Source organism: Staurois parvus, unplaced genomic scaffold, assembly GCF_062004578.1.
Source record: "Staurois parvus isolate SC_StPar_1 unplaced genomic scaffold, SC_StPar_1.0 ptg000503l, whole genome shotgun sequence".
NCBI lineage: Eukaryota > Metazoa > Chordata > Amphibia > Anura > Ranidae > Staurois > Staurois parvus.
The window spans coordinates 1072502-1144590 of record NW_028318299.1 but is presented as its reverse complement, the minus strand read 5'-3'; the positions used below and the strand labels follow the sequence as shown (position 1 = coordinate 1144590).

Here is a 72089-nt window from a genome sequence, read left to right as displayed (position 1 = left end):
ACCCCCAGCATTAGTGTCAGTACCAGCAATAATAACCCCCAGCATTAGTGTCAGTACCAGCAATAATAACCCCCAGCATTAGCGTCAGTACCAGCAATAATAATCCCCAGCATTAGCGTCAGTGTCAGCAATAATAACCCCCAGCATTAGTGTCAGTGTCAGCAATAATAACCCCCAGCATTAGTGTCAGTGTCAGCAATAATAACCCCCAGCATTAGTGTCAGTGCCAGCAATAATAACCCCCAGCATTAGTGCCAGTACCAGCAATAATAACCCCAGCATTAGTGTCAGTACCAGCAATAATAACCCCCAGCATTAGTGTCAGTGCCAGCAATAATAACCCCCAGCATTAGTGTCAGTGTCAGCAATAATAACCCCTCAGCATTAGTGTCAGTGCCAGCAATAATAACCCCAGCATTAGTGTCAGTGCCAGCAATAATAACCCCAGCATTAGTGTCAGTGCCAGCAATAATAACCCCCAGCATTAGTGTCAGTGCCAGCAATAATAACCCCCAGCATTAGTGTCAGTGTCAGCAATAATAACCCCCAGCATTGGCATCAGTGCCAGCAATAATAACCTCCAGCATTAGTGTCAGTGCCAGCAATAATAACCTCCAGCATTAGCGTCAGTGCCAGCAATAATAACCTCCAGCATTAGCGTCAGTGTCAGCAATAATAACCCCCAGCATTAGTGTCAGTGTCAGCAATAATAACCCCCAGCATTAGTGTCAGTGTCAGCAATAATAACCCCCAGCATTAGTGTCAGTGTCAGCAATAATAACCCCCAGCATTAGTGTCAGTGTCAACAATAATAACCCCCAGCATTAGTGTCAGTACCAGCAATAATAACCCCCAGCATTAGTGTCAGTGCCAGCAATAATAACCCCCAGCATTAGTGTTAGTGTCAGCAATAATAACTCCTCAGCATTAGTGTCAGTGCCAGCAATAATAACCCCAGCATTAGTGTCAGTGCCAGAAATAATAACCCCAGCATTAGTGTCAGTGTCAGCAATAATAACCCCCAGCATTGGCGTCAGTGCCAGCAATAATAACCTCCAGCATTAGTGTCAGTGCCAGCAATAATAACCTCCAGCATTAGCGTCAGTGCCAGCAATAATAACCTCCAGCATTAGCGTCAGTGTCAGCAATAATAACCCCCAGCATTAGTGTCAGTGTCAGCAATAATAACCCCCAGCATTAGTGTCAGTGTCAACAATAATAACCCCCAGAATTAGTGTCAGTACCAGCAATATAAACCCCCAGCATTAGTGCCAGTACCAGCAATAATAACCCCCAGCATTAGTGTCAGTGCCAGCAATAATAACCCCAGCATTAGTGTCAGTGTCAGCAATAATACCCCCCAGCATTAGTGTCAGTGCCAGCAATAATAACCCCAGCATTAGTGTCAGTGCCAGCAATATTAACCCCCAGCATTAGTGTCAGTGCCTGCAATAATAACCCCCAGCATTAGTGTCATTACCAACAATATCAACCCCCAGCATTAGTGTCAGTGCCAGCAATAATAATCCCCAGCATTAGTGTCAGTACCAGCAATAATAACCCCCCGCATTAGCGTCAGTGCCAGCAATAATAACCCCCAGCATTAGTGTCAGTGCCAGCAATTATAACCCCCAGCATTAGTGTCAGTACCAGCAATAATAACCCCCAGCATTAGCGTCAGTACCAGCAATAATAACCCCCAGCATTAGCGTCAGTACCAGCAATAATAACCCCCAGCATTAGTGTCAGTACCAGCAATAATAACCCCCAGCATTAGCATCAGTACCAGCAATAATAATCCCCAGCATTAGTGTCAGTACTGTTAACCCCCTGGCCTTGCATTGCTGGCCTGTAGTACAGATTTCAACCTCCTGCCATTATTGTATTTTGGTTTTGTGTTGCTCTAGGCAAGGCTAAAATCAGGCACCCCCTCATCTAAATTTGTCCCACCTCTTTCTGTTTAAGACCCACCCCTTAATCTGTAAACTCCATGCTTTTCTCTTTAGGTTCTGCATCAGGAGTTGGTAAGAAACTGTAGACATAGTACAGCTGATAATCAGAGACTGCAGACCTATTACAGGAGATGGTCAAAGACTGCTGACATACTACAGTAGATGGTTAGAGAATGTGGACAGGATACAGGAGACGGTCAGAGATTGTGGACAAGATACAGGAGATAGTCAGAGACTACGGACATACTATAGGAGACCATCAGAGACTGCAGACATACTACAGGAGACCGTCAGAAACTGCGGACAGGACACAGGATTCTGCGGACAGGATACAGGATTCTGCGGACAGGCTACAGGAGACTGTGGACAGGACACAGGATTCTGTGGACAGGATACAGGAGACTGTGGACAGGACACAGGATTCTGCAGACAGGATACAGGAGACTGCGGACAGGACACAGGATTCTGCGGACAGGACACAGGATTCTGCGGACAGGATAGAGGATTCTGCGGACAGGACACAGGATTCTGCTGACAGGACACAGGATTCTGCGGACAGGACACAGGATTCTGCGGACAGGATACAGGAGTCTGCGGTTAGGATACAGGAGATGGTCAGCTGAGCCCGTCTGAACACTGCCAAGCCCACTTTTTCACCCAAGAACTGCCTAACCTGCCTTCCCCGCTCGAGCACTGAGTATTGCCGAGCCCTCCCCCTGCTCGAGAACTGCTGAGCCCCCTGCCTAAACCCTGCCTCCTGCCCAAGCCCTGCCTAGCTCTCCGGCCCTTCAAGTCCTGGTCCCTTCTGCCTGGGGTTGGCACTGCCCCCTGCAAAATGCTGCCCCAAGGCAAACGCTCCTGCCCCCTCCCTCTCCTGCATTGGTGGTCAGTGAAAGAATGTTTAACTGCTCTTGCAATGCTGGTCAGTGGCAGCGTTATGAACTCCCCTTCCCCTGCATTGGTGGTCCTTGCCTGATCATATGCTCCCACATTGCTTTCTCTCCCCCCCTCCCAGCTGAGGCTAAACCTGTTCTGTTGTAATAAGATCACCCCATCTGAGAGTACTACATGTCTTCTTTTAGATCCAGGAGCTAAAATTTAAGCAGAGTTCCAGCACCTGGCACCTGCTACCACTCTGCAAAACAACTGCTGCCCAATGGTGGCAAAATTAGCCCAGGGCACTAAATGCTGCCATCCACGTGTCCAGAACCAGGGCCGTAAAGCCATGGCCATTTCTTGTTCCAAGCCTGTCTTCAGTTGATATAATGGACATGGCAAATTTTGGATTTGACTGCAAAAGAAGTAAACATTTTTTATTTCTAGTTTTGTTTCCAAAAAGGTTCATACATGTTGCAATCTGATGGTATAACCTCCTTTTGATCTACTAACAAGTATGTTTGCCTACCTGAATGGATACAAATTCAATGGGCTGTTATGGTAGAACCTCATACTATGTATCATTTTTGGTAGATCTAAAGGTGGTTGTACAGAGATTGTCAAACTTTATACAGAAGGCAAACATATAATAATCACAATGATAATATATACAGTATATATACAGTATATATATATATATATATATATATATATATATATTTTTTTTTTTTAGTTCCTGCAAATGCATTCCTATGTGACAGAAGAAAAAAATGTTTGACCACCAAGTTTTTATTGTCTGTTGCAGGGTTTCTCATCCAGGGTTCCATGGACCTCTAGGGTTGCTAGGGGTTCCTTGGTCAATGAGCAGTTTCTGCCTCTCAGATAAGTTCCCACTGACACCATCACCATATCTTTTTAGCTATCTGTAAGATGGGAATTCTTCCCGCTGACCACCAATGTAAGGGACATTCTTCCCACTGACCTCCCAATGTAAGGGACATTCTTCCCACTGACCCCCAATGTTAGGGACATTCTCCCCACTGATCACCAATGTAAGGGACATTCTTCCCACTGACCCCCAATGTAAGGGACATTCTTCCCACTGACCCCCAATGTAAGGGACATTCTTCCCACTGATCACCAATGTAAGGGACATTCTTCCCACTGACCCCCAATGTAAGGAACATTCTTCCCACTGACCCCCAATGTAAGGGACATTCTTCTCACTGATCACCAATGTAAGGGACATTCTTCCCACTGACCCCCAATGTAAGGGACATTCTTCCCACTGATCACCAATGTAAGGGACATTCTTCCCACTGACCCCCAATGTAAGGGACATTCTTCCCACTGACCCCCAATGTAAGGGGCATTCTTCCCACTGATCACCAATGTAAGGGACATTCTTCCCACCGATCACCAATGTAAGGGACATTCTTCCCACCGATCACCAATGTAAGGGACATTCTTCCCACCGATCACCAATGTAAGGGACATTCTTCCCACCGATCACCAATGTAAGGGACATTCTTCCCACCGATCACCAATGTAAGGGATATTCTTCCCATTGATCACCAATGTAAGGGACATTCTTCCCATTGACCACCAATGTAAGGAACATTCTTCCCATTGACCATGACACTAATGTATCATGAGTTGTAGATATAGTATTTCTTAGCAGGGGTTCCCTGAGACCGGACAGTTATTTCAAGGGTTCCTGTGTGTTGCAAAGGTTGAGAAAGGCCGGTCTATTGTTTTAAGTGGCGTGGATTGAAGATAAGTATTCTTGCCCTCGGAGATTGGCTTCTCTATTGTCAATGGGGCAGAGCCTAGTCAGACTATTACAAAAATAATATTTTTTGAAAATAACAATTCAACCATTGTGTCTATTTTTTATTAATCATAAAAAAATTTCACTCCTGGCATTGAAGGTAATAGTCTTCTCTGTCCTCAGGAATTTTCCCCATCATTGTCCTCACCCACAAGACAAGCGGTAACTTCGCCAAGTTCCGTGATCTGTTTGAAGGGATGGGGGCGGAGGAGATCATTCAGGTGGAGAACTACACGACGGAGGACCACACTGAGACCCGGGGAAGACACCTTCAATTCCTGACCCTGATGTACAAAGTACTGGAAGACGTCAACTTTAAAATGCAGAAGAAAATCTACCCAAAAAAAGAACGGGCCGAACATAAAACTTTTCTGTATTCTTTTTTGCATAAAAGACAAGTAGTGAATAACAATCAGTACCAGCAGGTAGTTCAACAAGACCCTTTCCCTAAAAAGAGCATTAGAGGGTTGGGACAAACCATTTACCACCAATTAGGGTTCTTGCAATGATCAGCTTTTATATATTTATGTGAAATCTTTATCCAGAAAGAAAATAAACCGTTGAAAAAATATGAAAAATATCTTTTTTTGGAATGTTTATTTTATTTTCTTTGGTTAGTGTGTGGGCAGGGCCACTTCACCCTGCATTTGGTACCCACATTCATACAAATGTGAACCAGTTTCGTCAACCTGTTGAATAATAAAAAAAAGTGCTAAAGTGCAAATGTCAAATAAATAAATAAATTAAAACCCAGAAAAGTGTTGCTATCTAATTCATATACAAAACTGTATGACTGTGCAAAAAAAGCATAAACTGTACACACAGAAAATACTGTGTGCAAAAGTACAAATTTTAAATAAATCCTAAAAATCATAACTTTCATCCATAGTCAAAATATCCATAAAGTACATCAGTCTCTAGAAAAGTCGATAGGCGTTCCCAGTGAGTAAACGTGCAGCTATAGCGCCATCTATCAGTACTTGTGCTCAGGTGTCAACCTCCCCACCCGGATGAGAACTTGCCAAAAAGGTCTAAAGCTTTATTTTTGTGTGCCGCTTTATCTCAAGGCTGCTCTCTGCTTCTTATTCAGACAATATAATTCCGAATTCCGAAATTATTTTCTTTTGAAAATTGTAACTAAGAATTTTCGCTCAAATTTCGCACCATTAGCCACAGCAACAGCCGATTTTCGAGCGACCATCGAATTTGAGTGATGGGGCACATGGAGATTTTTTAAAAAACTAACTACTTTCGAATCAATGATGGGAGAATCATGCGAGAAATATAATCAAAAAAGAAATGAGCGTGAGCTGTGACCCGGAAAGAAAAAAATATTCCTGGCCAAGAAAAGGAACAAGAGGTGAAATTTAAGGATTGATTGGTCGAATTTCAAAATCAGAGGTGGCATCATTGGATTACATAACGCACAAAATTTTTAATTTTCTAAAGAAAATTTGTTCAGAATTTGACCTATATAGAGCCTGTATTAGTCTCTCGCACCAAACTTTTCCACGAGCCCCTCTCCTCTGCTCACATTTTTTGACGCTGTTCAGGACTACTGGTATGGAACCAGCTTATCCTCCTCTGCACATCATCACAAAGATACAGAGCTGTTTGTAAATATACTGCACCTATCCTCTAGAGCACGGGTGTCAAACTGGTGGCCCTCCAGCTGTTGCCAAACTACAAGTCCCATGAGGCACTGCACAATTGACAGTTACAAGCATGATTCCCAAAGGCAGAGGCATGATGGGACTTGTAGTTTCACAACAGTTGGAGAGTCTAGTTTGACACTCCTGCTCTAGAGCAAGGATCTCCAAACTATGGCCCTCCAGGTGTTGAGGAACTGCAAGTCCCATGAGGTCTTGCAAGACTCTGACAGCCACATGCAAGACTCCCAGAGGCAGAGGCATGATGGGACCTGTAGTACTTCAACAGCTGGAGGGCCATAGTTTGAAGAGACTCCTGTTCTAGAGGGAGCATCACTGCTTCTCCTGCTCTCTACAGAGCTGGTGGGCATTCCAGCTTTGGCCCAGAAGTAACATCACTACAGACTGTCAGGGATCGCGGCGTCCTGTCGGCCGGCGCATGCGCGCTGGCGACGGCTCACGTCGGGACACAAGCACCAGGTCCCGGCGAGCCGCAGATGACAGGACGCCGCGCATGCGCAGTGGGAGCCGCGGGCGCGCCTCGGGCGGCCAATGACAGCCCGGGGGCGCGTCCCGGGCGGCCAAAGACAGTGCAGGGCGCAATATTTAAAGACGCCCTGCACTGTCACTGATCGCCGCAAGGTCTATCTGAGTTCCTGAGTCCTGTACCTGTGTTATTGACCCTGATTAACCCTGACTACTCTGCATTCTCCTGTGTTTGACCCGAATTGTTCCTGACTACTCTGCCTTCTCCCATCCTGACCCCCGGCTTGTTTGACCTATCTACGGACTGACTTATCCTGCTGACCCTGCGTGTGACCTGCCGATTCTCCGCCTGCCGATTCTGTACCTCGCCTACCCCACGGGCCCACTACTCGTGATCCATCCCGCTAGGTCCTGCCGGCCTCCTCACATCTGGCTCTCCCGGTACCAATACATCCCCGGAGGTTCCCTCTGCCACTGGTGGGCCTGCTCAGAGGTCGTGACCTGGTCCTGGTCTGTTTCAAGTCCATCCCCACCATCAGGGGCCCTGGTGAAAGCACAGACCAGGACTTAGACTCCACGCTTTGGGTAGGTCTGTCAAGTGGGCAGCCAGAGGCACCACCTGGCGGATCCTAACACAGACACTCCATCCCAACGCGTTTCATCCAATATAGATGTCTATAGGAAGCGATGTCTCAGTGGCTCACTCCTTCACTTAAATGTACGTCACTTAACCCTTCATTTACCTCTTATCTGCTGCTACCCTCTTATGTATGCCAATGCCTGTTCTACTGCAGCTCAAACTTTAATAATTCATTACAAAAATAACTAGGGGACATATAAAAATGTTTTTTATAATGTTAAAAAACAATCTGATACAGCTATACAAACCTATTTACTCTTCCACTAATATCTTCCATATGATGACACCTAGTGGCTAAGTAAGCTGATATCAGCCCCATACACAAGCAGATATTGGTCATAGATAACTAATTTTTTTCCCCACTTAAATAAATTGGCAAAAAATTGAGATCAAATTGATCTTTTTGAGCAGTTCTAATACATGTTTGATTTAACCAAATGTAACAGGTAACACTTTGATGATAGTAGTAAACCCTAGATCGCTCAAAAGTTGGAAATTAAGCAATTTAAATCTTTTTAATTTTGAGACCCGATGAATTCAAAGTATTGAAATATATAGTGCAGCGCTGTATTGGAAGTCTATAAACAAATGTATAAACAAAGAAGCAAAAAGTTCATAAATCCTCCATGAATGCGACAAGGGTTTTTTTAAAAAAACTTGCAGTGAGAATCCTCTCTATGTCAAAAATAGGTGACTGGAACCATATGGATAAAATGCGCACTCACCAACCAAGGAGGAGCCAACAGCACCTGTGATTTTCCTGCACCGCCGTGACCACGAGGAGGTCCGGTGGTTTCTTATGGTGCCAGGTCAGTGCATGCCTTTTTTATTGCTTTCATATTGACAATATATGTACACATGTACCCCTGGCTGTTTATCCTACTTGTGACCTAATAAATCCATTTGAAACCTACTACACTATTGGCACTCCCTCTCTGTTTTCAACCCTCTCTCCGAGGGTTTCAGATCATTAGCAGCTGGTTCCCTGTGCACCTTGCATCCAGAAGGAGCTCATCCGCCCTCACTTACTGGCTCTAAGTGTTCCTTGGTCCTGGCCACATAATACTACACCCAAGTCTGATGATCCACCTTTGAGGGATGGTCCGTAGGTCTGGCTGATCACCTGTCAGATGGTCACATACATGCGCATTTTAAATGTGCGGTTGGTGAGTGCGCATTTTATCCATATGGTTCCAGTCACCTATTTTTGACATAGAGAGGATTCTCACTGCAAGTTTTTTTTAAAAAACCCTTGTCGCATTCATGGAGGATTTATGAACTTTTTGCTTCTTTGTTTATACATTTGTTTATAGACTTCCAATACAGCGCTGCACTATATATTTCAATACTTATGATATGAGATCTGGTGATTTCTTTGAGTGTCCTAGCAGCTGATTATTATGAGCGCTCGCTTTATTTCTTTTTAGTTTGATGAATTCAAAGTATTCATTTCATAGATTCATCAGGTTTCATTCCTCAAAGTACACTCACCGGACACTTTATTAGGTCCACCTTGCTAGTACCGGGTTGGACTCATTTTTGCCTTCAGAACTGCCTTCATTCTTTATGGTATAGATTCAACAAAGTGTTGGAAACATTCCTCAGAGATTTTGGTCCATATTGACATGAGTTACTGTTGCCTTTCTATCATCTCAGACCAGTCTGCCCATTCTCCTCTGACCCCTGACATCAACAAGGTATTTTCCTCCACACAACTGCCTCTCACTGGATATTTTCTCTTTTTCAGAACATTCTCTGTAAACCCTAGAGATGGTTTTGTATGAAAATCCCAGAAGATCAGCGGTTTTTGAAATACTCAGACCAGCCCGTCTGGCACCAACAACCATGTAACGTTCAAAGTCACTTAAATCCCCTTTCTTCCCCATTCTGATGCTCGGTTTGAACTTCAGAAAGTTGTCTTCACCACGTCTAGATGACTAAATGCATTGAGTTTCTGCCATGTGATTGGCTGATTAGCAATTTGTGTTAACAACCAGGTGGGCCTAATAAATTGGCCAGTGAGTGTATCTCTGTTCATATTCACTCCCCTCCAAAATGTATTTACTCCATCTAACCTGTAAAAATTCAACTAGCTTGGGTCTTTAGTGTGCATTAATCTAAGATAGTCAGATACACTGTGCTTTTTGTACCCTTTTATTATATTATTGATATGTTCATTTATTCTCAGCGACCGTTTTCTTGTAGTTCTCCCAAGTACTGCAGGCCACATGGGCCACAGGATGAATGGAAGACCCACACAAAGGTATCCCTATGGGAGAGGATGTCAGAACCTCAGACAAGTATGACTGAACACAGCAGAGACACCCCGCAATGAAGGGGGGGGGATGCTAGGGCTAGAAAGAGCCTAAAGCTGGCCATAGACGGTTCAAAGTTCAGCATAGAGCAGCTAAGATTTCAACCACGTATGGGCAGGCTGATTGTACCCGATCAACTTGTATACAACCAGCATGTCAGATTTTTCATGATATTATTGCCAGCAGCACAATCACGGTGTGCTCTCCCAGCAGGGATGGCGCTCTGCGTCCCCCCCCCCCCCCACTAGGAGAACACAACAGCCCTGCAGAACTGTACTGATTGGGGAAGCGAGCAATTATCACAGGTTGCAGGAAAGAAAATCGCACCATCTATAGCCTGCTTTACAAAGGACAGCACTCTCTGAGAGGAGAGGATTAGGAAGAGAAGAAGACAGAAACCAAGAAGATGCAAGGAACAGGAAACAAAAGAAAAAAGAAATTTTAGGGGCGGCTATTTTTAATTTTAGTAACGTTATTTTAACCCAAGATGATTTGAGGAATTTAGATAAGGGTTTAAAATACGTGCCCAACAAAACGTAGATACATTTAAAATGTACAAAGACTTACAAAGACTCATAAGGAAATTAAAGAGTAACCCCACTTTTGTGGAGAATAAAAACATTCCCCTCATGGTGATCGATGTACATTGTAGTCAATTTTGCAAACTTTGTTGCAGATTCCTACCTTTTGTTGCTCTGAAAAAACAGCTGTTTGTGTCCATGTGCAGAGTGAATGGGAATGGGAAGGACTTTATAAATATCAACCAGCTGCTGCATTTGCAGGGTTCTAATGAGGAAAGTGGCAGGGTCTGCACCCCTTTAGACGTGATTTCCCTTTGGGAGTATCTCACAAAAATTAAATTTTTGTTGCAGGGGACCTGACTTGTACTTTTGTGAAGACTTCTGGGGAATTCAGTGAGCCAATCACACAAGCAGGCATGGACATTTCTGGTCAACACCTCCACCAGGTGGATATATTCCATTTTACAGAAAATTACAGCGGCTGCAGATTGAAAAGGAAAGGTCGTGTTTAATAACATTCAATTGTAATATGACTTTCAGCAATAGCACACCACTATATTATTTTATTTGCTATTTTTTCCCACAAAAGTAGAGTTATCCTTTAACCACTTCCCGACCGGCCGTTGTATATAAACGGCCGGACGGTGGCACTGCAGGGTCGGGTGGCCGTCTATAAACGGCCTCCCCGCATCCTGCTTGTGCGCGCTCCCTGGGAGCACGCAGCACCGCGATCTGGTGCCCGCTGTGTCCTCCGGAAACAGTGAAACACCGATCGTCGGACGGGACCTCTGTACGAGGTCCCGATCACGTGATCACTGATTGGCCAATCAGTGATCACATGCAAAGTAGTAAGCAAGATGTCACTTCTGACATCATTGCTTACTATATGTGAAATCTGTGAATGATCACAGAGGTCACATGGTACAGGGCTATTCACAACAGCCTTGTACCATGTGACAAGCTGTGACCAATCACAGCTCACTCAGTACTTCTCAATGAGTGCAAGAATGCACACAGAGAGAAAGAGAAATGATTGCTTTTATATCCTATATGGGTGTAAAAGCAATCAGTGTAAAAAAAAAATAAAAAATCTTCATCACCCCTCACAAGTAGTACAGTGTCACCATGGTGACACTGTACTGCTAGGGTGACAGTATGTCAAAAAAAAAAAAAAATAAATAATAATAATATAAAAAAATAAAATAAAAATGAAAAAAAAAATGTTTAAAAATTATAATTTTTGCTTACAAACTAGTTTGGATTTTTTTTTTTTACTAAAAAGATAACGGAATAAATTTAGGCTAAGATTTATGATGAAATATTATTTATTTGCAAAATTTTATAAAAAAAACACTTTTTTTCAAAATTTTTGGACATTTCATTTACATAGCAAAAAAAATACAAATCCCAGTGGTGAATAAATACCACCAAAATAAAGCTTTATCTATCTCAAAAAAATGGTAAAAAATTCATTTGGGTACAGTGTTGCATGACCGCGCAATTGTCATTCAAAGTGTGATAGCGCTAAAAGCTGAAAATTGCCCTGGTCAGGAAGGGGGTGAAAGTGTCCGGACTGGAAGTGGTTAAACATAAAGTAGCACTTTGAAGAAAAGGGAACAGACAATATTAGAGGTGAAGGAAGTGAATACACACATAGTGGTTTAAGGAATAGATCGATTTTTAACTCCAAAACTCCCGGACAACGTTCGTTATTAAGAGCATGGTACTGGAAGATATGAAAAGGATACAGATAAAAGAACTGAGAGAGGATAGTGAATTTGAGAAAAGGGTGATCCTTGGAAAAGAATCAGATTGGAATTTTCCCCGCTGACAAGGTGGGGGGGGGGGGGGGGGCAATTGTGGTTCTCAATAAGAAGGATTATGACAAGGAAATGAAGAAAGCAGATAATGCCTATAAAAAACTGCTGGGAAATTAAAAAAAAAACCTCAAGACATGAGCGAAGAAGGGTCAAAGGAAAGGTATTTTGGAGAAGAAAGAAGCCAGATATCTTGTTCCAGATACAGCAAGGATACCAGTTATCTACCAGCTCCCCAAGATTCATAGGAGTAGAACTATCCCACCTGGAAGACCTACAGTTTGTAGGATTGATTTTCATTTCCCTCTAGTTAGCCGGGGGGGGGGGGGTAGCTTAGCTAGTTTTTTTCTAGAGAGGAAGGCTGGATAGCAGCCTGGGGATGAGTCAGTCTGGGTGTGATCAGCCAAGTTATTTCAGCTCAGGGCTGAGGGCTCTGAAGATCAGTTCCCTGACTCCTCCCCCTGCTCTAGAGACTTGAGAAGTTTCTAGAAGGCAGTGGGTGGGATGAGGAGGGGCTGATCTGCACATTTAAGGGATTTTGGACAATCCCTATCAGGAGGCCTGGTATGGGTGCAGGGCAGCTCTTAAGTGTGATTGAGCCTGCTCAGCAGCAGGAGAGTTTGGTTGGTAGATGGAATGAGAGGCAGGGATGCAGGGGTCTGAGAGGGGGCCAAGTGGGAAATGGCCTACCTCCAGGTCGGACTTGGAAAGGAGGATAGCTTGACCTCACCTATAGAGCCAGGAAGGAGGCAGCCCAGCAGAGGGCCTGAAGGCAGCCACCAACCCATCAAGCCAACAGGCAAGGAACAGTGAATAATCCTACATCTCTTGGGCCAGATAAGGGGAGAGGGCATTCTGATGGGAAACCTGACTAGCCCCCATCTGGGACTGTGCACTTAAAGCGACAGATTCTGGGACCCCTTGCTCAAGGACTCCCTCAGTACGGCTGGATGAGAAGAGGATTCATCTGGGGTCTGGGATGGTACACAAGGAGAGGTTGGAGAGCCCTCCAAGAAGAGATCTACTATCGAGACTTGTACATAGTTATTCGGGAGTTTTTGTCAGTTACAGTTTCCTTGGGCATCCCGTACACCCTTCAACCCCATTCAAGTTTATTACCCCTTAATAAAATCACACAAAAAAAACAAGCCTACGGACTGGTTACTGTCTCCCTTGTGCAAGTTTGGAGAAAGAACATGTGTGTTGTCTGGCTGTGCAGGAATATAGGGGGACCCAAAACTCAGTAACCCCTAAGGGGGAGGGGGTAGTGCTACAGATAATTGCCTACAGCCCTTAGTAAAAAAAAAAAGAGGAGATCTATTAAATAGAAAAAAAAAGAAAAAAAAAATAGTAAGTATTTAATAAATATCTTGAAGGATTTACGGGTCAGGATGAAGAATAAACGTCGAATCCCTTTATACCGACATTGAACAGAAAGCTGTCAAATGGGCACTAAGAACACGATCTGACTTACAAGAAGAGCAGAAAGACTTTATGGTGAAGGGTTTAAAACCAGCTATGAAGAATAACTTCTGGCATAAGAAACAGTTCTATAACCAAGTAAGAGGCGTAGCAATGGAGCTAAATAAACTTCCAGCATTGCACATTTATTTATGTACAAGTGGGAACTGGAAGATATGTACAGTCAGGCCCCATCTCAAACTGTATAAAGGTTTCATAGACAATATCATTCTAGTTTGGGACGGTTCTAGCAAATCCCTAGCAGAGAAATTCATTTATAAGGAGCACAGTGGCTAAGTGGTTGGCGCTTCCATCTAGCAGCAGTAGGGTCTTTGGTTTGAATCCCAACCACCGTGGCTCTGCCTGCCTGGAGTCTGTATGTTCCCCCTGTGCCTGCGTGGGTATAATATGACAAAACTCATACAATATTCCAACAGTCTGAAAAAGTGGAATTAATTTATCTTCATAGATTTCTTGAGGGAGATTGTTGATAAATATTTCTGTCCCAAATAGAGGAGCTTCCCCATCCCAGTCTGCATGAGGGCCACCATATTTCTTCTGACCATTACCCAGTATAAGATTAATATTACACCTTTCCATCCAGTCCAGAAGGGAAGATTTATTGTCTTTATGTAGAGAATGAATCCAAGCCTCGCTCTCAGCGTTCATCGTGTTGTTGTCCATCATTAGAGAATGAGATGGTCTCTCCATGAGCCCTAAACAATGGGTAGAAGGCTAGTCCCTAATTCCCTCCAAAAGACCCTGCCCTGGTTGGGTCTGTCACATTTCTCTCCCTTCAAAAATCGACTAACCAAGTCCCAGATCTCCACCTGGTCTGGACATATGTTAGTCAGGCAGAGTGGACCTACATAGTCAGGTAACACAATCTCCATTCTTGGCTGCAGGGAAGAGTTGTCATTAGTAGTTGAGGGGCAGAGGTTGATGACCCTCTGTCCAGCTGCAATTGCTTCAGCTGGTAAGTCTTTACTTTTCCAGGCGAGGAAGGACGACTACTTCCTCTCCCAGACTATGGATCTGCCGCAGGGGAGGGAGGACGACCACCTCCTCTCCCAGACTGTGGCACTGCTGGTGGGGAGATGAGCTGTTTGCTCCATCTCCTGGACTTCTGGACCAGATTGCTCCATCTCTTGCACTCCTAAGTCACTACAATGTGGCTGGGGACCGAGGATGACCACATTCTCCCTCAGACTGTGGAACTGCCACTGGGGAGATGAGGCGGTTGCTCCATCTTCTGGACTCCTGGACCAGGTTGCACCATTTCTTTCACTCCTGAGTCACTACAATGCGGCTGGGGATGGAGGACGACCACCTCCTCTCCAGGATTGTGGATCTAACGCTGGGGAGGGACGATGATCACCTCCTCCATGGACCCTGGGTGGTAAAACCCTGCAGTTGAGTCACGGTTTTACCACTCCCAGTCCCTACCCCCTTTAGCTGTTGAGGTAGCAGCCAAAAGTGTACACATGCTGCAGCAGGAATTAAACTTTCCGCTGCTTTTGGTGGGATTTACTGCCTGCCAATCATGACCCATTCAATAAATGAGGCCACTCTGCAAGCGCCCTGCGGGGACCAAGGGGTTACAGCAGGTGGTGAGAAAGCAACACGGTGCTGCCTGCGTTAACCCCTTGTTTTTTGTACTGCACAAGGTTGCAGGGCACTTGCAGAGCGGCCTCATTTACTTGAAGGGGTCATGCTTGGCAGATGCTACACCCACCAACCATGACAGGGTGTATAACTGCTGTGGCTGGACATGTGTACACCCCCAGCCACTGCAACTAAAGGATGTGCAGATAGGGTGGTAAAGACATGCCTTAACTATAGGGTTTTACTACCCCTCCAAACTGCAAATGTTAATGAACCCTTATTGTTCTGAGCCCCCTAAAAGTCTGCTTTCACACTGATGTGCTGCGGTTTACCTGCACCACGGGTGCAACACAGTGCATCTGATTTGCCATAGACTTCTATTATATCCTGCAAATGTGGTGTGCTTTTAGAAAGTGCGCTGAACCTGCAGGATATAATAGAAGTCTATGGCTAAGCGCAGCAAACCTGCAGGAAAGCTGCAGGTACAAGGCACTGCACCATCGGTGTGGGTAAACCGCAGCGCGGTGTGAAAGCAGCCCTATACTATTATGCCCAGTGTATTGCTTCACACTGCCCTGAAGATTTTTTTTCTGTCCTGCTGCTGGCCCCACTCTGGTGACCGCTAGCCGGGATAAGAGGTGCAGTTGGTATCACTCCGTATGGGACAGGAGCCGGCACTACAGAGGACGCATCACTTATATGGCTCTGGCTCCTTACTACACCTCCAACTTTACAAGTAGTCCCTCTGCATTGCACTCTGCTTGGTGCTCTGGAATTGCGGGTCGGCAAGCACAGATTGAGATCCACCAGTCACCTGGCCGAGATCTACTGGTTGCTGACCCTTGGTATAGATAGTAATGGTTAGTCACCTTAAACTGGCCAGTACTGAACTGAAGAAACGGCTTTGATATATCTCAGAGTCTTTGCCAGCTGGAGGTGACTGAGGGCTCTTTTTATGAATTAATGACACCCACACGTCTGAAAAAGGCAGTGTGTTATTGTGCAGTGCGGGAAAACGCACAATTTTGTATGTGTCCCTACAAGGGATGAGTTGAACATACTGGGTTCGGTTCGAGTCAGGTTCAGAAAATGTTACTAACATTCAGGTGCTAAATCAGTTTCCCATTGAAGTCAATAGGAGTCGAAGATTAGTTCAGGCCATTTTCTAGGTTGATAGACAAGAGATTTTGTAAAAAAAAATGACATTGGGAACACGTATCCCCCCAAATATAAATAAATTTTTAAAAAATTCCATTAAAAAAATAATTTTGCAGAAAACAGCAAAGTGAAACATTACAATGCAATATTTACTTAAATAGATTACCTGTTAAATGGCAGAGTTTTCGGGATGTGGAGTTGGATCACAAAGTTCTGGACTGGACTGAGTGTTCTTGAAATTTGTGTTGCTGATAATATTGTGCTAACTTTGTGAATGCTGCAGAACATAGATTTAAGTGGTTCTAAAGTTAAAAGGTTTATTTACCTTAATGATTACCTGCTGCCCCCCCCTCAACCAAATACACTATATTGCCAAAAGTATTGGGCCAGCCCTCCAAATCATGGGATTCAGGTGTTCCAATCCCCTCCATGGACACAGGTGTATACAATCCATTCCCTAGGCATGCAGACTGCTTCTACCAACATTGGTGAAAGAATGGGTCGCTCTCAGGAGCTCAGTGACTCCAAGCGTGGTCCCGTGATAGGTGGCCACCTGGGCAATAAGTCCATCCGTGACATTTCCTGGCTACTAAATATTCCACGCTCAACTGTTAGTGGGATTATAACAAAGTGGAAGCAACTGGGAACAACAGCAACTCAGCCACCAAGTGGTAGGCCACGTCACATGACAGGGCGGGGTCAGCGTATGCTGAAGCGCACAGTGTGCAGAAGTCGCCAACTGTCTGCAGAGTCAATAGCTAAAGACCTCCAAACTTGGTGTGGCCTTCAGATGAGCCCAACAACAGTGCGTAGAGAGCTTCATGGAATGGGTTTCCATGGCCGAGCAGCTGCATCCAAGCCTTACATCACCAAGTGCAATGCAAAGCGTTAGATGCCGTGGTGTAAAGCATGCCACCACTGGATTCTAGAGCAGTGGAGACATGGTCTCTGGAGTGACCAGTCACACGTTTCTTTCTGGCAATCTGATGGATGTGTCTGGGTTTGGTGGTGGCCAGGAGAACATTACTTGCCTGACTGCATTGTGCCAAATGTACAGTTTGGTGGAGGGGGATTATGGTGTGGGGTTGTTTTTCAGGGGTTGGGCTTGGCCCCCTAGTTCCAGTGAAGGGAACCCTGAAAGTGATGTTGGACAATTTCATACTCCCAACTTTGTGGGAGGAGTTTGGGGATGGCCCCTTCCTGTTCCAACATGACTGCACACCAGTGTACAAAGCAAGGTCCATAAAGACATGGAGGAGCCAGTTTGGGGTGGAGGAACTTGACTGTCCTGCACAGAGTCCTGACCTCAACCCCATAGAACACCTTTGGGATGAATATGAGTGTAACATGTAGCATTTTATGAAAGGTGAACTTATCCTTTAAGGTAACATACACTTTATATCACCAAAGTGAAATGGAAAGAATACTAGGAATGAAAAATGAAATCACTCAAAAATCTTATACTCTCTGATCCATATAACTGACTAATCCTAACTGTCCAATAAAAGGCCGATAAATGCCATTATGTCTCATACTACACAGTGCCCGGATCCTCCTGGTATTCTCCTGTATTGTAGGGGTTGCTGACTCTTCTTCCCCTCTTCCCTTCACCTTTCCCCTCCACACCCTTAATTTCCCCTTCTCTTCCTCCCTTCTCCCCTCCCCCCATTTCTCCTTCCTCCTATCCCCTGTAGAGAGGATTGGGATACCTTACTGTCTGTGACATTGTCAGTCGCTCCGTGTCATTGCCTTCCCTTCCAGGAATTGTTATACACAGTGCAGCATTTGTCACAATATGTACTATATATATATATATATACACTGTACACAGTACAAATTTTAAAATGTCCAATTCGTTTAACCACTTGAGACCCAGAAGGTTTTGCCCCTTCATAATCAGGGCATTTTTTTTAGCAATTGCATGGCCAGGCAACAATGTACCCAAATGAAATTTATAGCATTTTGTTTACACAAATAGAGCTTTTTTTTTTACCACCACGGGGTTTTTAATTTTGTATTATATAAATGCAAAAAAGACCAAAAGCTTTGAAAACATAAACAATATTTTCTACTTTCTGTTATAAAACTTGTCCAATAAAATCACATTTCTTCATAAATTTAGGCCAGAATATATTTTGCTACATGTGTTTGGTTAAAAAAAATCCCATTACGTGTTTATTAATCGGTTTGTGTGAAGGTTATGGCATCTACAACAAGATGTATAAAGTATATACTGGAATTTTTGCAGCTATAGATGCTATACTGGTAATAGCAGTGATCAGCGACTTCAAGTGAAACTGTGATAGTGTGGTGGGCAATCTGGCACTAGAAGACACCATCTGGGAGGGTCACTAACTGATGTCGCTAGTGACACTAATTCAGTGATCAGTGATAATACTGTACACTGTACTAATGACACTGGCTGGGAAGGGGTTAACATCTAGGGGCAATTAAGGGGTTAACTGTGTGTCTAGCAATGTGTAATGTGCTTGTACTTACTAATCTGGCTGTTTTTTTCTCCCTGCTTTTCAGGGTGAAGAAACAGCCAGATTGTTGTTCACAATACAGAGTTCTGTGTTTTTGTAAACTCAGAATTCTGTGTGTGATTGGCCACCGCCGATCAGCTGACTTCAATTGAAATCTTTGACTGAAATTAGCTGCCAAACTCGTGCTGTGCCCAAGCACACATGGGTCGGCAGGGGAACATGCATGAGCAAACCCGAGAGAAAGGCTGTGTGTCGCCCGCCTGCACTACAACTACTGTGGGCACGTGGGAATTAGTTAAACTGCATGCCTGGGGGGGGGGGGGGGTAGTTCCGGCTCCTATCCCATGTAGTGCAGGCTCCTGTCCCATGTAGTGTAGGCTCATGTCCCATGTAGTGTTGGCTCCTGTCCCATGTAGTGTCGGCTCTTGTCCCATATAGTGTCGGCTCTTGTCCCATATAGTGCCGGCTCCTGTCCCATATAGTGTCGGCTCTTGTCCCATATAGTGTCGGCTCTTGTCCCATGTAGTCCCGGCTCCTGTCCCATGTAGTGTTGGTTCCTGTCCCGTGTAGTGCCGGCTCCTGTCCCATGTAATGTAGGCTCATGTCCCATGTAGTGCTGGCTCCTGTCCAGGGTCGGACTGACAACTCATGAGGCCCCCGGGCAATAGGGGATCATGGGGCCCCTGTGTCCTTGCTCACACTCAAAAAAGCCTATGAAAAAGGTACCCGGGGCATCTCATGGGCCCCCTACTGACCCCAGGTCCTCAGGCAGTGCCAGAGTTTCCAAATGGTCAGTCCACCCCTGCTCCTGTCCCATGTAGTGCAGGCTCCTGTCCCATGTAGTGTTGGTTCATGTCCCATGTAGTGCAGGCTCATGTCCCATGTAGTGTGGGCTTATGTCCCATGTAGTTCCGGCTCCTGTTCCATGTAGTGCAGGCTCCTGTCCCATGTAGTGTAGGCTTATGTCCCATGTAGTGTAGGCTCCTGCCCCATGTAGTTCCGGCTCATGTCCCATGTAGTGCAGGCTCATGTCCCATGTAGTGTTGGCTCATGTCAAATGTAGTCCCGACTCCTGTCCCATGTAGTCCCAGCTCCTGTCCCATATAGTGTCAGCTCCTGTCCCATGTAGTTCCGGCTCATGTCCCATGTAGTCCCAGCTCCTGTCCCATATAGTGTAGGCTCCTGTCCCATGTAGTGTCGGCTCATGTCAAATGTAGTGAAGGCTCCTGTCCCATGTAGTCCCATCTCCTGTCCCATGTAGTGCAGGCCCATGTCCCATGTAGTGCAGGCCCATGTCCCATGTAGTGTAGGCTCATGTCCCATGTAGTCCCAGCTCCTGTCCCATGTAGTGCAGGCTCATGTCCCATGTAGTGTAGGCTCATGTCCCATGTAGTGTAGGCTCATGTCCCATGTAGTGTCGGCTCCTGTCCCATGTAGTGCTGGCTCCTGTCCCATGTAATCCCATCTCCTGTCCCATGTAGTGTAGGCCCATGTCCCATGTAGTGTAGGCTCATGTCCCATGTAGTGTAGGCTACTGTCCCATGTAGTGCAGGCTCATGTCCCATGTAGTGCTGGCTCCTGTCCCATGTATTGCAGAATCATGTCCCATGTAGTGTAGGCTCATGTCCCATGTAGTGTCGGCTCCTGTCCCATGTAGTAGTGGCTCATGTCCCATGTAGTGCAGGCTCCTGTCCCATGTAGTGTAGGCTCATGTCCCATGTAGTGTTGGCTGCTGCCCCGTGTAGTCCCGGCTCCTGTCCCATGTAGTGTTGGTTCATGTCCCATGTAGTGCAGGCTCATGTCCCATGTAGTGTGGGCTTATGTCCCATGTAGTTCCGGCTCCTGTTCCATGTAGTGCAGGCTCCTGTCCCATGTAGTGTAGGCTTATGTCCCATGTAGTGTAGGCTCCTGCCCCATGTAGTTCCGGCTCATGTCCCATGTAGTGCAGGCTCATGTCCCATGTAGTGTTGGCTCATGTCAAATGTAGTCCCGACTCCTGTCCCATGTAGTCCCAGCTCCTGTCCCATATAGTGTCAGCTCCTGTCCCATGTAGTTCCGGCTCCTGTCCCATGTAGTCCCAGCTCCTGTCCCATATAGTGTAGGCTCCTGTCCCATGTAGTGTCGGCTCATGTCAAATGTAGTGAAGGCTCCTGTCCCATGTAGTCCCATCTCCTGTCCCATGTAGTGCAGGCCCATGTCCCATGTAGTGTAGGCTCATGTCCCATGTAGTCCCAGCTCCTGTCCCATGTAGTGCAGGCTCATGTCCCATGTAGTGTAGGCTCATGTCCCATGTAGTGTAGGCTCATGTCCCATGTAGTGTCGGCTCCTGTCCCATGTAGTTCCGGCTTCTGTCCAATGTAGTGCAGGCTGATGTCAAATGTAGTGTAGGCTCATGTCCCATGTAGTGCTGGCTCCTGTCCCATGTAATCCCATCTCCTGTCCCATGTAGTGTAGGCCCATGTCCCATGTAGTGTAGGCTCATGTCCCATGTAGTGTAGGCTACTGTCCCATGTAGTGCAGGCTCATGTCCCATGTAGTGCTGGCTCCTGTCCCATGTATTGCAGAATCATGTCCCATGTAGTGTAGGCTCATGTCCCATGTAGTGTCGGCTCCTGTCCCATGTAGTAGTGGCTCATGTCCCATGTAGTGCAGGCTCCTGTCCCATGTAGTGTAGGCTCATGTCCCATGTAGTGTTGGCTGCTGCCCCGTGTAGTCCCGGCTCCTGTCCCATGTAGTGTCGGCTCCTGTCCCATGTAGTGTCGGCTCCTGTCCCATGTAGTGGTGACTCCTGTCCCATGTAGTGTAGGCTCATGTCCCATGTAGTCCCAGCTCCTGTCCCGTGTAGTCCCGGCTCCTGTCCCATTTTGTTCCTGGCTCCTGTCCCATGTAGTCCCGGCTCCTGTCCCATGTAGTCCCGGCTCCTGTCCCATGTAGTGTCGGCTCCTGTCCCATGTAGTGCTGACTCCTGTCCCATGTAGTGTAGGCTCATGTCCCATGTAGTCCCAGCTCCTGTCCCGTGTAGTCCCGGCTCCTGTCCCATTTTGTTCCTGGCTCCTGTCCCATGTAGTGTTGGCTCCTGCCCCGTGTAGTCCCGGCTCCTGTCCCATGTAGTCCCGGCTCCTGTCCCATATAGTGCAGGCTCATGTCCCATGTAGTCCTGGATCCTGTCCCATGTAGTCCCGGCTCCTGTCCCATGTAGTGCAGGAAAAATCTTCAAGTCAGTGTGAAGCAATACACTGGGCATAATAGTACAGGGCTGCTTTCACAGTTTACAGCCTTGGGTGCAGTGGGTGTAGCCATAGACTTCTATTATACCCTGCGAGTTTGGCGCACTTTTCAGGTATTGCACCCCGCCTGCAGGATGAAGGTCAAAGTGCAGCTAACCCAGGAAAGTCACAGATGCACTGCGCTGCACCCGTGGTGCAGGAAAACCGCAGCACATCAGTGTGAAAGCAGCCTTATAGGGGGCTCATAACAGTAAGGGTTTATTTACATTTGCTGTTTTGGGGGTAGTGAAAACCCCATAGTTAAGACATGTTTTTATCACCCCCACCCCAAACACACATCCTTTAGCTGCAGTGGCCGGGGGTGTACACATTCACAGCTGCAGCAAGAGTTATACACCCTGTCATGGTTGGTGGGTGTAGCATCTGCCAAGCATGACCCCTTCAATGAATGAGGCCGCTCTGCAAGAGCCCTGCAACCTTGTGCAGTACAGTAAACAAGGGGTTAAGGCAGGCAGCGGTGTGTTGCTTTCTCCCCACCTGCTGTAGCCCCTTGGACTCCACAGAAGCATGCTGTTCTGGGGTGCTTGCAGAGTGGCCCCGTTTACTTGAATAGGTTGTGGTTGGCAGGCAGTAGTACCCCCCAAAAGCAACAGGGGACGTAATTCCTGCTGCAGCATGTGTACACCTTGGGCTGCTGCTTCAGCGGATAAATGGGGTAGGGATTGGGGATGGTAAAACCATAACTCAACCACAACGTTTTACCATCCCCCAACTTTATGTGTGAACAAGCCCTAAAGGTGCTGCTGCTAAATGCAACTAAGGGCTCATTCACAAGCAGGGGCGGACTGACCATTCGAGCACTCGGGCACTGCCTGAGGGCCCAGGGTCAGTAGGGGGCCCCATGAAATGCCTCTGGTACCTTTTATAGGCTTTTTTGGGTGTGAATTGAGTGTGAGCAAGGACACAGGGGCCCCATGATCCCCTATTGCCTGGGGGCCCCATGAGTTGTCAGTCCGCCCCTGTTCACAAGTGCATCAGGCACTACCACTCCTCTGAAAAGCGATCTGAGTGTGTTTGACATGTGGTGAGGAGACAATATGTTGCCCCCTCACCACCTGATTTAAACCCTGGATTGCCCTGCAATGCAGGTGATTGTGACATGGTAATGCGGCAATTAGAGATTTATATCAGGTGTGAGGAGGAGGCACTGCACCCGGTGATCTTTGACCTCACCCATGTTGTTCAGGTAGATCTCCACCTCTTTAACCCCTTCTGCGCCACCTTATAGCAGAAATACTGCTGCAGGGCGGCACGGGTGCGCAAAATCACGTATATATATGTGATTTTCTAGTTCTACATCACCATTTGCGGCCTCAGCTGTCAATCACCGGGTCCCAGCCAGCGATTACTCGCTGGCACCCGGTGATCGCTGAGTATTACTGACGGGGGGGACGGGGACTGTATGTAAACAACACAGATCTCTCCCCTGTCAGCTCCTGCAGCATGCTCACAGTGAAACAGCCCCATAGTGAAACAGCACACAGTTAACCCTTTGATCGCCCCTCATGTTAACCCCTTCCTGCCCAGTGCCATTAGTACAGTGTCAGGGCTTTTTATTAGCACTGATCACTGTATTGGTGTCACTGGGGATGTCAGTGACACCAAGTCAGTCCCCCCCCCCAGTGTCAGAATGCCCACCGCAGTCCCGCTATAAGTCGCTGATCGCCGCCATTAACTAGTATTACAAAAAAAAACAGTGTAAATACCGCCATTTGTAGACGCTATAACTTTCACGTAAACCAATTAATTTACACGTATCAGGATTTTTTTTTTGGCAAAGACATGGAGCAGAATACATTTTGGTCGAAATTTATGATAAAATTTGATTTTTAAAATGTTTTCACTGGATATGTTTTATAGCAAAAAGTCAAAAACATAGTATTTTTCTCAAAATTGTAGGTCTTTTTTTGTTTATAGCACGAAAAATTAAAAATGCACCGGCGATCAAATACCATGGAAAGAAAGCTCAATATCTGGGGAAAAAAGGACGTACATTTCATTTGGGTGCAGCGTTGCATGACCGCGCAATTGTCAGCAGCAGTGTAACGCAAGAAATGGCCTGGTCAGGGGGGGAAAATCCTCTGGAGGGGGAGGGGTTAAATAAAATGTATAATGTAGACTGTTTTGGCGTGAATGAAGTTACTTTGGTTTTGATTTATATTAAGTTACAAAAAATGACATCCAGGGAATCTTTAGTCATAGGACACGTTTTTCTGGCTATTAGAGCAGGAAAAGGAGACTTGGGGATTAGAAGTGGAATCCTGCAGCTTCCTATGTGGTCAGGCCAGACAAGGCGCTCCGGGCCCCATCTCCAGACACTCCGGGCCCCATCTCTAGACACTCCGGGCCCCATCTCCAGACACTCTTCTGCCCTGACATTGTAGACTCTTCCTTTTTCTGCTACACAGGTCACATGACTTGATGATGTCAAAGCTCAGCCCAGTCACATGGTCTATGAGGTCATCTGAGCTCCTGGATGGAGGGGGCTGGTTGTTGAATCATTTCCAGGCAGGGAACTTCTACCAGACATCATGAGGATTCCACACCTTCTCCGTCATTGGATGGGAAGCCACATTGTAGCAGCATTTGTATACATTGTAACTATTGCTGACTTTTTCCATTATTTGTAATCCCTGTCAGTGGGAGATGCAACAATGTAACATTTCATTATAAACAGGATGCTGCTATTATCATACTAAAGTACAGAAAGAAACAACTCCTCACTGTATTATGTTGTATTGTTGGAACTATGAAGCCTAGTTAAGGCAACTTTCGCACTGATCCGCCGCAAAAATACATAGCTGTTGTTACCGCGTTTTCTGAGCATTTTTCAGCCCGGGTTCACACTGATGCAGTGCAGCGTTTTATGTGCGAATTCCACACCGCATCAGAATCGCACCCCATTTATGCGAACCGCTGTTGGTGTGTATGCTAAGTTAACAACACCCCAAAATAGGTCCGCAAAATGCGGTGCGATGTGCAGAGTCGGATCACATAGGTGTGACTACCCATACGATCCGATTCTAGTGCGGACCCAAAAAAGGGTTCTGGACGTTTTTGGTGCGGGTGTGGTGCGATTAGAGCCATACGTAATATACGGCTCTGATCGCACCACACACAAGTCGCATGTGATTTGCACAGGAATGCGGTGCGGTTTCTGTGTGAATCACGTGCGATATACCGCACCGCATATATGTGAACCCGGGCTCAAGGACACATGACTTAAAATCTGCACCAAAAACGCTTCTCAGAGGTGTTTTTCAGGCGTTTTCCATTGATTTCAATGGGAAGAGGCATTTTTGGGGTGTTTTTCTTAACTGGCCGAATATGCCCCGAAGATACTGCAAGCGGGAGTTTTTACACCGCACCGCAAGCGCAACGCCTGTGTGAAAACATACAGAGATATACATTCTCATACATAGGGAAGTGTTTTTCCTGAGCTTTTCAGGTGCTTTTGTTTTAACGCAAAAACGCTTGAAAAATTCCTCATTGTGAAAGTAGCCTAACCTTTACAGCAACCAATCAGCGTCCAGCTTTTCATTTGCTGGAATCCAGTAGGTTGTTTTCATTGGCCAAAGGTTTTTTTTTTTTTTTCTTTTTATATTGAGAACGCAAATGGCTGCACCATGTGGCCAGTAAGACAACACAGAAATGAGCAGCGGCCACAGTTTCCATATCATTAGTGTACTTTGTTTTATCAATTACAGAATGGACAGGAATTATGTTTACTGGCTGTTGAACTACAAGTGCCAGCGTAGCGCCACGGACATTGCTATGCTTCCTTAATGTCATATTTTTTATGATTTTCTATATTATCAGCAATTTCAATACAGTTGTACAGTAATGGGCAGTCCTTGTCCCTTCAAGGGCAGCTGTGGTAGAGCAGGGCATGCTGGGATTTGTAGCCCCCTATAAATGTAAGCATTGCATAGTTGCCAGCATTTTAAACATTTGCAGCATTGTGCTCACTCATCTGATTTACAAAACCTGGAGCAAAAAAAATAAATAAATAGGAGATTCTTAGGGTGATCAGTCAGGTTGAACCTCTTGGGTAAAGCGAGGAATTGCATTGCATGATGGGGCTGTAAGTCCAGTTTTTCTAATCAGTCCCTGAGGACTGTGGTGTGATAACATCTCCATTATCAACAATTTGTTCCTACAGTTGAAGAAAAAAACAGATGAAAGGAAAATAATAATAATAATAATAATAAATACATTTTAAAAGTTATGTAAAGGTAATTTATTTGTAATTATTATTTGTTGTTTCAATGTAAGTATTTTTTGAAGGATAACTATTCCACTTTCTGATCTCTTTTTCTCTCTCTCTCTTTCGCATATATATATATATACTGTACATACATAAAAATCAATTTCAACATAATAAAAAAAATTGATTTTGTCATTAAATCAATTCAGATCTCCAGTCAAGAGGTTGTTTCTAATTGGAATAACTTGTTCCTGGAGATTAGTAATCAGATTTCTGCTACTTTGTCATCCAGTGACATTCTTCCTTGTGTCTTCTATGTATCTTTAGTAACTATGTAACATTGATTGTTGATCATCCAGCCCTGTATGTAGTTCTCCTGCACAGTGCTGTGTACACCCAGGACACAGATACAACCACAGAACTACTACTACTAATAGCTGGCAGCAGTGACATTGCCAAGGCTCAGAGGACTGTGGAGTGATCTGTGTGCTGCAGGCAGGAAGGGGTTAACTGGGAGAGATGGGCGGGTGTGGAGGGTGTAATACAGAGCAGGGGGTGTAGTCTGTATTGCACACATGCTGGGGACAGGATTACAGAACTGCAGCTAACATGACATAGCAGATAATGAGAGGGACCTCACACCCAACCGGAGGAGGAGGGGTGCCGGCTTATCTCCATTGCCCACACTGGGTATATCTGTATCCAGGGATCAGCACATGGAGGAGACCCCCAGGAGGTGACCCCTGCCAACGCTGACCTTCACAGGGAGCTGCAGACATGATGAGAGTCTCCCTGTGTGGCCCTCACCTGCTGGAGGGAGGTAGGTACAGAGCCTGGCAGAGCTACAGGAAGGCTGGAATTACAGTGTGCTGTTCTTACAGGACTAGAGACCGGTATGTGCCCTCTGGGACCACAGCCCTGCCTGGCCAATATATGCCAACCCGGACCCTTGCTTTACCTGCTCAGTGTGTGCTCAGTAGGACCATCACCTTGCCTGGACAGTATGTTCCTATCAAGTCCTCTACCTTACCTGGCCAATATGTGACATCCAGGACCTCCTCCTTTCCTGGACAGTATGTTCCCATCAAGACCTTTACCTTGCCTGGCCAGCATGTGCCATCCAGGACCTTCACCTTGCCTGGACAGTATATTTCCATTGAAACCTCTACCTTGCCTGGTCAATATGTGCCCTCCAGGACCTCTACCTTGCCTGGTCAATATGTGCCCTCCAGGACCTCTACCTTGCCTGGTCAATATGTGCCCTCCAGGATCTCCACCTTGCCTGGCCAATATGTGCCCTCCAGGACCTTCACCTTGCCTGGCCAATATGTGCCCTCCAGGACCTTCACCTTGCCTGGCCAGTATGTGCCCTCCAGGACCCTTACCCTGCTCACCCCTTGGCCAGCTTCAACGTCTGCCAACCACAGGTGGTACAGCACATCACCTTCCAGCCAGGCAGGACAGCACTCAGAACCCAGGGATGAGAAGGACTCAGGAAAAGGGAGAAAGAGCCTGGCCTCTCAGGATGTCAAGAGGCTGATGGTCTTGGCCCAACCGGAGAAATGGAGGCTATCAGGTATTATAGATCGGATTATCTGTATCGTTTGTCTGTTTTGCTGGAATCGGAGTTGGCCTCGTGTTTAATTGGTTAAGTACCTGATATTGTAACTGTTTACGAGTCAATATTTACTGTGGGTTGGGAAAGTATAATGTGGCTGTTCCTGTTTTGGGGATTTACATAATTTGACATCTTAGCCAGGAGGAACATTTTTACAACATTCTAATGAGAGAATCCAATTACAATTCAGGAAAATTGTCAGATCACTAATCTTTACTATTGAACTGAATATGTGTGTCCAGGTTTGTCCAATCGGCAGAGAATTGTACAAATATCGAAGCATGATTGGCCGGTTCCTAAACTGTGGGACAAACCTATCCACATGTGTATATTCAGCAAAATAAAAAAGATCAAATCACATTTCTCTTCTATGTACAAGTTATTTTTGATCAGTTCTGATCTGGTTCCTGGGTCCTGACTTCTGATACAGAACACAATATATCTGCCTATAAAAATAGCAAAAATAGTCAAATGGATGCAATGAAGATACAAGACATTCAGCACGATGGGTAGAGTTGGTGTAAATCGGTCACAATCTGATTGTACACACGCTTCTATGTGCCTTCTTCATTGGATATAAAATACATCGATTGGTAAGGTAGGCCCTGACATTACATATAATGAAGAATTTACTGAGATTGTACAGATTGCACTGTGTGTGGCTAGCTTCACTCTAAACCTTTCATTCTCCACCTTTTAACCCTGGAGGAACACTTGAAATCATTTTCAGGTCTGAGGTAACCCCTGCTAATACTGTATTTATAAGGCTAGGTTCACACAGGTACAGAATTCCACGTGTTCCCGTGTGTGGCGTGTAGAGCAAATCATTCATATCAATGGACTGGCCCACCTGTGAGAAACACAGGGAAGAAGTACCGGACCCAATAGCTTTGCACCAGTACCCGACCCAATCACTTCTCACTAGTACCCGACCCAATCACTTCTCACTAGTACTCGACCCAATCGCTTTGCACCAGTATCCGTCCCATTCGCTTTACACCAGTACCCGACCCAATCACTTCTCACTAGTACCCGACCCAATCACTTCTCACTAGTACCCGACCCAATCGCTTTGCACCAGTATCTGTCCCATTCGCTTTGCACCAGTATCTGTCCCAATCGCTTTACACCAGTACCCGACCCAATCATTTCTCACTAGTACTCGACCCAATCGCTTTACACCAGTATCCATCCCAGTCCCTTTACACCAGTATCCGTCCCAGTCGCTTTGCACCAGTATCCGTCCCAATCGCTTTACACCAGTACCCGACCCAATAGCTTTGCACCAGTACCCGACCCAATCGCTTCTCACTAGTACCCGACCCAATCGCTTCTCACTAGTACCCGACCCAATCATTTCTCACTAGTACCCGACCCAATCACTTCTCACTAGTACTCGACCCAATCGCTTTGCACCAGTATCCGTCCCATTCGCTTTACACCAGTACCCGACCCAATCACTTCTCACTAGTACCCGACCCAATCACTTCTCACTAGTACTCGACCCAATCACTTCTCACTAGTACTCGACCCAATCACTTCTCACTAGTACTCGACCCAATCGCTTTGCACCAGTATCCGTCCCAATCGCTTTACACCAGTATCCGTCCCAATCACTTTACACCAGTATCCATCCCATTCGCTTTGCATCAGTATCCGTCCCATTCGCTTTGCATCAGTATCCGTCCCAGTCGCTTTACACCAGTATCCGTCCCAGTCGCTTTACACCAGTATCCGTCCCAGTCGCTTTACACAGTATCCGTCCCAGTCGCTTTACACAGTATCCGTCCCAGTCGCTTTACACCAGTATCCGTCCCAATCGCTTTGCACCAGTATCAGTCCCAATCGCTTTGCGCCAGTATCCATCCCAATCGCTTTACACCAGTATCCGTCCCAATCGCTTTGCACCAGTATCCGTCCCAATCGCTTTGCACCAGTACCTGTCCCAATCACTTTGCGCCAGTACTCAACCCAATCACTTTGCACCAGTACCCGTCCCAATCGCTTTGCGCCAGTACCCGTCCCAATCGCTTTGCGCCAGTACCTGTCCCAATCGCTTTGCACCAGTACTCATCCCAATCACTTGCGTTAGTACCCATGCCAATCATTTTACACCAGTACCCGTTCCAATTGCTTCACACCAGTACCCAACCCAATCGCTTAGCACCGAACTACATTGTTCTGTGGCACCATGTGGTTAGGCCCATAAGAAACATTTGCCAATGCATGGGGCTGCCATTAAGAATGAATAGCACCACTGTGCATCTGCTAAAGAGCAACATGTTACTGTGTGTGTCCGGAAAGCTCACAATTTTGCATGTGTTCCTGTTATGCAGAGACGTAAACCAACCTTGATACCTACTCATGGTATCTTAGTGTGATCACCAAGTTGTAAAACTTTAAAATGAAGAATTAGGGCTACAATTGTGTGTTGTCATCCTGATATACACACTACAACTCATAGCAATGCACCTGCTCTAGGTTTGGTGTGTTGTGGTGTCATTCATTGTGAATGACACCCCCCCTAATGCACTGTACAGTACAGCTCAATACACATACACCATGTGTTGTGGTGCACTGCATCTTCAAAAATGTACAAAAATATAGAATTTTTGTATCCATTGTGTTGTATTGACATCCTATTCATAATGAATGGACTGCCTTACCTCCATGCACATTGACATGTGACATAACACACATTGAGCCCTGGTTCACACTTGTGCGGCACAGCATGTTTGCGCAGCCATGGCAGCCCTTTCATTTGCCGTGCCTGCATTTTCCGCCTGAAAAAAAAAAAAAGGAGCATGCACTTTTTTAAAAATGTGGCAGCAAGGAAATCGCATGGTCTTTTCTTGCAAATTTCCTGCTGTTCCCGCACTGCGGGGTGAGATGTGTGGAGGTGCCATTCAGAATGATTGTCAGCCCTGAGCATCTCGTAAGAGCAGTGCAATTTGGCTGTGCGTGGTTGTGTGTGCGGGAAAAGATGCGATTCCGGAACCCACAACCGGCCTGCACAGTGTGAACCAGGGATAACACACCACAGTGGAATGTTTACAGGCTAAGTTCACCTGTCTCAACATGTTACATATTAAACCTGTATTTAGGGTGTAGCATGTAAAATGTTCAGCATTCACCCTCTCTCCCCCGATTTCCTCTCCCCATGACTGTAGGCGAGCGATCGTCCCTGTACTCGCTATCATGATTTGAAAACAGTGTGGCTCCGCCCACACGGCTGCATCATTCATTCACATAGTTCTGTGAATTAATGAACTAAAACTCCCATCAGCCATTGAGGCAGGCGGCTTGAAGTTCTCAATGAACTATCAGGGTGCTGGTGTGCTCTCTCATAGTTCATTGATCTTTCTGATCTCAGATAGTTGACTGACTGTATGGGAGGTACAGGAAAACCATCCTGAGAGTCTGCAGGAGCCCAACATTGCAAAAAATGTGTTTTATTTATTTTTTTAAAAGGTGAACTTATCCTCTAAGTGCAAATGGGCCCTAAAGAAATGTAGTGCCTGGGGTTGATCATAAGCAATAATGATTGGTAAGCAGTGTAAAATGTCCCCTTGTATTGGTGGACAGTGTAAAATGTCCCCTTGTATTGGTAGACAGTGTAAAATTCCCCCTTGTATTGGTGGACAGTGTAAAATCCCCCCTTGTATTGGTGGACAGTGTAAAATTCCCCCTTGTATTGGTGGACAGTGTAAAATGTCCCCTTGTATTGGTGGACAGTGTAAAATTCCCCCTTGTATTGGTGGACAGTGTAAAATTCCCCCTTGTATTGGTGGACAGTGTAAAATGTCCCCTTGTATTGGTGGACAGTGTAAAATTCCCCCTTGTATTGGTGGACAGTGTAAAATTCCCCCTTGTATTGGTGGACAGTGTAAAATTCCCCCTTGTATTGGTGGACAGTGTAAAATTCCCCCTTGTATTGGTGGACAGTGTAAAATTCCCCCTTGTATTGGTGGACAGTGTAAAATTCCCCCTTGTATTGGTCGACAGTGTAAAATGTCCCCTTGTATTGGTGGACAGTGTAAAATTCCCCCTTGTATTGGTGGACAGTGTAAAACTCCCCCTTGTATTGGTGGACAGTGTAAAATGTCCCCTTGCATTGGTCGACAGTGTAAAATTCCCCCTTGTATTGGTCGACAGTGTAAAATTCCCCCTTGTATTGGTGGACAGTGTAAAATTACCCCCTTGTATTGGTGGACAGTGTAAACTTCCCCCTTGTATTGGTGGACAGTGTAAAACTCCCCCTTGTATTGGTGGACAGTGTAAAATTCCCCCCTTGTATTGGTGGACAGTGTAAAATTCCCCCCTTGTATTGGTGGACAGTGTAAAATGTCCCCTTGTATTGGTGGACAGTGTAAAATGTCCCCTTGTATTGGTGGACAGTGTAAAATTACCCCCTTGTATTGGTGGACAGTGTAAAATATGTTCCCTTTTTTGGTAATAAGTTTCATCCTTGTATCGGCTGTCATCGAAACATTGTTCCTTGTATTGGTGGTCACTGGTCAGTATGGGTGGGAGAGTAGTTTTCCAATGCACACTGCTCAAGGAACCCAAAGCAACCAAAGAAGGGACTCTGGAGGTTCCATAGAACCTCGGCTTATCGTTTAAAAATGATCAATTAACATAACTACAATGTCATTTCCAGCCACAGTCATTTAAATACAGACATGTCCTGGCTGCCCTATTCCAGTATTGGATGCTGTTTGATTGGTTGTTGGAATTGATCGGTTGGCTGGTTGTTCAAGCTGAATGTTCGCAGGACTTCTTGACTGTGTAAAAAAACAATAAAACAAAACTGTTTTCCTTTCATTGCTTTCAGTGCAAAAAAAACCCATTAGATATCCGGATAAAAGCAATCTCCCTGGAGAAACTCCCTTTTATTCTAAATCCAGGTTTGTATATTATGAGGAGTGATGTTCACACGTGCGATGAGTACAGAGGTCACTGCAGAGGACCTGGGGGGTTCAGGGGCCATCACCTAATGTGTGTTACCCCCTCCTGTAACCCATTTCTAGTATACATGGAACTGACGCTAAATTCCAGGCGCATGTGAAAAAACATAAATTCATGAATTTATCTACTCATCAAAAATAATGATTGCATGTTTGTTTTTGTGTGTGCCCCAGGTGAGCGGTCTGTGTCACGGATTTGTGTTCTGTGTTCCTGCTGAGTGGTCTGTGTCCCTGGTGGGTGGTCTGTGCCCTAGTTGATTGGTCTGTGTTCTGTGCTGCAGTCTTTGTCCCAGGTAAGGGGCCTGTGTCCCAGGTGAGCGGTCTGTGTCCTAGGTCAGTAGTCTGTATCCTTGGTCTGTGCCCCAGGTGAGCGGTCTGTGTCCCCCAGGTGAGCGGTCTGTGTCCCCCAGGTGAGCGGTCTGTGTCCCCCTGGTGAGGGGTGTGTGTCCCCCTGGTGAGCGGTCTGTGTCCCAGGTGAGGGGCCTGTGTCCTAAGTCAGTACTCTGTATCCTTGGTCTGTGCCCCAGGTGAGCGGTCTGTGTCCCCCAGGTGAGCGGTCTGTGTCCCCCAGGTGAGCGGCGTGTGTCCCCCTGGTGAGCGGTCTGTGTCCCCCAGGTGAGCGGTCTGTGTCCCCCAGGTGAGCGGCGTGTGTCCCCCTGGTGAGCGGTCTGTGTCCTAAGTCAGTACTCTGTATCCTTGGTCTGTGTCCTAGGTGAGCGGCCTGTGCCCCAGGTGAGCGGCCTGTGCCCCAGGTGAGCGGCCTGTGCCCCAGGTGAGCGGTCTCTGCCCCTGGTGAGGGGCCTGTGTCCCTGGTGAGGGGCCTGTGTCCCTGGTGAGGGGCGTGTGCCCCAGGTGAGCGGCCTGTGCCCCAGGTGAGCGGCCTGTGCCCCAGGTGAGCGGTCTCTGCCCCTGGTGAGGGGCCTGTGTCCCTGGTGAGGGGCCTGTGTCCCTGGGGAGGGGCCTGTGTCCCTGGTGAGCGATCTGTGCCCCAGGTGAGCGGCCTGTGCCCCAGGTGAGCGGCCTGTGCCCCAGGTGAGCGGCCTGTGCCCCAGGTGAGCGGTCTGTGCCCCAGGTGAGCGGTCTGTGCCCCAGATGAGGGGCCTGTGTCCTAAGTCAGTACTCTGTATCCTTGGTCTGTGTCCTAGGTGAGCGGTCTGTGCCCCAGGTGAGCGGTCTGTGCCCCAGGTGAGCGGTCTGTGCCCCAGGTGAGCGGTCTGTGCACAGAGAGGATTATTCTTACCCATTCACTTCTGATCCTGCTCAGTAATTATTTTGCTGTTTCTAACAAGAGTCTCCAGAGAGGAAATGAAGAATCAGGGGAGCGGAGAGAAGGAATTAATTATCTCTGTTCACCTGCTCTCTATGCTCTGTTCTTCCTCTGAAATTAGAGGCCTTTTACAGCCAGAGCTGATATTTCAGTGTGCAATGGACTTCTGTAGGATCATTCGCCCTCCCAATACCCTAAATATGGGACTGTGATGATAAGTCCTCTGACCCTCAGTTCATGACTACACCCACCTTCTACTATGACATGAGTGCTTCACTTCCACTGTGACTTTCCCTTTATATAATGGAGCATGAAGTACAGTTCACTTTTGCAGCTGCAGAGGTGAGACTCCACTGGGTGACTCCTGCAGAGAGATTTGGATGAGATGTTCTCCACCAGATATGAGGAGTCAATGAGTGATTCAGCCCACCAGTGTCCATCTGTAACCTTCAGATTACTTTTTGTTGAGGTAGTTGGGATGAGTTGTGTAGGAGATCTGGGGAAAGTGATGTTGGTGTGCTCCCTGTGCTGGGCTGGTGTTGGGCCGTGACATTCACCTGGGGAAAGCACACAACAGTTCTCTGAAAATCTAAATTGCCTGGCTGTCATGTCAATCCTCCGAGTCTGATTACCTGACCCGGAAAATATATTGCTATCAGGAAGAGTTCTAGAAAATTCTTATCAGCGTACTTCGGGTTGAATATTAATTTTTATTCTCATTGGTTTCTCCCTAAAAATACATTTTTATTGTCCCAATAATAGAGGTACTTTCCAGAGACAGGAGACGTCTGGGTGTACTCCGAGTCCTCCTGATATCATACGTCTGGGTGTACTCCGAGTCCTCCTGATATCATACGTCTGGGTGTACTCCGAGTCCTCCTGATATCATACGTCTGGGTGTACTCCGAGTCCTCCTGATATCATACGTCTGGGTGTACTATGAGTCCTCCTGATATCATACGTCTGGGTGTACTCTGAGTCCTCCTGATATCATACGTCTGGGTGTACTCTGAGTCCTCCTGATATCATACACAGAGGAGGCTGATTACCTGTATTATTATCACACACAACTGGGGCCATCATCACCCAGGGACCTCGCTGATGACAGTTTGTATTCTGTCCCGGGGTTTGTGCTTGTTGAATTCTCGGGGTTTTCCATCTTCCTCCACAGAGTAACCGGATATAACCTATAGCTGAGCCTACGTGCTGCCTGTGGGAGACAATAGAGTGCAAGCTCCTCTGGTACAGAGACTGATGGGACTGTGGGAGAGGGGACATTAAAGTGTAAGCTCCTCTGGTGCAGAGACTGATGTGACTGGCTGAATGTTCTCTGTACAGCACTGCGGTATATGTTAGAGCTATATGAATGTACACTCACCGGCCACTTTATTATGTCCACCTTGCTAGTACCGGGTTGGACCCCCTTTGCCTTCCAAACTGCCTTCATTCTTCATGCCATACATTCCACAAGGTGTTGGAAACATTTCTCAGAGATTTTGGTCCATATTGACATGATAGCATCATCCAGTTGCTGCAGATTTGTCGGCTGCACATCCATGAATCATTGATACAAGGCAGGATGGATCCCCCACACCATGACACCACCACCTCCAGCCTGAACCATTGATACAAGGCAGGATGGATCCCCCACATCATGACACCACCACCAGCAGCCTGAACCACTGATACAAGGCAGGATGGATCCCCCACACCATGACACCACCACCTCCAGCCTGAACTATTGATACAAGGCAGGATGGATCCCCCACACCATGACACCACCACCATCATCCTAAATCATTGATACAAGGCAGGATGGATCCCCCACACCATGACACCACCACCATCCTGAACCGTTGATACAAGGCAGGATGGATCCACCACACCATGACACCACCACCACCAGCCTGAACCATTGATACAAGGCAGGATGGATCCACCACACCATGACACCACCAACAGCCTGAACCATTGATACAAGGCAGGATGGATCCCCCACACCATGACACCACCACCACCAGCCTGAACCATTGATACAAGGCAGGATGGATCCCCCCTCCCACCATGACACCACCACCACCAGCCTGAACCATTGATACAAGGCAGGATGGGTCCCCCACACCATGACACCACCACCAGCAGCCTGAACCACTGATAAAAGGCAGGATGGATCCCCCCCACCATGACTCCACCACCACCAGCCTGAACCATTGATACAAGGCAGGATGGATCTCCCACACCATGACACCACCACCACCAGCCTGAACTGTTGATACAAGGCAGAATGGATCCCCCCACACCATGACACCACCACCACCAGCCTGAACCACTGATACAAGACAGGATGGATCCCCCACACTATGACACCACCACCACCAGCCTGAACCATTGATACAAGGCAGGATGGATCCCCCACACCATGACACCACCACCACCACCAGCCTGAACCACTGATACAAGGCAGGATGGATCCCCCACACCATGACACCACCACCAGCCTGAACCATTGATACAAGGCAGGATGGATCCCCCACACCATGACACCACCACCAGCCTGAACCACTGATACAAGGCAGGATGGATCCATGCTTTCATGTTGATTATGTCAAATTCTGATCCTACCATCTGAATGTTGCAGCTGAAATCCAGACTCATCAGACTAGGCAACATTTTTCCAATCTTCTATTGTCCAATGTTGGTGATCCTGTGTGAATTGTACCCTCCGTTTCCTGTTCTTAGCTGACAGGAGTGGCACCCGGTGTGGTCTTCTGCTGCTGTAGCCCATCTGCTTCAAGGTTGGACTTGCTGTGCGTTCAGAGATGGTATTCTGCATACCTTGGTTGCAGCGAGTGGTTATTGGAGTTACTGTTGCCTTTCTATCATCTGGAACCAGTCTGCCCATTCTAATCTGACCTTTAACATCAGAAAGGCATTTTCCTCCATACAACTGCCGCTCACTGGATATTTTCTCTTTTTCGGACCATTCTCTGTAAATCCTAGAGATGGTTGTGTGTACAAATCCCAGGAGATCAGCAGGTTTTGAAATACTTAGACCAGTCCGTCTGGCACTAACAACCATGCCGCATTCAAAGTCACTTAAATCCCCTTTCTTTTTCATTCTGATGCTCAGTTTGAACTTCAACAAGTCGTCTTCACCACGTCTAGATGCCTAAATGCATTGAGTTGCTGCCATGTGATTGGCTGATTAGCAATTTGTGTTACCAAGCAATTGAACAGGTGGACCTAATAAAGTGGCCGGGGAGTGTATAATAATAATAGAGTGTGACTGAGGAGTGACATTAGAGTGTAAGCTCCTCTGGTACAGAGACTGATGTGACTGTGGGGGAGGAGACATTAGAGCGTAAGCTCCTCTGGTACAGAGACTGATGTGACTGTGGGGGAGGGGGCATTAGAGCGTAAGCTCCTCTGGTACAGAGACTGATGTGACTGTGGGGGAGGGGGCATTAGAGCGTAAGCTCCTCTGGTACAGAGACTGATGTGACTGTGGGGGAGTGACAATAGAGTGTAGGCTCCTCTGGTACAGAGACTGATGTGACTGTGGGGGAGGGGACATTAGAGTGTAAGCTCCTCTGGTACAGAGACTGATGTGACTGTGGGGGAGGAGACATTAGAGCGTAAGCTCCTCTGGTACAGAGACTGATGTGACTGTGGGGGAGGGGGCATTAGAGCGTAAGCTCCTCTGGTACAGAGACTGATGTGACTGTGGGGGAGGGGGCATTAGAGCGTAAGCTCCTCTGGTACAGAGACTGATGTGACTGTGGGGGAGGGGACATTAGAGTGTAAGCTCCTCTGGTACAGAGACTGATGTGACTGTGGGGGAGGGGACATTAGAGTGTAAGCTCCACTGGTACAGAGACTGATGTGACTGTGGGGGAGGGGACATTAGAGTGTAAGCTCCTCTGGTACAGAGACTGATGTGACTGTGGCGGAGGGGACATTAGAGTGTAAGCTCCTCTGGTACAGAGACTGATGGGACTGTGGGGGAGGGGACATTAGAGTGTAAGCTCCTCTGGTACAGAGACTGATGTGACTGTGGGGGAGGGGACATTAGAGCGTAAGCTCCTCTGGTACAGAGAAACATAAGGATGGTTTCATAACCTCCACCTTGGAAGTCGGGTGGGCTCAGTGTTGGGGGTGGGGAAGGTCTTATCTCCGAGGTCCAGGTTGGATTTAGAAATACTGAAGAAACTGCTTTGTGCAACTTTCACCATCTGCAAGCTTTGCACAACCAGCCGGAGCTGAGAGCGGTGCAGACTGGGGATGTCCGGAGCTCTCCTATCACATCACAAAACATTGTCCCTCGCTGTGTCTGGCCTCTGGTTTTCTATCAGGCTAAGAAATAAAGACTTCTTATCTTCACAATCCAGCAGAGCAGGTAGAAGAGGAGGCTGGCCATGTATGGATCAAAATTCAACGGTTCAGCAGGGACTGGATGAATTTCGATCCATTGATGGCCGTTTCTGTTCATGAGACGCAAAGGAAATACTGCGGAAGGAAATACTGTGGAAGGAAATACTCCGGTGTAAAATTTTGGATTTCTCATAACCTACTGTTTCCATGAAAATGGTCTCCAGGACAATTAGAGAGGATGAGTCCCCATAATAGGGACATAGACAGAAAAAAAACCTGACAGGGGGTCTAACCTCTTGGCACTTTATTCAAATATGAAACAAAAAGTGTTAGCTATTATTATTATTATTATTATTATTATTACATGGAGTTTATATAGCACCAAAGGGTTTGCTCAGCGCTGTACAATAGAGGGGGGGGGGGGGGACAATACATGAAACAGTACAGCAACTACAAACAGCACACGAGGGGTTAGAGGGCCCTACTCTTTCAAGCTCACAATCTAGGAGGGAGGGGGTAGTGGTACAGGAGGAAGTGGCTGTGGGGGATGGAGTGGTAGGAGGAATGAAGGAGAATGGCTGTTAGGTGAGGGTGGGGTAGGCTTCCCTGAAGAGGTGGGTTTTCAGGGAGCCCCTGAAAGTGAGGAGGGTAGGTGATAGTCTGATGGATTGGGGCAGTGAGTTCCAGAGGATGGGGGAGGACCTGGAGAAGTCTTGCAGTTGTGCGTGGGAGGAGGAGACCAGGGAGCAAGATAGAAGGAGGTCCTGTGAAGAGCGAAGGGTACGGGTAGGGTGGTATCTATTATTATACAGCATTTATATAGCACCAACAGTTTGCACAGCGCTGTACAGTATAAAGGTAGACATTACAGTTACAATGCCTGGACAAAGGCGTGGAGGAATGTCAGGTCCCCGTAGCTGCTGTCTGTCAGTCTCTGAGGGCGTGGCTTCTTTTTCTGTCTTCTCACGTCCCCTAGATTTTTGTAACATCAGATTTTTGAAGAAAGGCGGCATGCATGGGATCAATGTTTAATCGTTTCTTAGCCTGAGGGGGGGGTTTAGGTGACGGTCAGGATTTGTTAGTACTTTGCTGAAGTAAGTTGGTTTTGTTTAATTATATATATTTTATTCTGTATTTATGTAAATATGTTTTTTATGATGTTATTTGTTTGCAATATTGTAATAAAAAATTTACAGTTACAATACAATTTGGTAGAAGAGGAATCAGAGGGCCCGGCTCGTTAGAGCTTACAATCTAGGAGGAAAGGTTGAGTGATACAAAAGGTAATAGCTGTGGGGGAGGAGATGATGGAGGAAATAAATGGCGGTTTACTAGTTAGAAGCAGGATAGGCTTCTTTAAAGAGAAAGGTTTTCAGGGATCGTCTAAAGGTGAATAAATTAGGAGACAGTCGGAAAGATTGGGGTAGAGAGTTCCATAGGATGGGAGAAGCTTGGGAGAAGTCCTGGAGGTGAGCATGGGAGGAGGTGACACGGGAACTAGAGAGCAGAAGGTCTTGGGAGGATCAAAGAGAGCGGTTTGGGTGATAGTTTGAGACCAGGTTGGTGATGTAGATGAGGGCAGTTGTGGATGGCTTTGTAAGTTGTTGTTAGTATTTTGAATTTTATTCATTGAGTGAGTGGAAGCCAGTGGAGGGATTGGCAGAGAGGGGTAGCAGACACTGAATGGAAGCCAGTGGAGGGATTGGCAGAGAGGGGTAGCAGACACTGAATGGAAGCCAGTGGAGGGATTGGCAGAGAGGGGTAGCAGACACTGAATGGAAGCCAGTGGAGGGATTGGCAGAGAGGGGTAGCAGACACTGAATGGAAGCCAGTGGAGGGATTGGCAGAGAGGGGTAGCAGACACTGAATGGAAGCCAGTGGAGGGATTGGCAGAGAGGGGTAGCAGACACTGAATGGAGGCCAGTGGAGGGATTGGCAGAGAGGGGTAGCAGACACTGAACGGAGGCCAGTGGAGGGATTGGCAGAGAGGGGTAGCAGACACTGAATGGAGGCCAGTGGAGGGATTGGCAGAGAGGGGTAGCAGACACTGAATGGAGGCCAGTGGAGGGATTGGCAGAGAGAGGTGGAGGACACTGAGTGGAAGCCAGTGGAGGGATTGGCAGAGAGGGGTAGCAGACACTGAATGGAGGCCAGTGGAGGGATTGGTAGAGAGGGGTAGCAGACACTGAATGGAGGCCAGTGGAGGGATTGGCAGAGAGGGGTGGAGGACACTGAATGGAGGCCAGTGGAGGGATTGGTAGAGAGGGGTAGCAGACACTGAATGGAGGCCAGTGGAGGGATTGGCAGAGAGAGGTGGAGGACACTGAGTGGAAGCCAGTGGAGGGATTGGCAGAGAGGGGTGGAGGATACTGAATGGAGGCCAGTGGAGCGATTGGCAGAGAGGGGTGGAGGACACTGAATGGAGGCCAGTGGAGGGATTGGCAGAGAGGGGTGGAGGACACTGAGTGGAGGCCAGTGGAGGGATTGGCAGAGAGGGGTAAACTATGCATTCCTGTTATTAAATCCCAATCTGTAGGTGGTGTCAGGGTGACAAGTGACCTGTGAGAATTCTCAGTAATCTCCTCCATGAGCCGGAGCACGTGGGAATATAGGAGGGAATTCCAGCTCTATACATTCCTCGGGATTAATGATCTCCATGGACCGGTGTAGTGTTGGGTCTGACGTCATCCAAACATCCTTTGTGTTCAGGTCACTGCGCCCTCTCAGAAGTCTTCAGTCTCCTTCACATCGGAGTCATAATTCTACTTTAATTGGCTTTTCCATGAAACTCCATTCATTCCATCTTCAAAGATTAGCTACATTGTTACAATTGTTTTGATGCTTATAACCAACAAACCAAATAACATCAGAAAAAATGATTGTAAATCCTTTACATAAACCCAGTGAAGTGACTGGACTCTCAAGGACAAAAAAAATCCTCTTACATAAGCTGTACCTGTTTATCTGCAGTTTTCTCTTCTTCTCTACATCTGTCCACAATACTTAAAGTGTTACTAAATCCACAACAGTCCAATCAGTCTGTAGATGCAGGAAAGCATGCTTGTTATACTCACTATGAAACCTAAGGGGATAATCCTGTGCATTGTGTAAAAAGGCTGTTTGATCCTGTCTTCTCTGCCACTCCTTTTGTTCAAATGTCCACTTCTTAGCTCCTGTTAAGACAGACTGACCCCGAAGCCTTTCTGCACATGCTCAGTTTAGTGTGTATTGCTAGAGAAGATTTTTTTTTTCTTGGAAGAGTGCATGTGATCAGCACAGAGCCAATCAGCACTTTCCAGACAGAGGTCAGGGGTTCTGCATCCTCCTAGATCAGAAAGAAAACTCCTACACGCTTTAACCAGTGCTCTGCTGAACACTGATAGAAGTCAGGAGACTGCTATATACTGCTGATGCTAATTGCATTTCCATGTTCTGTGTACTGTGGGAGACCGGATATAGTGAATGCGGGGTCCGGGGAGAGCAGATATAGTGAATGCGGGGTCCGGGGAGAGCGGATATAGTGAATGCGGGGTCCGGGGAGAGCTGATATAATGAATGCAGGGTCCGGGGAGAGCTGATATAGTGAATGCAGGGTCCGGGGAGAGCAGATATAGTAAATGCGGGGTCCGGGGAGAGCGGATATAGTGAATGCAGGGTCTGGGGAGACCAGATATAGGGAATGCGGGGTCCGGGGAGAGCAGATATAGTGAATGCGGGGTCCGGGGAGAGCAGATATAGTGAATGCGGGGTCCGGGGAGAGCGGATATAGTGAATGCGGGGTCCGGGGAGAGCGGATATAGTGAATGCAGGGTCCGGGGGAGCGGATATAGTGAATGCAGGGTCCGGGGAGAGCGGATATAGTAAATGCGGGGTCCAGGGAGAGCGGATATAGTAAATGCAGGGTCCGGGGTTTAGTAACACTTTAAGTTGTGTCTATGTCCTGTTTATTTTATTCTTAACTATATTGGGATATAATATACAGTAGACAGAATACCAGAACTCCCAGAGGCAAGGGGTGGGGATTGATTTCACAGACTGTAGAGCATAGAGCAGAGAACTGAGTGTAGTCTGACACCTGAGTGGAAGAAATAGACACACCCCTCTCTACACAGTCACATGCACAGCTGAGGTTTTTAGTCAGTCTGTGTGCTGGTGGAGCCTCTTGCTGACGTCACGCTGCTGCTGTCGAAGGACTGAGCGGCGTCTTGGTATTTGATACTATTGATTTTATCTGTTTCTACATGAAATTGATGTTTTTATATATATATATATATATATATATATATATAAGTTGTTCTCCTCAGGACAAACGTTCCCTTGATGACAGTCCATTCTAAAGCCCCAGGTGACGGTCCATTCTAAAGCCCCAGGTGACAGTCCATTCCTAGCCCCAGGTGACAGTCCATTACAAAGCCCCAAGTGACAGTCCATTCCAAAGCCCCAAGTGACAGTCCATTCCCAAGCCCCAGGTGACAGTCCATTCCAAAGCCCCATGTGACAGTCCATTCCAAAGCCCCATGTGACAGTCCATTCCCGAGCCCCAGGTGACAGTCCATTCCAAAGCCCCATGTGACAGTCCATTCCAAGCCCCAGATGACAGTCCATTCCAAAGCCCCAGATGACAGTCCATTCCCAAGCCCCAGGTGACAGTCCATTCTCAAGCCCCAGGTGACAGTCCATTCCAAAGCCCCAGGTGACAGTCCATTCTCAAGCCCCAGGTGACAGTCCATTCTCAAGCCCCAGGTGACAGTCCATTCTCAAGCCCCAGGTGACAGTCCATTCTCAAGCCCCAGGTGACAGTCCATTCTCAAGCCCCAGGTGACAGTCCATTCCCAAGCCCCATGTGACAGTCCATTCCCAAGCCCCATGTGACAGTCCATTCCCAAGCCCCAGATGACAGTCCATTCCCAAGCCCCAGATGACAGTCCATTCTAGCCTCTTGGCTGCCCCCTACCTCAAGATGTGTTGCCTGAAATGCCTGATACTAGTCCTATTCTGGTGAGTGTACATCCAATAGAGGTGGCCGATTCCCCATTGTGATTGTTATCACGTTCACATTCAGCACTTTAGTTCGCTGCACTTTATTATTTCAATGGACGCTTATTTGGATTCCACCATATCACGGACCATATTAACTTTGATTACCTATAATATTTGGCTATCTACTTCTTTTATTATAATATATAATATTCTGCTATTTACCTAACATATATAATATATATTTATTTATATAGCATATGATATCACAGACATTATCTATGGAAGATATGAGACACTTTATTATATTCTTTTGCCTGTTTTTTGCATGTCTATATGATGCACTTTGCTGTTTCATATTTCATATTCAGTTTTTAATACATTCATTAATTGTATCATATCATATTATTTAGCAAATTTTTCTGCACTTTTAAATAATGCACTTTACTGCTCCGCTTTAATATATATCCATATTATTTTTATGTGATGTACTTTATTGTTTTATCCTAGTACTATAGCGCTGCACTTGTTTACACATCCAAACCCCTCTATATAACTGGTGGGCAGGGGCGTATTTACCACAAGGCATTTGCCTAGGGTGGCATTTTTTAGGGGGGCAGCACTGCCCTCTGGAAGAAGGGACATATACGGCATGGGGACCAATTGGGATCCAAGAAGGGCTGCTTGATAGTGTAGGCAGAGCCCAACTGTTGTTTCCAGGGATGTCCAGAGCTGTGAAGGTTAGTGTCTCTCTTTGTCGCCATGGGGGGGTGGGGAATGTTAGTGGAAGGCTCTCTCGGATGGGGGGGATGGGGCAGGGGTGTTGGTCACTGTCAGACACTCCCCACGGGTTGGGAGTGGTTGGGGGGGGGCATCTGGTGATGATAGGTGTGAGGCTTTGTCTTGCCTAGGGCAGCACAAAACCTAAATGCATCACTGCTAGTGGGCCCTGTTGTGGAATGTTGAGAATACGTCTTGAAATCATACATAACTGGCTGGAGTTTGATTGCAGGAGTAGACTGGAGCCCCTACCTATGGAGGGTGTTCTTGGTGGAAGTACAAACCAGGACCCCAGTGCTGCAAGACAGCAGTAGTAATCGCCTAGACACTATGGGGGGGATTTACAAAAAACTGGAGGGTGCAAAATCTGGTGCAGCTCTGCATGGGAGCCAATCAGCTTCCAGGTTTTATTGCCAAAGCTTAATGGAACAAGCTGAAAGTTGAAGCTGATTGGCCGCCATGCACAGATACACCAGATTCTGCGCTCTCCAGTATTAGTAAATCAACCTCTATGCTATCTATATGGAGCCAAATGGCTGCTGGACAGCAAACGTGCCACCACAGGTCATGCAGAGTGCAGCTCACTGCAACCTCAGGAAAGAAGAAAGAGTCGCTTCAAATATTCTTCTTGATTTATGTGTTCTTGCAGTCAATACATGCAGATTGCAGGGAGGAGATAAAATACATTTATAATGAGATGTGTGGGGGTGGGGTGTTGAAGGTATGGGGGGTGTCGGAGTATAAGCCATGTAGGTCCATGTTCCCAGCAGGAATAGTCTGTCATTGGATAAGTAACGGTTGTATTTTGTTTTCATGTCACAGCGGCGGTCGGATTCCTCACCGTATCCAGTGTCATCACCATGTCTGCGCCATTCTTCCTGGGGAAAGTGATCGATGTGATCTATTCCAACCCCCCTGAGGATTTCTCCTCCAGCCTGACCACACTGTGCTCCTTACTGAGCGGAGTCTTCCTATGCGGAGCCGCCGCCAACGGGGCCCGCGTCTACCTCATGCAAACCTCAGGTAGGATCCCCACCCATTGGAGAGTGAGGGATAGATCAGAGGGGGTGATAATCAATTAGGTGGATCCTCAAAATGCAGATATTTTTATTCTTCTGTATATAAGAATGCAAACGCCTCCATTCTGCAGAGAGTCCTACAGTTCCTGATGGGCCACATTCCTGAATTGTGTAGAGCTCTGCAGATCAGACAGACTCAGGTTTATTATTATTATTATTATTATTATTATTATAATATTGGGTTACAGTATTTATATAATTATATTTTAAATCCTATTTATTTTAACATTTTCTTGTTATATATAGATATTTAAAATATGAATATGCAGGCTGTTTTTCTTATTTATGTGAATATTGTTGTTATTGTTTATTATTATTGTTATTATTATTAATATTAACATTATCTTCAATATTACTATTTTTTATTACATAAAAAATGACTCAGGTTTGTACTTATCTGTATATTATATATACATATCCTATTCATATAGTTGTTGTTATTGCTATTGTTTTTTTATAATAATAATTATTTGCATTATTTAATATCATTATTTTAAATGTGTATTTGTTGTTCTTGTTATGTTTAGATATATATAAATGACTGTATTTCATATATATATATATATATATATATATATATATATATATATATATATATATATAAAAGTAAATATCCCATTTATATATTTATTATTGTTGCTATTGTTTTTCATGTAAACTATTTATTATTATTGCTATTATTTTTATTAATATTTTTGTTTTAATTTATATTTCTATTTTTTGTTGCCATTGTATATAAAGGACTTAGGCCTTTTATTTTGTGTGTGTGCATGTGCGTGTATATAATACATATAAAATGTATTTTTTTTAATTACAAAATATAATAATAAACTGTAGTAGTAGTAATATTATTATTGTTCTAATTTATATTTACATTTTGTATTTTTGGTTATTATATTTATATAAAGGACTTATGCATTTATTTAATTTGTGTGTATGTATGTGTGTGTGTATGTATGTGTGTGTGTATGTATGTGTGTGTGTGTGTATATGTGTGTGTGTCTATATATATATATATATATATATATATATACACACACTGAACAATATATAATGTAGTGTATATTGTTATTATTTTAGCTTGACACATTGTTAATTTTCAGCATTTATTGAATGTGACATTTAATTGCACTTAGTGGTGTACTGAACCAAGAACCAATATACAGAACTTTCCTTTCCATCCTCCAGGGCAGCGTATAGTGCGCCATTTGCGCTCTTCTCTCTTCTCCTCTGTCCTGCGGCAGGAAGTTGGATTCTTTGACAAGACTCGGACCGGAGAGTTGATCAATCGTTTATCATCAGACAGCGTTCTGATTGGTAGATCAGTCACCGAGAACCTCTCGGATGGGCTCAGAGCGGTGGCGCAGGCTACGGTTGGAGTTGGGATGATGGTAATTCCCGTATTTGGGACCATGTGCATGTTCGTTAATGTGTGTATTGTCATTGATTGAATTAGATAAGGAATACCTTTTTTAATTGTTTAGTTGGAAGAGGGGATCCCTTTATGTGTTTTATAAGTGGGTTCCTCCCTCTGAGCTGCACTTGGCAGACACTCCGACAATGCAGCACTGAGATCCAGCACAGTGGCTTACTGATCAGCAAGTCTGCCTAGCAGCACTGGGGTCCTTGGTTTATTTCCTGGCCAGGACTCCTGCATGGAGTTTGCAAGTTCTCCCTGTGCTTGGGTGAGTTTCCTCCAGGTACTTCCACTTCCTCCCACCCTCCGGAGACATGCTAGTGGTATAATTGAGTGGCTGGTATATGGCGGGTATGTGAGACCGGTAAGGACAATGACAAGTGACTGCAGATTGCTTGCTATTGGTCATTTGTTTACATAGAAGATTCCAAAGCTTTGGTTTCCAGTAACATACCAATCGGTTTGCTCTAAAACACCATGAGTGAGCTCCACATGGACAGTCACTGTAAGAATGTATTTATTTTTTGCAGTTTTTTGTATCCCCACAATTGGCTACATTTGTGCTGAGCATCATCCCTCCCATGGGGGTTGTTGGAGTCATCTACGGCAGATATTTACGGAAGGTCTCCAAGCTGACACAAGATTCGCTGGCAGAAGCCACCCAGGTGAGAACCTATGGGGTTCATCAACGTCAGATTCAGTTTTATATATTTTCATGCTGAGCTGCTCTTCACACCATTATTCCCTCCTATACTTGTCTGTGTTCAAAGTATAAAGGAACCATTCAAGTATTCATGCTATCACTCACTGTAGAGGAATTCCCATGGGGTGCACATATTTTTCTACAGGTTGGAGGGCAGCAAATCAAGCAGAACTGTCTGGAGAAATGTTTAAGTAGCTGTAATGTCATCTCTCACCCATTTATAATGAATCAATATTACTATCTCTGAGTGACTTTAATAGATATGGATGGATGGATAGATGAATGGATGGATGGATAGCTGGATAGATGGATGGATGAATGGATGGATGAATGGATAGATGAATGGATAGATGGATGGAGAGATGGATGGAGAGATGGATGGAGAGATGGGTGGATAGATGGAAGGATAGATGGGTGGATAAATGGATAGATAGATGGATGGATAGATGGATGGAGAGATGGATGGAGAGATGGGTGGATAGATGGAAGGATAGATGGGTGGATAAATGGATAGATGGATGGAGAGATGGATGGAGAGATGGATGGAGAGATGGATGGAGAGATGGATGGAGAGATGGGTGGATAGATGGAAGGATAGATGGGTGGATAAATGGATAGATAGATGAATGGATAGACGAATGGATGGATGGATGGATAGATAGTGGTGGATGGGCTTAATTTTCTCCTGCAAGCCAAATGCTTTAGTTCTGGTTGGAGTGTGGAAGGGTTATTATTTGCTACATCCTTTCTGCTGTCACATGTTGGATTCAGTTATTAGGTTCCCCTTGTTTTATTCCTGCAGCTGGCAGATGAGCGTATCGGCAATGTGAGGACAGTCCGTGCCTTCGGGAAGGAGATGCACGAGATGAAGAAGTATGACAATAAGGTGGATTATGTTCTGGACTTGGCTTATAAAGAGTCCTTGGCTCGGGCCGGATTCTTTGGGATGGTGAGTGGAATTTTTCCTTCTACATTATATCCTTAGAGGTTTATCAGGTGAAACATATGATAAGACATAATCAAACATGGTGGCATTAGCCAGGCTTGGCTTCACATTGGGCAGAGATTACTTTTTACACTACGGGGGAGATTTACTAAAACTGGAGAGTGCAAAATCTGGTGCTGCGCTGCACAGAAACCAATCAGCTTCCAGGTTTTATTGTCAAAGCTTCATTAAACAAGCTGAGGTTAAAAACTGATTGGCTGCCATGCACAGCTGCACCAGATTTTGAGTGCTCCTATTTTAGTAAATTAACCCCATAACCAAAAGTCTGTGGACACCTGACCATCACACTTATATAACATTAGACATCTTTTTCCAGAACCATGGTTCATACACATGCAATCTCCATTGACAGAGATTGACGTTCAAAGACCTTTTAGATAACTCTGCCCTTCCAACCTTCAGGAATACCCTTCCCTGTCCCCCCATAACTGTCCCCTGTGTACAAAACCAGCTCCATAAAGTCATGGATGACCAGCTTGGTGTAGAGCAGTGTTTCTCAACTCCAGTCCACATGGACCCCCAACAGGTCATGTTTTCAGGATTTCCATTATTTTGCACAGGTGATTTGATCCGTTTCACTGCCTTAGTAATTACCACAGCTGTTTCATCTGAGGGAAATCCTGAAAACATGACCTGTTGGGGGTCCATGAGGACTGGAGTTGAGAAACACTGGTGTAGAGGAACTCAAGTGTCCTGTACAGAGCCCTGACCTCAACCCTGCTGATTGCCTTTGGGGAAGAATTGGAATGCCAAATGTGGCCAGGTCTTCTCATCCAACATCAATACCTAACCTCACAAATGGGTGCAAATTCCCACAAAATCCTGTGAAAGTCTTCTCAGAAGAGTGGAGGATGTTATAACTGCAAAGGGGGAGTAACTGCATTTAATGGTTTTGAAATAGGATGTAAAAACAGCTCATATAGGTATGAAGGTCAGGTCAAAAATGTTTGTCCTTTTTAGTGTATACACGGGTCCCACTCATGAAGATTGGTAAATCATTGCTTTTCATTTTCACATTTTTGTGCAACAATTTTAATTAACTGCATAAAAACTTTAATGGAGAAACTCACAACATTATTATTATGTGTAAGAGATGGGGAAGTGTAGAAAGGCTGGCAAAATAAAATGAAAATACAAAGAATTAATAATTTAATTTTACCACGCGAAGGAACTTTTTTTAAATTTTTTATATTTTACCAATGTAACGGAACCGGTACCCGACCGCACTTGGGTATATTCCGTTATACTGCAGCTTCCCCTGTCCGAACACCATCCACGGACCACAACCTTGGAATCCCTCAGGAAAATAGACAACACCCAGCTCCTAGCCGCGGGAGACATCTCCCCGAATCCTGGCCCTCCACCACCTCCCTCACCCGCACAACACCCTCCCGCCTCCATGTCCTACCGCAACCCCCGCAACCTAGTATCTGTCCCCCTGCTCCCTAAAATCTCCCCCCCATTTTCATGTGCACTCCTGAACGCCCAATCGGTGTGCAACAAGCTTACCGCCATCCACGACCTCTTTGTTTCCCGCTCCCTCAACCTCCTGGCGATCACGGAAACCTGGATCCAGCCCACTGATTCTACCTCCCCTGCTGCACTCTCCTATGGAGGTCTCACCTGGACCCACTCACCCAGACCTAACGGTCGTAAAGGTGGTGGGGTTGGTCTGCTCCTGTCACCGCAGAGCACCTTCCGAGTCCTCCCAAACCCCCCCTCCCTATCCTTCTCCTCCTTCGAGGCCCACTGCGTCCGACTATTCTCCCCAACCCCCCTGAAGATTGCTGTGATATACCGGCCTCCTGGATCCATACCCCGCTTCCTGGATGACTTTTCCTCCTGGCTACCCTTCTTCCTCTCCTCTGAGCTACCCACCATCATTCTTGGGGATTTCAACATCCCTGTCAACCTTGACAACCCAGACACAGCCCGTCTCCTCCACTTAACCTCCTCCTTTGCACTTGCACAGTGCATACAATCCACCATCCACTCCGACGGTAATATCCTGGACCTTGTCTTCTCCAACCGCTGCGCTCCCCACAACCTCACTAACACCCCCTTCCCTCTCTCTGACCACAACCTGATCACCTTCTCTATCTCCTCGTCCTCCAACGCCTACCCCTCCAAATGTCACACTACTACCAGCCGTAACCTCCGCAACCTTAACCCTGCCTCCCTCCACTCTGCAGCTGATCAACTCCATGACAGCATCCTCCCCCTGTCCTGCCCCGACTTGGCTATGACTGCCTACAACAACGCGCTGTCAGCAGCCCTTGACTCACTAGCGCCTTTAACCACACGCAACATCAGACTCCGACCGCTCCAGCCCTGGCAGACTGATCACACCAAAACCCTCAAACGACGCAGTCGTGCCCTGGAGCGACTATGGAGCAAAACAAAATCCCAACAAGCTTTCACCTGCTACAAATCTGCCTTCCGCACCTACACCTCCTCCCTCCACGCAGCCAAACAAGCCTACTTCCTGACCCTCATCAAGGCCCTCTCCTCCAATCCTTGCCGACTCTTCTCCACCTTCAACTCTCAACTCTCTCCACCCCCACCTCCACCCAGCACCTCACTCACCGCCCTTGAGATTGCCAATCACTTCAAAAACAAGATTGACACAATTCGCAAGGACATTGCCGCAACTCACACCCCCTCTCAACCCGTCCCCTCTCACACAGCTACCGCCTCATCCCCCCTCCCCCTCGACATTGCCCGCAGGGACTTCATCACTGCTCAAACTCCCTCCAACCCTGTTCCCCCTCACTCAGCTACCCCCTCATCTCCCCTCTCCCACGGCCCCTCCACTGCTCTGACCTCCACTCCCACCCTACCCTACATTCCTCATACTGAAGCTTCCCCAACACTCCACACCTTTGACCTTACTACCATCGAGGAAGTCTCCAAGATCCTCTCTGATGCCCGCCTCACCACCTGCCCCCTCGACCCTATCCCCTCACAATTCCTACGACCTCCCTCCCCCTCCATCCTACGCTCCCTCACCCACATCTTTAATCTCTCCCTCTCCTCCGGCACTTTCCCCTCCCCACTGAAGCATGCACACATCACCCCCATACTTAAAAAGCTCTCCCTGGACCCCAATGACCCGAACAACCTCAGACCCATCTCCCTGCTCCCACTTACATCTAAACTCCTCGAGCGCCTCGTCTACACCCTCCTATGCTCTCACCTCAACAACAACAACCTCCTCGATCCCCTACAGTCTGGCTTCCGCCCCCTACACTCCACCGAAACCGCCTTACTCAAACTCTCCAACGACCTTCTAACCGCCAAAGCTAATGGCCACTATTCAGTGCTCCTACTCCTTGACCTCTCTGCGGCCTTCGAAACAGTTGACCACCCCCTCCTCCTCAAAATACTACACTCCCTCGGCCTCAGAGATTCTGCTCTCTCCTGGCTCTCATCCTACCTGTCACAACGCTCTTTCAGCGTTACCTATAATGCTACCACCTCCCCCTCACTCCCCCTCTCTGTTGGGGTCCCTCAAGGCTCTGTCCTTGGGCCCCTTCTCTTCTCCATCTACACCTCCTCCCTTGGCCAACTCATACACTCTCACGGCTTCAACTACCACCTCTATGCCGACGACACACAAATCTATCTCTCAACCCCCCACCTCACCCCCTTGGTCTCAGCCCGAATCACACACCTACTGTGCGACATATCAGATTGGATGTCGCTCCACTTCCTTAAACTGAATCTCTCCAAAACCGAGCTCCTTGTCTTCACCCCAGCCCGAACCCCACCCCCCATTGACTTCTACATCACATCCAACAACACCAATATCAAACCCGCTCTGCAGGCCAGAGTACTTGGTGTCATTCTGGACTCCAACCTATCCTTCCAGCCCCAAGTCCAATCTTTAACAAACTCGTGCAGACTCCACCTCCGCAACATCGCCAAAATCTGCACGTTCCTAACCCCAGAAACCACTAAACAGCTCATCCACTCCCTCATCATATCACGACTCGACTACTGCAACTCCCTCCTCATTGGCCTGCCTCGCCGCTGGCTATCCCCGCTTCAGTCGATCCTGAATACGGCTGCCAGACTCATTCACCTTTCCAACCGCTCTGTCTCCGCCACCCCCCTCTGCCAATCCCTCCACTGGCCTCCACCCAGTGTCCTCCACCCCCCTCTGCCAATCCCTCCACTGGCTTCCGATTGCCCAACGGATCAAATTTAAAATCCTAACACTGACGTACAAAGCCGTCCACCATACTGCCCCGAACTACATCACTGACCTAATATCCAAGTACCACCCAGCACGCAGACTCCGCTCCTCACAAGACCTCCTTCTCTCTAGTTCCCTGGTCTCCTCCTCCCATGCCCGCCTCCAGGACTTCTCCAGGGTGTCACCCATCCTCTGGAACTCCCTGCCCCAACCCATCAGATTATCACCTACTCTCCTCTCCTTTAGGCGCTCCCTGAAAACCCATCTCTTCAGGGAAGCCTACCTCACCCCCTGCTAACTTGCTGACCTCCTCCACTCTTCCTACCACTCCATCCCCCACAGCTATCTCCTCCTGTACCACTATCCCATCCCTTCTAGATTGTAAGCTCGAAAGAGCAGGGCCCTCGATCACCTCATGTTTTGCATTGTATTGTTATTGTTCTGTCACATGTTCTGTCCCCCTTTGTAATGTACAGCGGTGAGTGAACTATTGGCGCTTTATAAATACTGTATAATAATAATAATAATATTTTTTTATTTCTTGTAGCTTCTGTCCATTAGATGATGATGATTTGAGTCCTGTTCCCTCTTGTAGACAAAGAGAGTAATTCTTCCCCATCATTTGTTTAGCCTTCTATGAAATGGCCACAATTTTCGTACCAGGCTCGTCATTTCTGACCAGTGATGGTATTTGTGTTTTCCAGACTGGGTTATCGGGAAATCTCATTGTCCTGGCCGTGTTGTACAAAGGCGGTCTTCTGACTGGAGCCTCACAGATGACAGTTGGTGAACTTTCCTCTTTCCTGATGTATGCCTTCTGGGTAGGGATCAGCATCGGAGGTACGTGAAGTCCATGTTGGTGGGGAACAAAATGTCAACTTCCACAAAATGCACATTACTTTTGGATAGAGTAGGGGAAGGTTAAAACCCCTATTCATTTTATAATGATGGAAGTCTGCAGAGCTTCTGCTCATTTACTAAGCTCTGGAGCAACTGCTCTTGTAGAGTGCAACTACACTTCGCAAAGTGCACAGTTTATAAGCCTTTAGTAAATCAACCCATTTGCTGCTAGCTGCAAGTAGCTTGGAACAGAGAGCAATTCAAGATTATCTTGTTTTGCAACTAGAACGTTCTTCTACATTCATGCATCAGACATCTACAGGACTCATGGAGGTCACATTATTTACAGGATCCCGGGGGAAGGGGTCACATTAGCTACAGGACACATAGGAGTCATATTATATACAGGACACAAGGGGGTCACAATATCTACTGGACCTATGGAGGTCACATTATGTACAGCAGCTATGGAGATCACATTATTTACAGGACTCATGCAGGTAACATTTTATACAAGACCCATGAGGGTCACATTATCTAAAGATCTAAAGGACCTGTGGAGGTCACATTATGTACAGGAACTATGGAGATCACATTATTTACAGGACTCATGCAGGTAACATTTTATACAGGACCCATGAGGGTCACATTATCTAAAGGACCTGTGAAGGTCACATTATGTACAGGACCTATGAAGGTCACATTATGTACAGGACCTATGGAGGTCACATTATGTACAGGACCTATGGAGATCACATTATGTACAGGATCTATGGAACTCACATTTTATACAAGACCCACGAGGGTCACATTATCTAAAGGACCTATGGAGGTCACATTATCTAAAGGACCTATGGAGGTCACATTATCTAAAGGACCCATTATCTACAGGATCTATGGGGATCACGGTATCTACAGGACACATGAAGCTCACGTTATCTACAGGAGCCATGGAGAGGTCACATTATATACAGGATCTATGGGGATCACAATAGCTGCAGAATCCATGAAGGTCATATTATCTACAGGACCCGTGGGGATCACAATATCTACAGGCCCCCTGGAGGTCAGATTATCTACAAAAGCCATGGGGGTCACATTATCTAGAGGACTCCTGGGAGTTTTATTATCTACAGGACCATTGGGTGTCACATTATTTACAAGACTCTTGATGGTCTCATTATCTAGAGGTTCCATGGGGTCCCATTATCTACAAGATCCATAAGGGGTCACATTATTTAGAGGATCCATGGGTTCACAATATCTACAGGACTCCTGGAGGTCACATTACCTACAGGATGCATGGGGGGGTCACTTTATTATATATATATTTTGCTCGAACAATAGCCAATAATATGATGGAGTTGCTAATGATCGCTGAACTCTAAGAGATTTAAAGGAAAGGTTGTGAACGATAGAAGGTCTAAATCAAACCAGTGTAAAATCCACACTGATCATGAAAGGTAAGGTCACCTCTTGTAACGTGGTACATGTTACACCTGTATTTAGGGTGTAACGTGCAGGGGCGGACTGACCATATGGAAACTCGGGCACTGCCCGAGGGCCCGGGGTCAGTAGGGGGCCCCATGAGATGCCCCTGGTACCTTTTTTCATAGGCTTTTTTGAGTTTGGGTAAGAACACAGGGGCAACATGATCCCCTATTGCCCGGGGGCCCCATGAGTTGTCAGTCCGCCCCTGGTACTGTGTTACTGTTGTTGCAGCCCCCGCATCCCCTGATCTCCTGTTGTGAAAGCAGGCCAGGGATCCTCTCCGAGCACCCACTGTCACAATTTAAAAAAACACGACTGTCAGGGCTCCGCCCACCTGGCTACATCATTCATTCACAGGGTTCTGTGAATGTAAGAACTACAAGTACCAACAGCCTTTTCATTCTCAATTAATTAGCAGGGCGCTGTTAAGTGTTCTAGGTAGTTAATTGAGTCTTCAGGCATTCACTAACTGCCTTGTCTGCCTGTACAAGGTACGAGCAGACAGCTTACACTGACAGTCTGCAGGAGCCTGAGACTGCACCCACCATCTGCTGATCAGGGGTGCAATGCTTTGCAGGCTTCTAGTAAAAAAAAAAATAATGAATGCGCATTTTTTTACCTGCAAAAAGATGCACATTTTATTATTTTCTTTTTTACAAAGGTGAACTTATCCTTTAAATTCTACGCACTGCTTCTCAACAAATGTAGGCTGTAATCTAAATGTCTTTTATGACCGGACATTTCCCCATTACTCCTGATATTTGCCCTGTTATCTTACCGGTCTCCATCTGTGAATGATATAAAGAACATTTGGTTATCTCGGATCCAGGAAATCAGGATCATTTACCAATGTTATACTCAATCCTCAGGGCTCAGCTCGTTCTACTCAGAGCTCATGAAAGGGTTTGGTGCCGGGACCCGTATCTGGCAGCTACTGGACCGGAAACCAGAGATGGCTTTTAATGGTGAGAGGGGTTTTTTCTATGATGATGGATCATTTCCTCATCAAAATATTTTAAGCAATATTGACATATTCTGTTGTTACCTGGTGTGTGTGTCACTGTGGTGGTGGGGGTGGGGGTGTATTAGATTGTAAGCTTCTATGGTTCAGAGCTATATCAATGTATAATAATACTAGTGTGTGACTGTGGGGGAGGGGACATTAGAGTGTAAGCTCCTCTAGTTCAGAGACTGATGTGACTGTGGGGGGAGGGGACATTAGAGTGTAAGCTCCTCTAGTTCAGAGACTGATGGGACTGTGGGGGAGGGGACATTAGGTGTAAGCTCCTCTGGTTCAGAGACTGATGTGACTGTGGGGGAGGGAACATTAGAGCGTAAGCTCCTCTAGTTCAGAGACTGATGTGACTGTGGGGGGAGGGAACATTAGAGTGTAAGCTCCTCTGGTTCAGAGACTGATGTGACTGTGGGGGAGGGGACATTAGAGTGTAAGCTCCTCTGGTACAGAGACTGATGGGACTGTGGGGGAGGGGACATTAGAGTGTAAGCTCCTCTGGTACAGAGACTGATGGGACTGTGGGGGAGGGGACATTAGGTGTAAGCTCCTCTGGTTCAGAGACTGATGTGACTGTGGGGGGAGGGGACATTAGAGTGTAAGCTCCTCTGGTTCAGAGACTGATGGGACTGTGGGGGGAGGGGACATTAGAGTGTAAGCTCCTCTGGTACAGAGACCGATGGGACTGTGGGGGAGGGGACATTAGAGTGTAAGCTCCTCTGGTTCAGAGACTGATGTGACTGGCTCAGTGTTCTCTGTGCAGCGCTGCGGTATATGTCAGAGCTATATAAATGTAAAATAATACTAGTGTGTGACTGTGGGGGAGGGGACATTAGAGTGTAAGCTCCTCTGTTACCGAGACTGATGTGACTGTCTCAATGTTCTCTATACAGCACTCCGATATATGTCAGATCACCAGTATATAAATGGGGGGAGGGGGCATTAGAGTGTAAGCTCTTTTGTTGCAGAGACTGATGTGACTGGTTCAATGTCCTGTGTCCTTCTAGAGGGGGAGATAATTACACCAGAGACGTTCAGAGGTGCCCTGGAGTTCCGCAATGTCACCTTCATGTACCCGAGCCGCCCTGAGGCTCCCATCTTCCAGGGTCTGGACCTCGCTATTCCCTCTGGCTCTGTAATGGCCGTGGTTGGTCCAAGCGGTTCTGGCAAATCCACGTTGGTTTCTTTGCTGCTGAGATTGTACGATCCTAATTCTGGTAAGCGATAATTATGATTACTATTTTGTTTTCTTTTTAGACTAGACTAGACCTGCCCAACTAACACGTTTAGGGCCCCCATGTTATGAAAGCCAACATTTATACATTGTACCTGCGTATGTGGAACACGTGACACACTTCTACGCAATAGCGGTTGGGCTTTGCTGATTGGTTGATCGGGCAACCCAGCATACTGTCACATGGGGGGTAGGGAGTCTTGAATCCAGGTGACTTGGAATTTACACGGAGGGTTCCTCTCCTCATTGACATTGGAATTCATGACAGGAGTGTGAAGGGATGGTACATATGGACAGGGTGGAGATACAAAATTTGTGAATTTGCTATACCTGGTAAAGAACAGGCTCACTTTAACCCCTTGATACCCAGCCCTAGTGGCCATTTAACTGGGTCTTTGCGTCCAGGGGGGCAAGAAGGACTGTCTGATCACATGACTACTGTGATTGGCTGTCACATAGCTCACAACCAAAGGTTATGATTCTGTTTTAGAGAATTCATGCAAGTTTGGGCATAGATGGTGATCTTTGGATTGGGTTTCCTTGTTCCTTGAACCATTTGGGGGATTTACTAAAACCAGAGCACTCAGAATCTAATACAGCTGTGCATGGCGGTCTATCAGCTTGTACCTTCAGCTTGTTCAATGAAGCTTTGACAATAAAACCTGAAAGCTGATTGGTTTCTATGCAGAGTTGCACCAGATTTTGCACTCTCCAGTTTAGTAAATCCCCCCCACCCCCATGTGTCTCTACATACAACTCTACCTACTGACTGCTTTTTTAGGGTCCATCCATGTTGACGGTCATGATGTGCGCCACTTGAATCCACTCTGGTTACGCTCCAAGATTGGGACAGTCAGTCAGGTGAGACTTATGACTTCTATTCCCAGAAGACAGAGATTGGTGACGGTCATGGGATTGTACAAAGAAACCATGTGAATGCAGAATGAGGAACTGAAAACTTCCCCATGTTGTAAAAGAGAGAGAATTTGTAGCAAGACAGGCCCAGATCTAAGGGGATGTTGGGGTGATTTTAGTTGTTCCTCCTCAAACTTCTGAGAGTGAATCCACAAATCCATGAGATCTGATGGGGACAGTTGATGTAACGGGGCACTCTGATGAGGTAATTGATGTAACGGGGGACTCTGATGAGGTAATTGATGTAAGGGGGCACTCTGATGAGGTAATTGATGTAAGGGGGCACTCTGATGAGGCAATTGATGTAAGGGGACACTCTGATGAGGCAATTGATGTAAGGGGGCACTCTGATGAGGCAATTGATGTAAGGGGACACTCTGATGAGGCAATTGATGTAAGGGGGCACTCTGATGAGGTAATTGATGTAAGGGGGCACTCTGATGAGGCAGTTGATGTAAGGGGACACTCTGATGAGGCAATTGATGTAAGGGGACACTCTGATGAGGCAATTGATGTAAGGGGACACTCTGATGAGGCAATTGATGTAAGGGGAGACTCTGAAGAGGCAAGTGATGTAAGGGGACACTCTGAAGAGGCAATTGATGTAAGGGGGCACTCTGATGAAGTAATTATTGTAAGGAGACACTCTGATGAGGCAAACTAATAACAGAATTCTGAGTTCACTCCTGCACCATCCTGCATTACCTATAAGACGTTACTTCCAGGTTACGACTCTGTGTTACAGAAGTGTGCCAAGTGAACAGGGAATACTGGTTCCAAGTATCCCTGTCACACTACTGACATTATGCCCCCTGACTTTTTTAACTGCACCCCCATATCAGATAGGCTAGATACAGCCCTGCAGCAAGGACAACTAGTGGCCATAACCAGGAACAACACAAAATAATTTTGCTACAGAATTACGGTGCCTGGTTTATAAAGAGCAAAATCAATGTTTCAACATATCAGGACAAATACGGGACATAACATTTGCTGACTTGTTTATGAAGGTGCCATCCCCAGGACTTTCATGGCCACCCTTGCTTCACTACCTACTGTGTCACTGAGCTTAAACAAGCATACAGCCAATGAAATTCCAAGACACTGGGTCCTGGTCAGTGATTGGCAGCCCAGAGCTTGACTTTAAAAACCAGTCAAAAAATGTATTTTGCAGAATGTTTTGGATAACTACCACTCATTTTCATCTAAACCATTGCCAGTAACCTATACCACTGCATTTTTGGTGTTGTTCAATATTTGTGATGGAGAGAATTGGAGAACTGGTCTCTGAATGTATTAGCTGAAAGCTATGCGATAACCTTCTCAGCATTAGAGAACAAAGTCCATATTGTTTTTCTTTTAGGGAAATTTAATCTAAGAGAAATGTGTGGCTAGGTTCAATGATATTTTAAAGGAAATTATGGTAATTTTCCATTTCTGCAAAATCACTCTGCACTTCCTTACACAGTATAGACAGCAAAAGCAGCAATCATCTCCAGGGCCCAGTTTTGACCAGATTGTCCAATGTCTTCCTTCTCATAATCCCACAATGGAAGCATTGACATATGGTTGTTACATTGCTGTGTAGAACATTCATGCCAGAATGAAGCCAGGAGGAACTTGGCTCTATGCTGTCCTACTACCTCACTTTATTCCATTACTGATCGAGGCATTCTGGTCAGATCATAATAGAGAGTATCCAAGTTTGTCTTATAAAGTGACTTCAGCAAAAACTAAAGCAACTTACATAGGGTAAGAATCTCAATCCAAAATCAGGATACTCAAATGAAGCCCATCATTGTCCTTTTGTTGATCAATGTTTGGACAGCACATAAGTAACAATAACGCCCGTTATTTCCTCTTCTTGTTGCAGGAACCGGTTCTCTTTTCTTGCTCTGTCTCAGAGAACATTGCTTATGGGGCTGAAGACCCATCCTCCGTCACCCAGGAGGAGATTCGACGTGTCGCCAACATTGCCAATGCTTTGAGCTTTGTGGAAAACTTTCCAAAAGGCTTTGATACAGTGGTTGGAGAGAAAGGTGTCTTGCTGTCAGGTAGATGTGTGCCTTTCTTTGTAAAGAGCAATCACAATACCCCCAACACACACATTCCTGAAAATGGGTGTTTGGTATAGACACGTGCTGCAGTGATCCCAGGCCGGGAACCATGGACATTCAATGTGAAGAAATGTTACCAGCACACCAAGGATTCCTCAAACAGTTCCAAAGTTTTATTCCATGGTCACACAGGGCAAATAAAGGCAGTGTTTTGGAGGCACACAAGGTCCCTTCATCAGGCACTTGCGTGGCTCCAAACCTTGCCTTTATTTCCACTCCATAACCATGGACTGGTTTGAGGAATCCTTGGTGTGCTGCTGATATATCTTCACATTGATTCTTCCTTTGTAAAGAGGCCTTGTCCAAAAAATAATACAAGCAATGATCCTGCAAACACCTTCTTCCACATTTAGTTGTAGGCTTCCAGCCTTGTTTTATATTGCACTACAAGTTGCAGTAAGGTTTGATGACTCTGTAGCCTGCAAAAAGCCTAAACATAACTGAAAACAGCGAGCCATGACCTCCCTTCTCCCAGGCCTGCAGTCTACTAGAGATCCCTTAACTTGCCACAGTGCCTCCAAGCTCCTATGGTGCTTCTAAACCTTTCATAGCTCCCCTTTTAGATCCCTCAGCCTCCACAATGCCACCCAGCCTCCACAATGCCCCTAGCCTGCTGCAGAGCCTCTGGTCATTCATTTTGCCCCCAGTCATGTCCCACAGTGCCTCACAATGTCCCCCAGAAACCTGCTATTCTACTAGGCCACCAATTCAGTTGTAGACTTTCCTAACCAAACCCTACAACCTCCACCCCCCTCCTCCCCTTCCCACAGTGCCAACCAACTTCTTCCAGAAACCTCATTACCTACAGGGCCAACAAGATTGCTGTAGAGTCTCCTAACTCACATCACAACCTCTACCACCATCCTTCCACAGTACCACCCAGCCTCAACAATGCCCCCCAGCCTGCTGCAGAGCCTTCAGTCCTCCATAGTGCCCCGTGCCATGTTCCACAGAGCCCCCCAACTTCCCCCAGAAACCTTTTGCTTCTACTAGGCCATCAAGTCAGTTGCAGAGTCTCCTAACCCAACCCTACAACCCTCTCCTCCTTTCCTATAGTGCCCCCCCAACTTACTCAAGAAACCTCATCACCTACAGGGCCAACAAGATTGTTGTAGAGTCTCCTAACCCACCCCACAACCTCTAACCCCATCCTCCCACAGTGACATCCAGAGCTATCCAGAAATTCAAAACATGGTTTGCATTCCCATTCTTTTATTGTTTGAGTATAAATTGGGGCATGGAAGCCTTGGTCTCGCAAAGGTTGAAAAAAATATATCTCTAACCAAAATGTTTCTTTTGTTTTGGATGGAGTAAGGAAGGGTTGGAGCCCCTGGTATGTCCCCAGAACAGGAGAGGAGGGAAAATATTGAAATGGGGGCACGTGTTGCAGTGATAACTGTCTAGAAGGGGAATTTCCCACATATCTGAGATTTTTGTAAACAAGAAGTGAAATTAAAAAAAAAAACACACTGAATGGGAGTTTTAATATTATTTACTGCATCTGAAAAAGTAAATTAAATATAGCTATAAACCTTACTTTCCATACACAGAAATACTATGATTCCCTGAACAGTCATTCTGAATGTCTGCATTTTCTTCAATTTGTAGGTGGTCAGAAACAACGAATAGCCATCGCACGGGCACTTCTCAAGGTAAACTGAAATGTGCTATAGTCTATGTGATCACTAGGGGGCGCTGTTTTTCAACAGTTTATAGATCCCAGAGAGTTATGGCAGTGGCCATACAACTTTATATTTTGTTCTTCCCATGCTGTGGATTAGAACAAGGGTCTCCAAATTTTCTGAGCAAAGGGACGGTTTATTGTCCGTCAGACTTTTAAGGGGTAACGGATTGTGGGCAGTGTGAGTAGAAAATGCCACTGTGTCAATAGGAGTAAAGAATGCCCCATCATTGGTATTAGTGGGAGGAATATTGCCCCATTCTTGGTATTACAGGAAGACCTAGTGCCCCATCATTGGTATCAGTGGGAGGAATAGTGCATTGGTGTCATTGGAAGGAATCGTGTCCATCATTGGTATCAGTGGGAGGAATAGTGCCCCATCATTGGTATCAGTGGGAGGAATAGTGCCCCATCATTGGTGTCAGTGGGGGGAATAGTGCCCCATCATTGGTATCAGTGGGAGGAATAATGCCCCATCATTGGTGTCAATGGGAGGAATAGTGCCCCATCATTGGTGTCAGTGGGAGGAATAGTGCCCCATGATTGGTATTAGTGGGAGGAATAGTACCCCATCATTGGTGTCAGTGAGAGGAATAATGCCCCATCATTGGTATCAGTGGGAGGAATAATGCCCCATCATTGGTGTCAGTGGGAGGAATAGTGCCCCATCATTGGTGTCAGTGGGAGGAATAGTGCCCCATCATTGGTGTCAGTGGGAGGAATAGTGCCCCATCATTGGTATCAGTGGGAGGAATAGTGCCCCATCATTGGTGTCAGTGGGAGGAATAGTGCCCCATCATTGGTGTCAGTGGGAGGAATAGTGCCCCATGATTGGTATTAGTGGGAGGAATATTGCCACATTATTGGTATTTAGGGGAAGAAATAGTGCCTCATCATTAGTGTCATGGGGAGGAATAGTGCCTCATCCTTGGTATCAGTGGGAGGAATAGTGTCATATTCTTTGTATTAGGGAAAGAAATAGTGCTCTATCATTGGTGTCATTGTGCAGAATAGTGCCCTCATTTTTGGTGTCACTGGGAAGAATAGGGCCCTGCAGTTGGTGTCAGTGGGAGGAATAGTGTCCCATCATTGGTGTCAGTGGGAAGAAGTGCCCTGTTGTTGGTATTAGTGATAGAAAGTATACCTCATTGTTGGTGTAGAAGGATAAGTGAAGTCAGGGTGCCACTGTCTAGCCTATAAAGATCTGTGCGTCCCTCCATGGATATGTCTCCCCAGACCATCACTGACCCACCACCAAAACGGTCATGTTGAATGATGTTAAAAGCAGCAGAACGTTCTCCACGGCTTCTCCAGACCCTTTCATGTCTGTCACATGTGCTCAGGGGGAACCTGCTCTCATCTGTGAAAATCACAGCATGCCAGTGGCAGACCTGCCAATTCTGGTGTTCAATGGCAAATGCCAATCAAGCTCTATGGTGCCAAGCAGTGAGCACAGGGCCCACTAGAGGACCACCCTCATGAAGTCTGTTTCTGATTGTTTGGTCAGAGACATTCACACCAGTGGCCTGATGGAGGTCATTTTGTAGGGCTCTGGCAGTGCTCATCCTGTTCCCCCTTGCACAAAGGAGAAGATACCGGTCCTGTTGATGGGTTAAATACCTTCTATAGCCCTGTCCAGCTCTCCTACAGTAGCTGCCTGTCTCCTGGAATCTCCTCCATGCTCTTGAGATTGTGCTGGGAGACACAGAAAACCTTTTGACAATGGTACATATTGATGTGCCATCCTGGAGGAGCTGGACTGCCTGTTCAACCTCTGTAGGGTCCCAGTATGGCCTCATGCTACCAGTAGTGACACTGACCCTAGCCAAATGCAAAACCATTCCTGTTTTGGGGGTCGTCTCATTGTTGCCCATCTAGTGCACCTGTTGTTAATTTCATTAACCACAAAGCAGCTGAAACTGATGAACAACCCCCTCTGCGACTTACCTGACCAGATCTATATCCCAGGAGTTTCATTGACTTGATGCTAGTCTCTGATTAAAAATTTATATACATACACACACACACAGTGGGGAAAATAATTATTTGATCCCCTGCAGATGTTGTATGGTTGCCCACTTACAAAGAAATGACGGGTATTTAAATGATAAAGACAGAATATCATCCAAAAATTCAGAAAAATAAACACATGATACAAATGTTATAAATTGATTTGCAGTTCAGTGAGTAAAATAAGTATTTGATCCCCAAGCAAAACATGACATGAGTTGGCTGTCACTTGCCAACTCGAATTTTCAGCTCCTTCTATACATTTTCTATAGGATTAAGGTCTGGAGACTGGCTAGGCCAGTGGTCGGCAAGCCGCGGCTCGCGAGCCACATGCGGCTCTTTACACGCTTTAATGTGGCTCTTGTGTGCCGGGCGCCCGCTCCCCTCCCTCCTCTCGGGCAGCAGGGACTCTGCAGCGTGATCCAAAAAAAAACCAGCCAGGGCAGCGCGCTCAAATGCAATGATTGGCCAGTCTCGCTGCCACTCACATCCTGATAGCCAGTGATTGGCTGTCAGGATGTGTGTAGGCGGGGCAGCGTGACGAACGTGAGAGGAGCTAGGCTCCTCTCACAGTCCGCCCTGAAGACCGGAACGGCGCGGGAACACGGTGAGAGGAACGCGCGGAGCAAAGGTAAGTGAATTCACACAGGGGGGACTTGGCTTACTACTTGCTACTTACTTACTACTACTATATGAGGGATGAATTACTATGGGGGATGAATTACTATATGGGGGATGAATTACTATATGGGGGATGAATTACTATGGGGGATGAATTACTATAGGGGGGATGAATTACTATAGGGGGGATGAATTACTATATGGGGGATGAATTACTATATGGGGGATGAATTACTATATGGGGGACGAATTACTATATGGGGGATGAATTATTATGGGGGATGAATTACTATGGGGGATGAATTACTATAGGGGGGATGAATTACTATATGGGGGATGAATTACTATGGGGGATGAATTACTATAGGGGGGATGAATTACTATAGGGGGGATGAATTACTATATGGGGGATGAATTACTATGGGGGATGAATTACTATATGGGGGATGAATTACTATATGGGGGATGAATTACTATATGGGGGATGAATTACCATGGGGGATGAATTACTATATGGGGGATGAATTACTATGGGGGATGAATTACTATATGGGGGATGAATTACTATATGGGGGATGAATTACTATGGGGGATGAATTACTATAAAAACTTATTGAAACTAAAAACCGTGTACCATCCTATGTATTTTCAGTTTTAAAAATGTGGCTCTCAAAATAAATTTCAATCGTGGTTTTGGCGAGATTTGGCTCAGTTGAAAAAAAAGGTTGCCCACCACTGGGCTAGGCCACTCCATGACCTTAATGTGCTTCTTCTTGAGCCACTTCTTTGTTGCTTTGGTGGTATGTTTTGGGTCATTGTCATGCTGGAAAACCCGTCCACGATCCATCTTCAGTGTTCTGGTTGAGGGAAGAAAATTCTCATCCAAGATTTTACAATACATAGTCCTGTCCATTGGCTGCTCAGTCGACCTGTACCTTTAGCAGAGAAACAACCCCAAAACATAATGTTTCACCACCATGCTTGACTGTAGGGATGGTGTTATTAGGGTCATAGGCAGAATATTTCTTCCTCCAAACATGGTGAGTCGAGTTAATGCCAAAGAGCTCAATTTTGCTCTCATCTGACCACATCACTTTCTCCCAATCCTTCTGTGAACCATTTAGATGTTCATTGGAAAACTTTATAAGAGCCTGTACATGTGCATTCTTGAGGAGGGGGACCTTGCAGGCGCTGCAGGATTTCAATCCATGGCAACATATTGTGTTACCAATGGTTTGTTTGGTGACTGTGGTCCCAGCTGCCTTAAGATCATTCACAAGCTCCTCCCGTGTAATTCTGAGCTGATCCCTCACTTTTCTCATAATCATCCTTACCCCCATGAGGCAAAATCTTGCATGGAGCTCTAGACTGAGGGTGATTGATGGTTATTTTGTATTTCTTCCATTTGCGAATAATCGCTCCAACAGTTGTCTCCTTCTCACCAAGCTTCTTGCTGATGTTCTTGTAACCCATTCCAGCCTTGTGAAGTCTACCATCTTGTCCCTGATGTCCATTGACAGCTCTTTGGTCTTGCCCATGATGGTAAGGCTTGAATGGAAGAAAGAGATTCTGTGGACAGGTGTTTTTTTATACACATAATGAGTTGTCGTTAGGAGCATCTTCTTAAATTGACAGAACTAATCCGTGTACCACATGAGCACATCACCAGTCTGTGGGAGCCAGAATCATTGTTGGCTGGTAGGGGATCAAATACTTATTTTACTCACTGAACTGCAACTCCATTTATAACATTTGTATCATATGTTTTTTTCTAGATTTTTGGATGATATTCTGTCTCTATCATTTAAAATACACCTATTATAAAAATATAGACCCTTCATTTCTTTGTAAGTGTGAAAACTAACAAAATCTTCAGGGGATCAAATAATTATTTCCCCTACTGTGTGTGTGTATGTATGTACAGTATATGCACACACACACACATGCACATTCCATAGCTGTGGAAGCAGAGCATCACTGTAGTAGTCAGTACTACTACAATAATCTCTGTGGTCTTCTGGGTCCTGTGCCAAGATGCTGCGCTTGTGCATGAGGAACACTGGGGTCAGTTGTTAGGCACTGCTCCCATTCACAGAACACCTTGTATTTTTTTAATGAATGTAAGGCATTCTCTGATTGGATAAGGTGGAGATCTTTACTTCACCACCCCCACCTCTTCACCTTGTCACAGCTCCATCTTACACAGCTCAGTTGTCAATAAAGATGAGCTTAAGCCTTAAGGTTAATTCTGAACACAGGAACTTGGATGTTTGGACATTTGGATGAATACTTTTTTGGTTTGGTTTAGGAGAGAAGTGGGTGCACACTTACAACCCCTCCATTCTTTTCCTGCCCAGCAGCATGCTTGGGTATTATTATTATTATTATTATAATACAGGATTTACAGTATCTCCCAGAAATGAGTACACTCCTCACATTTTTGTAAATATTTGATTCTATCTTTTCATGTGACAACACTGAAGAAATTACACTTGGCTACAATGTGCCGTAGTCAGTGTACAGCTTGTATAACATGTAAATTTGCTGTCCCCTCAAAACAACACAGCGGCAACCAGGTGAGGAGTACAAAGACAAGTGTGTCTTGCCTACAGTCAAGCATGGTGGTGGGAGTGTCATGGTCTGGGGCTGCATGGTGGGGGGTGTCATGGTCTGGGGCTGCATGGTGGTGGGAGTGTCATGGTCTGGGGCTGCATGGTGGTGGGAGTGTCATGGTCTGGGGCTGCATGGTGGGGGGTGTCATGGTCTGGGGCTGCATGGTGGTGGGAGTGTCATGGTCTGGGGCTGCATGGTGGTGGGAGTGTCATGGTCTGGGGCCCCATGGTGGTGGGAGTGTCATGGTCTGGGGCTGCATGAGTGCTGCCGGCACTGGGGGGGCTACAGTTCATTGAGGGGACCATGAATGCCAACATGTACTGTGACATACTGAAGCAGAGCATGATCCCCACCCTTCATAGACTGGGCCGCAGGGCAGTATTCCAACATAACGACCCCAACCACACCTCCAAGATGACCACTGCCTTGCTGAAGAAGCTGAGGGTAAAGGTGATGGATTGGCCAATCATGTCTCCACACCTAAACCCCATTGAGCATCTGTGGGGCATCTTCAAACGGAAGGTGGAGGAGCGCAAGGTCTCTAATATCCACCAGCTCTGTGATCTCATCATGGAGGGGTGGAAAAGGACTCCAGTGGCAATCTGTGAAGCTCTGGTGAACTCCATCTCAAGAGGGTTAAGGCAGTGATGAAAAATAATGGCGGCCACACAAAATATTGACACTTTGGGCCCAATTTGGACCTTGTCACTTAGGGGTGGACTCACTTTTGTTGCCAGCGGTTTAGACCTTAATGGTGGTGTGTTGAGTTATTTTGAAGGGACAAAGTTACATGTTATACAAGCTGTACACTGACTACACCACATTGTAGCAAAGTGTTATTTCTTCAGTGTTGTCACATGAAAAGAGAGAAACAAATATTTACAAAAATGTGAGAGGTGGACTCATTTCTGGGAGACACTGTAGATAGCGCCAATAGTTTGCTCAGCACTTTACAATATAACGGGAGACAATACAGCAATGATACAGTTCAATACAAAAGGGTTAGGAGGGGCCTGCTCCTTGGAGCTTACAATCTAAGAGATACATTTCAGTATGGTTTTTGTAAGGGTCTTCGTGCTTTTTTTTTTTTTTTTTTTATGTTTTTTTTTAATTTTGAGTCCCCCCAAAAATTCATACAAGACCTAAAGAGCCTAGTATGCATTAGAGGAGTAAACTCTGTTTTGAAGTTTCCCGATAAAATCCATCTGGAGAGGGCCTCCAGTTAGGTTTTTTTTTTCCTCCGGCGTGTGATTTAATAGTTTTGCATATTTAACGTTTTACTGTAAATATTACTAAAATAACTGCTCCCCATCAAACAAAATGTTTTTATTTTTTATTTTTTTTGCTTTGGTACATGTTCCCCAGGGCAGTGCCCAGACCCCCTTACCCATTTAATTTGTTTGAAAGTACTTTACCTATCTATAGGTAGATGCAGTCTGCTTTCTCCACTGCGGGTGGCGCTGAACTCCAGTGGCATTGCAGGAGAGAGCAAGTCAAGAGGAATATGGTTTCCTGGGTCACTAGGGGAGCTCTATAGTTGGATGCTGCCATCCCATGTGACTCTGGCAGCCATCTTGGGTCAGGCAGAGCCTATTTAAGACCATGGCTACAAAGCTTAGTGTACTATTCTCATGTGCACAATGAAGGAACAGGTTACCCGAACCCAAGAGCATTCAGCTCATCACTAGTTGTCAGGATGTTATTCTTTCACCCTACTGTGTACTGTCACTCAGTATTCGTCTTCTCCACAGGATCCCAGAATTCTCCTCCTGGATGAAGCAACAAGGTAATAATCCTATCTCAGCTTTGTGACCCAACCAGACATCGTTTAAAATTAAAATTAAAATAAAATAAAGGGAATTGTAATTGTGACAAGCTAAAATGCAGTTGACATAAATCCAGAATCCAGACATCATAACCCCTTGAAATCCAGAACAACTCTTACTTCAAAAGAAGTGCTAGAAATAAAAACTCACCATGATAGTAATAGTTTTTCAGTTAACATTTTGTGCATTGCTTGTAATACTCATTGAGACGCATGTTACTGCAACACCAATGATATGCACCCCAATGCACTATTCATTTCCTGCATGGTGTATCATAGCACAGCTCTCCATCCCCCTGTCTCAGTACAGCTTCCCCCAGTAAAGCTCTCCTGCTCCCCTTACCCAGTACCACTTCTCCTCCCTTCCCAGTTCAGCCCCCCCTTTCCTAGTGGAGCTCACCACCACCATCCAGTACAGCTCTCCACCCCTCCTCCTTCCAAGTACAGCTCTCCCCTACCCCTTCCCAGTACTGCTCTCCTCCCTCAGTACAGATCTCCTCCTAGCCCAATCTACTGTAGCTATCCCCCCACAACTAGTACAGCTATTCTGACCCCAGTACAACTCCCCCCCCCCCTCCCCAGTACAGCTCTCCTCCTATCCCCCTTCCAAGTACAGCTCTCCCCTACCCCTTCCCAGTACTGCTCTCCCCCCTCAGTACAGATCTCCTAGCCCAATCTACTGTAGCTATCCCCCCCACAACTAGTACACCTATTCTGACCCCAGTACAACTCCCCCCCCCCTCCCCAGTACAGTTTTGCTCTCTCAATGCAGCCCCCCAGTACAGGTCTTCCCCTTTATTTCAGCTCTCCCCCCCTTCCCAGTTCAGCCCCCCCCTTTCCTAGTAGAGCTCCCCCACCCCACTACTGCCACCACTATCCAGTACAGCTCTCCACCCCTCCCCCTTCCCAGTATAGCTCTCCCTTACCCCTTCCCAGTATCGTGTTCCTCCCTCAGTACAGATCTCCTCCTCTCCCAATGTTTTGTAGCTACCACTACACACATACACACACACACGCACACACACACACACACACACACGCACTAGCTATTCTGACCCCCAGTACAACTCCCCCCCTCCAAGTACAGTTTTTCTCTCTCACCACAGCCCCCCCAGTACAGGTCTGCCCCTTTAGTTCAGCGTCCCCCCCCTCCATAAAACACTCTTACCAAACCAGGGCAGTTCATAGTCAGAGAAGTCCTCCCTTGGCTGTGTCACGTGATTAGATCCAGGGTGGAACAGCCTCCCTTGCTCTGAACTATGAGGCTTTAGGCGTGGCTCCTGCCTTGGGTGCCCAGAGGTAGCTGCACTGCAGATGCTCTGGAGGCTCTATAGCCCCCTATTTCCCTTTTATCTATGTCCCTGGAAATGTGTACCTTGTATGGCTAATGACACCACGGGGGGGAGGGGGAACATTGCCCCATAATCCATGTAGATGTTAACAATAGGATTCCCATTATATTCTAGACTCAAGAATCCCCCATGGCAAGAGGAGCATGCTCTATTTGAGTATCAGGAGCTTTCTCTGAGCCGCTTCTGTATGGTGCCCGTTAGAGGGAGGACGAGCACACAATTTGTCAGGGCACAAGGCACTTCATTTAATCATCTACCATTATGACATCAGAGAAACCAAATTAAACAGCAGATTTAATGATTGCATGGATCTTGATGGTAAAACAATTCTACTACTGTTTAGTTAAACCCCACTTCTTCTCCAGAGGGCCATTCCACCCAGAAGTGACATTACAGTTACAGGTGGAGTCTGATGAGCTTTTTTAATTTTTTCATTCACTGTCAATGCATTGATTGTTGGAGAGTGGTGACATCTCACTGTCGCAGTTTCTGACTCTGTATTTTCACATTATTGGATTTTGGGTATTCTTAAAGTGTAGGAGAAGTAAACCTTCTAAAAAAAATTTTAATTTGTTTTTTAATTTTTTTTTTCAGTGCATTGGATGCAGAAAATGAATTCCTGGTTCAGGAAGCTCTGGACCGGCTGATGGAAGGACGGACGGTCCTCATCATCGCTCACCGCCTTTCCACCATCCAGAACGCGGACGCGGTTGCGGTCATCGACCAGGGCCGGGTGGTGGAGTGCGGTAAACACGAGCAGCTGCTGCAGAACAGAGACGGACTGTTCAGTAAACTCATGGAGAAGCAGGCCAGTCTCGTGCGCAGCAGAGACGCCATCCTCACCGCACAGTGATACCTTCCTCCTCTGGGATGCCAACTTTTTTTTTAACTTTTTACATTTGACTTTTTTATGTTTATGTGAAAAAGATACAAGAGGGGTATTTTTGACAACAAGCTATTTTTGACATTTTTAAACTTTTTTCTCTCTTTTTTTTTTTTTAAACCAACAATTTTTAAGTGTCGGTCATGTTTACATTGTAATCGTCCTCCTGATTGTTAATGTTCTGATTCCTGTACTGAAAATATATACAATATATATTTATATGAATTGTAAAATTGTGATGAAATGAATGAGATTTAATATAAAATAAACAATATATCAAATATATTGTGAGGAATAAAAATGACATTTTATGTGAAACATTTCTGTCTGTAGGTCAGTTTTCCTTGGGTGGCTGCTAGCTGGAAAGACTGCTGGTGGTAATACCAGTTCTATAGACGTCAATGGCTATCAGGTTTGTGATCTGGACGTATCTTCGTTTACCGCATGATGCGTGCAACATATAGATTAAATGTAACCTTCGGCCTTCCCTTCAGTCCTCTACAGTTGTACCTGCTCACCTCCTTTACTGAAATTTCTTACTTTGATTTTCATGCATACTGTGAGCTTCTCACAATATGCATTAGAAGTTGCACCAAGTCATTTCCTGGCTGAGGAACATCCCATGAAGGCATTTTGAGATTTACATAACTGCTCCCAAAAGGAACCAAGGAAGGCAAAATATAAGAGAATCAACTTCATCTTTAACATTTTCAGACTTAGTCCTGCATACTGAGGGCATATCAAGCAACATTACAGGTGTGAGCTAACAGTGTGCACCTGTGTGTGCTGATGGTTCAGTGACCATGCTGTCTCTAACAGGT

At 46.1% G+C, this 72089-nt stretch overlaps 2 protein-coding genes across 3 annotated transcripts in view; both read left to right on the top strand.

Annotated features, from left to right (window-relative positions):
- The window catches only part of LOC149451969 (uncharacterized), a 25281-nt gene extending 19864 nt beyond the window's left edge, over positions 1 to 5417 (top strand). Inside the window, exon 4 of the mRNA XM_089689923.1 lies at positions 4783 to 5417. Coding sequence (XP_089546049.1) covers positions 4783 to 5168 — 386 coding nt within the window. The 3' untranslated portion in view covers positions 5169 to 5417. The remainder of the gene's footprint in view (positions 1 to 4782) is intronic.
- A 21432-nt stretch (positions 5418 to 26849) lies between these two features.
- ABCB10 (ATP binding cassette subfamily B member 10) lies at positions 26850 to 71586 on the top strand. 2 transcript variants are annotated; one of them, XM_089689921.1, is made up of 14 exons: positions 26850 to 27867; positions 45094 to 45294; positions 46539 to 46741; positions 47298 to 47432; positions 48273 to 48419; positions 53379 to 53514; positions 55875 to 55970; positions 57025 to 57234; positions 58033 to 58112; positions 60040 to 60220; positions 61892 to 61935; positions 67079 to 67171; positions 68960 to 68994; positions 70980 to 71586. In XM_089689921.1, the coding sequence occupies exons 1-14, from the start codon at positions 27069 to 27071 to the stop codon at positions 71236 to 71238; spliced, it is 2619 nt and encodes an 872-aa protein (XP_089546047.1). In that variant the 5' UTR covers positions 26850 to 27068; the 3' UTR covers positions 71239 to 71586. The 2 variants fall into 2 exon arrangements, with proteins under 2 accessions (XP_089546047.1, XP_089546048.1); XM_089689922.1 differs by lacking the exon at positions 67079 to 67171 and having other exon boundaries at positions 26851 to 27867.
- The last annotated feature ends 503 nt before the right edge of the window (positions 71587 to 72089 follow it).

What these genes read in the sequence shown, in the direction of transcription:
- ABCB10 (XM_089689921.1), top strand. Translation starts at nt 27,069, where the DNA reads ATGATGAGAGTCTCCCTGTGTGGCCCTCACCTGCTGGAGGGAGGTAGG. An exon ending in GGGCCGGATTCTTTGGGATG is followed by an intron (nt 48,420 to 53,378) that starts GTGAGTGGAATT and finishes TGTGTTTTCCAG; the next exon opens with ACTGGGTTATCGGGAAATCT. An exon ending in AACAACACAGCGGCAACCAG is followed by an intron (nt 67,172 to 68,959) that starts GTGAGGAGTACA and finishes TCTTCTCCACAG; the next exon opens with GATCCCAGAATTCTCCTCCT.